Here is a 71,397-nt window from a genome sequence, read left to right on the forward strand (position 1 = left end):
GCTCTGGAATAGGCGTCCAAGGGAGGTTGTGGAATCCCCGTCATTGGAGGTTTTTCAGAACAGGTTGGACAAACTCCTGTCGGGGATGGTCTAGGTTTGCTCGGTCCTGCCTTGGTCCTGGGGGAAGGACTCAGTGACGTTTTGAGGTCCCTTCCAGCCCGACACGTCTAGAATTCTCTAACCCCAGGCCGCACAGTGGCACGGGTGTGTGACTGAGTGTAGGCCGAGTGCCCCACTGGCTAGGATGCAAGGCTTTCTAAGGGGAGAGTCGAGCACAAAGGGCGAGGGGGATTCGCATTATTATTGGAAAATTCCTGACTAGCTTTACCTGGAGCTTCGCTGCCTGCTGAGGGCCTGGGGCCTGCACAGGGTTCTGGATGGCTGCGGGGGGAACAAAAGGGAGCAGGCTCTGACCCTGGCACAGAGCGTGAAACAACAAACTAGGATGAGCTCTCTGGCTCTGTGGCTCAAAAGCTTGTCTCCCCAACAGCAGTTGGTCCAATAAAAGTCCCTGCCCCACCTGGTCTCCCAAACAACAAAACAGGCCGCAGTTAAAAGGGGACAGCAGCACTGAGCATGGAGGAGGAATCCCCAGGGAACTGGCCACCGAGCGTAAAGACAGGCTCGACCCACATCATTCTTCTGCTCCAGATCTGAACTTCCGGAAAGTTTGGGGTGGGGGGCGGATCAGGGGGTTGCTTCAACCCACTGCAGCAATGTATCAGGCCCCTGATGCTGCCGAGGAAGGGAAAATGGCCTCTGATGTGACTAGCCATGCTCAGGTCGCTATGTGAGGGGCAAATGTGATCAGTGATCACAATGGGACCGCAGCGATCAGCTGGTGCCTTGATGCATGAGATTTCATGCCCCTTAACTACAGAGGTTGTTATTGCTGATAAAATTACTCACCCAGACACAGTATTTGTTTCCCTGACCTCCAGCTGCTGTCAACTGCGCGCTGGGTGAAATGGGATTCCCTTTACTGGGCCATTGCTTTCATCGAGGGCTCGCTCGTTCCCGTGTCCTGGGACAATGTAGAAATGAGGGACCGATCAGGCTCCATGAGGCCCAGCGTCAGCTCAAATATATCAGCCCGAGTGCCCTCAACCTCTTCTCCTTGCCAGGCTTAGCCACCCTGGTCTTTGCAACCCTTGTCTGGTGCCTCTCATACACCAAACCACTGTTTTCCATGCCCCTCTCTGGAGCTATTCCATTTCAGGATGTCTCTCTCCCACGGAGGCAGCCAAGACGGGACACTGCGGGATTGTAGGGTGACCAGACAGCAAATGTGAAAAATCGGGACAGGGGTTGGGGTGTAACAGGCGCCTATATAAGAAAAAGACCCCAAAATCAGAACTGTCCCTATAAAATCGGGACATCTGGTCACCCTACGGGACTGCCAACCCCAAGTGCTCAAAAATCTCGAGTTAGCCCCGGGGCCGCCCGGGGGGGGGGGGGGGGGGAGAAGGCAAGTGGGGCAATTTGCCCCAGGCCCCGGGTCCCACAGGGGCCCCCATGAGAATATAGTATTCTATGGTATTGCAACTTTTTTTTAATGGAAGGGGCCCCCAAAATTGCTTTGCCCCAGGCCCCCTGAATCCTCTGGGCAGCCCTGGTTAGCCCCCTCCCCTGTCACAAGAGTGGCTTAAAGGTCAAGAGCTTGCAGAGAAATGAACGCTGGGTTCTTTTCCTTTGCCTCCCGGTTTCGGAGCTGTTGAGTCACGTTTGGGAGGACACGTTTTCACACTTGGTCCTGCAGCTGGCCTGTCTGTCACAGGGCAGGCCTTGTCCGGGCTGCAGAGTAATGTGGGACTAACGTGGCAGCCGGAGCTGAGAGATTGGGAAACCCAGAACTGCTAAGTCCATCCTCTGACACAAACTGGTGTAGGCACCGGGCAGCAATGGCAGAGCTTCCCAGCTGCTCCTGAAAGGGGTCTAGTGTCTTTCTGCAAATGTGGGGTTAGCAACGTGGGTGGGGGATCCCACAGCTACGCAAGGCCCTTTCCTCCCAGGGGTTCCTGTAGCCGCACTGGCTGCTGGGGTTAGCGCTTGGGGCGGGAGCTTGCATCTCCGGCTATCCCTCTCTCTGCAGGCAGGCCTGACGGTGGAGTTTCAGAACTGCTCAGATACTCTGGTCTCTTTCCCTCACAAGAGCTGCAATCGTCATCATAACTACAGTAGTGAGCCTTCCCGCCATCAATTGACTCCGAATGAAGACCTGTGCGCACAGCTGGCCTGGGTTACAATAGCCGATTGTTTCTGTTAGCCAGCCGTCATTCCATCCCGCCCTCTGCCCCTTGTCTGTCTTGACTTGTTGATAGTAAGTGCTTTGGGGCTGGCATTGACTACGTTTGTACAGCACCTAGCACATTAGGGCCCCAACCTGGGCTCTACCTCAATGTAAATATTCACTATTCTTATAGGACGACACATTTATATTGACCTTTTCATCCAATGATCTCATAGGATTTTACATAGGACCATCGTGTCTCAGTTAAACACCCTGCTGCCAGTTCTCGTGATTTTATTGCAAGTCCCGCCATCAACGTGTCGATTCCAAGGCCAAAGGGGACCACTGTGATCATCGAGTCTGACCTTCTGTACAACACAGACCAGGGGCCTGCCCTGAAAACATGCCCAGAGCAGATCTCTTTGACAAACACCCAAGCTAGATTGAACAATTGCTGGCGATGGAGAATCCACCGCGGCCCTTGGAAAACTGTATTTGTTGTTTTTGTTCAAACCCCAACTCCTAGAATCAGGTGACTATGTGTGGCCCTCAGCTTGCTTTTCCTTCCTTTTTGAAGTGTCTAGCCCTTGTGGCTGCAGAGAAAGGCCTGAGATTTAAGGCTGAAAATCCAGAAGCCAAATGAAAAGGATCCAAAATGTATATTAAAAAAAAATCCTGATTTTTGAAGCCACTCTCATGATTTTTGCTTGTTTGGGGTTGGGATACTGTGCATAATTTGGCCAAGCAAATTAGTGGCAGAGCCAGGAGTGGACCCCCATCTCTGCTCAGCCCACTGCCCTTGGCCCCACTGCCCCCGTAGGGAATGGGGTGCATGCACCCGTGATGTGAAGCAAACCACCTGCAATATAAAAATGGATTCTTGAAGTCCTGATGGGTGTCAGTGAGTAAAGACACGACGCACACGCTGGAGGGTTTAATATATTTATTTACTAGTAAACAAACCAACCAGCTGCCCTTTCGGATGCAATGCAGGGTGATACATAAACCCAAGTTATTAGAATCCTTGATGCCTTTGAATGTTGCTTCCACGTGGGACGGTAACTGTTAAATCTCAAGAATATCTATATTTATTTATAAGTAAGCAGGAAATAGTACTAGCCATTCCTTACTTGACAGCGACACCTCGTGGTCACTAGTAAAAATGACACACGAGGCACTCCCTATAGGAAAGGGTTGGCATTGTTTAGCTAACCTTTTGTATGACAAAAAACTAGCAACGTGTTGCCAGTGCCCTAAACACATGGCTATTACAACCCCATCATCATCAAAGTTTGAACCACAAATTGCTATGTACAATACTTTTATTTAAAACCAAAATTCTTATTTTAAACTAGCATAAGAAAATATATATATATATAGTGAGAGACATTTTAAATACATTGATTTTCTAGAAATAAATTTCTATATTTCATATATATATAATATATATTTATTTATGTAGACAATAAAACCTAATTTGCCAGAATCACAGAACTGAGTTAGAATGCTAGAAGGCATCTCATGCTGCTAGAAGTTTAGGGTGACCAGATGTCCCAGTTTTATAGGTGTCAAGTATCAGAGGGGTAGCCATGTTAATCTTATGCTCCCAATACTTCTGTTAGTCTTAAAGGTGCCACAGGACCCTCTGTTGCTCTTTACAGTTTTATAGGGACAGTCTTGATATTCGGGGCTATGTCTTATATATGAGCCAATTACCCGCCACTCCCATCCCGATTTTTCATACTTGCAATTCTTTCTTAGCTGAAATGCTATAATGTTCCGCCATGTAATGTCCTCTTCCCACCATAGATCTGCCCTAACAGATCTTAATCTGGTACTGATGGGCAGGACTCTCAGGAAAGCCTGCTTTGAAACATCCTGAGCTCTCTGTTGACAAAGGGCGCACAGAGGTCTGGCATTAGAAAGCGAGAGCTGCCTTTTCTTTTAATATGGAGATATACCTATCTCCTAGAACTGGAAGGGACCTTGAAAGGTCATCAAGTCCAGCCCCCACCTTCACTAGCAGGACCAAGTACTGATTTTGCCCCGGATCCCTAAGTGGCCCCCTCAAGGATGGAACTCACAACCCTAGGTTTAGCAGGCCAATGCTCAAACCACTGAGCTATCCCCCCAGCTTGTCTTGCTTGTGTTTTGTAACGCCACAAATCTCTGTGAGAGTGACACACATATTTGAGGAATTTGCAGATACTGTCTAACCCCTTCTGCACACCAACACGACAGGGTCCCCAGATCCCCACGGGGCGTGTCCTGGGCGAGGGCTGGACTGGCCACTAAAGGGGCAGAAAGAACAGGAGTACTTGTGGCACCTTAGAGACTAACAAATTTATTAGAGCATAAGCTTTCGTGGGCTACAGCCCACTTCTTCGGATGCCACAAGTACTCCTGTTCTTTTTGCGGATACAGACTAACACGGCTGCTACTCTAAAGGGGCAGAGTTTGCCTTTGGTGCAGTGAAGGATTCAGAAGCTCAGCTCCTTCTCGGGCACTTGGATAAACTCTCCGGAGGCGGTGGACTGGGAAGCTCATGAGGAAGTTCTTTTATCTCTGGTGGTCGCTCAGGCTTGCCTCCTAGTCCCGCATGGTAATAGGACAAGAGATTTACTGACAGAATTTCAACTCTCCAGACTTTCAGTCCAGTAAAAACGAGGGGCAGTTCGGGCTGTTGCAGGGGAGTAGGATTCTTCTATTGCCCCGGTTTTTCCGGGGGAGGAAATCCCCCAGCCTTTATGCAGGCAATGGGAGTGGAACCTGAGTAAGGCCTGCAGGATTGGATGCTGGGGCTCCGTATTTGGAGTCTGGTCCGATCCTGTGCCGAGTGCCAGGGCAGCTGAGGGCACTCGCCACCTGGCAGGATCTCCACAGCCCTGGGGAGGAAGATGGAGCGTGGCCAGGGCCTGGTGCAATTCTAAGATTTCCTGCCCGGGGAATGTCCCCGTTTTTCAGTCACTCAGCTCTCCCCCGCGGACGCTTTCATTTCTCACACAGACGAGATAGACAGCTGGCCCCAGGAGAGAGCCAGCGCTCTGCGTAAGCCTCCGCCCCCCACTCACCCCCGAGCAGGGGTCTGTGGGAGCAGCGGGCATGGAAAGAGTTGGAGGGGAAAGGCTGGGAGGCTTGGCATGGGGGCCGTTCAGACCGCTGCGCGCCCACGTAATTGGGCTGAAGGTGCTGGGTGGGAGTTGGAGGCATGGCCAGCTGTGCTGTAACGTAGCAACGATGGGGCTCTCCAAGAGAGGCCGCTCCCCACCTCCTGGTTACGGCGCGGTCCATTGCCGGCATTCTGCTCCGGTTCCATTGGGTGGGTGGGGAAACCCGCCACAGAAATCCAGTCTGGAGGCAGGGGACGAGCCTGCCAGGGAAAGGGGAACCTCCCACCAGTCAGCTCCAGAAGAGCTGGTGAAGGCCCTGGGTCCGTCGAATGTCCTGCTGGCCATTTTTGCAGCGTAGCCGTGCTGGGTGATGGCACCGCGTGGGATAACTTGCCCCTTTGCTCTCAAGACATTCCCCATCTGTAAAGGAGGAGGAGGAGGAGGCCGTCCCCTGCCGGACTCGAAGCGCCTCTTCCCCCTGGCAGTGCAGGCCACGCTCGGCGCTGTTCTGTAACTCTTCTTACTGGGCAGGTAGCTGAGCCAGGGGTGCAAACCCACCACGGCCCAGCCAGCGGCATTTTCTCGCTCGCTGTCACCTAAGGCAGCTGGCTCTGGTTGCACCGGAGAAGGAGCCGAACTGTGAGGGTGCATCGGGGTAGGGGAGAAAACAGAGCTTTGCTTTCGCAGTCGGGCTGCAAGAGGAAATGTTTCACAGGCCGTAAACGGCCTCCAAAGAAGCATGTAGGGATGTTTGTGTGTGTGGTGGTGGTGGGGAATTGTGCAATATTCTCTGGCTGGAAAAGGTGGAAAACCAAATGTGGAGAAGGAAATGTTGCTGAGACCTCAGGGTGAAGACCTCCTTTGTGCCCCACGGCGCTCCCATGGGGCCGCCCCCAGTGCTGCCTCCCGGAGTCCCACCTGTGAGGATGCTGGTTAGGTGCATGCCAGCGAATCTGCCTTCTGCTTCTTTTGTTTCTTTTCCCTTTTCGTTTTCTTGATGGTTCCGGGCTTCTCTGAAACACAGAAAGGATCGCTCGTTGGCTTGGGAGCCCCACCCCTCCATCCAGCCCAGCAGGACTCCTGGGTTCTCCTCCCAAGTCTGACACTGACTTGCTTTGTGCCCTTGGGGTCGTTATTTAATCGCTCTGTTTAGACCTCAGTTTCCCCATCTGTGAAGTGGGGATAATACTATTGACCTCCCAGGGGTGTTATACTGAGCTAACAAAGGATGGCCTGAGCTGGAACTCAGGAGTCCTAGGTTCAAACCCCTGCTCTGTCCCACACTCCCTGGGTGACCGTAGGCAGATCACTTAATCTCGCTGAGCCTCGGTTCCCGTCTGTACAATGGGAGAATAGATCCCATCCCCCACCTGGTGAACCCTTGAGTTCCCATTCAGTTCAATGGGGACAGGATATGCCCGTTGGGCTGCAGTTCTGACCACACAACCCCCCTCCCTTACTTTATAGCCAGGGTATGCACAGGCTGCAGCTCCACATTCAGCCCAAAGAGCAGTAGATTGGCGGGCAAAGTTCCTACCCAGGCTCTTTGGGCCAAAGGCCTCAGGGAAGTCAGAGGGGTTCCCCCAGCAGAGCAGACTGGCCAGGAGGTAGAAAGGAGCCAAAGGTGGCCCCAGAACCCCCAGCTCATGCCAGGGCTGTTTCTTAGGCGTCCGGGGTAGGGGGAAGAAAAAGCAAAAAGACAAAAGTGGGAGGGCAGCGGATGCATAAAAGCAGAGATGGGCCCACCTCTGGGATTTGGGCACTGCCTCTGGGATTCGGGCACCCCAGCCTTTCTGTGTTGGGAATGGGGGGGCTCCCTTCGGACCCATCTCTGCCATAGAGAGGAACATGAGAGCAGCACAATTGAGACCCCCCCCTCTTTCTAGCAGGGGGCTGGGCACTCAGGAGCAGACTTGGGCTGTGTGGTTAACGGAGAGAGACCCCCCTGACCCAAAGCCCACTGGAGTCGGTGGCTAGACGCCCAGCTGCTTCAGCGGGCTTTGGATCAGGGTCAAACATTCCTCTCGGCTCTGCCCAGCAAGCCTCCGTGCCAATGTGCTGTTGTCCCTGCTCCGGCGGATTTCCCCCGTGCTGGGAGACAAGGGGATCAAACCAGGCTCTGTCCTGGGCCTGGAGAGGAGGGTGTGTCCCTCCCAGACAGCCTGTGGAGGGGGGTCTGTGCAACAGCCCCCAGTGTAGTAGGGAAAAGAGCCCTTTCCCCACCCCTGCCGTGTAGACCCAGGGTCAATGAGGGCTGGAAAGAGGAACATGGGAAAGCTGGAGGGAGGGATATTAAAGAGGAGAAACATAAAACGCCAGGAGGACCCTGGCGTCCTGTCAGATTCCTCACATCCCTGGAACTTTCGCTGACGGTGAAAGCATCTGACACGCACCCCGGGGCGATTGGGAACACATGAGAAGAGTTTGCTTGGTGCTCCTCCTCGCCGCAGCTACTCCCAGTTCCACTCCGCTGCGAGGAGCCCGGCTGCCGGGGCTTCCCATGTAGCAGAAGATTCGTTCTGCATTTTTCTTCTCATTTGTGGTACCAGCCACGCGGCCAAGCCCCGAGCGAGTTGGCTCCCGGATTGTCCGCCCCAGCAGTAGCTCCTGTCTCTGCTGGCGTGCGCCACAAAGGGGAAGTTCACACCAGGGGGGAATCGTCAAAGCCCCCTAAACAATACAGGTTTCTACACACACAAATGCATGTTCACCCAGAACAATCCCACACATTCCTGGAGAGGACAGGCTACCTAGGGCCTGAGCCAGAAGAACAGGGAAGATTCCCATTGATTTCAATGGGCTTTGGATCAAGCCCCTATGTATCTCCTGTCATTGTAAAGCCTTTTTCAAACTCCACAAGCCTATATATAAAAACTATCCCCGGGGGCCCATTCATTGATCACACAGAAGCAGCGACCTCTACAGGCCCATTGAGAGAAATTTGGGGCCCCAACACATCATGTTGGCTGTGGTCCAACCTCTCCCATTTCACCCCAGGTACCGAGGTTTTGGGGGGACCCTAGTACCCTTGTCCCCCCTTTCCTCCCCTCTTGTCAGCCCTGCCCGTCTGGGATTTAACAGCCATGTCGCGGGACAGTTTAGGACAGGAAGTGAAGAACACTGCATTCAGTCGCAGGGGGAAGGGGTTCAGAAGGTGAAGTGGAAATGCCCCTTGGGAATTTGGTCACGACACCAGGGTTGACACCCCTGATCTTGCAAAGGGGTCACAGAATTTTTATAGACACCAGTGGTCAGGCGCCAGGTTTTAGGCTTCATCTGAAGGGTGCCCAGCATCTCCGAGCCCCACCGTGCACCACTAATTCAGAGAGAACAGCGCCACCTCTGGAATGACACAGCCCTTGGTCACAGCACTAGCCTCGGCCTCTGCGTGGCTTGCACAGGCCGGGGAGGGGAAGCTCCCGCAGCACCTCGACTGTGCCATCAAAGCCACACTGCTTGGTGTGCAGGGATCTAAAGAGATGGCCACAGAAGGCACGGGCGGTGACACACACACAAACCTCCTGGCTGGTCTCTTCAGACATGTACCTTTCTTCCTCTGTCTGGCTCACCTACGCCTCTGGGCAGAAAACTAGCTAGGGGCCTATGCACTGCTGGAATACCCCCCAGAGCTGGAATTTGGTGGGCTGAAGGCCCAGTGTCCCGGGTTTGTTCACTCTCTGAACCAAGGTGTGAGCTTGTGACTGCGTCTGGAGCTTTGACAAGACGGACCCATTGCTTGGGCGTTTCTTCCCGTGGGGTTTCTGATCCAGGGGCTGCGCAGGATTGTTCCCAACTCTCTGCCTTTCCTCTCCCTACATCTGCTTTCCTTGTTGGGTGTCTGTTTTATTTTCCCCTTCTCCATCTTACCCCAGCAGCGTTCCGGCAGCGTTGATCACAGCCCATACTCTCCGTTTTGTTTCATGTCAGTTCCCAGGGTGGAATCCAGCCAATGATGTCACCTTGAGCTGTCAAGGCCCAGGAGGACAACAAGCTAAAGCCTTTCCTAGCTTCCCCCAAACAGCGTCTGTAAATCAGATTCCCTGACGGCCTTGGAAAGATCTGATGCTCCAGCGACTGCCCCGTAGGGAGGCAGAATCCCCATTCCAATGTCTCCGTTTGAAAGGAGCCCTTGCCTTTAAAACTCCCCCGGCTCTGCTCTGGTAGCGTCAAAGGGCTGCTCCAGCTCCATGCTTTGTGATCCACGGGGGGATACACTGAGCCATCAAAGGAAACTTTGACTCATCGGTGGCTCGGATGGGAAGGCTGCTCCTCCCGCGAAGTGGAGAGAAGTCACCCGAGGTATTTGATGCCGCCGCAACATCTCATTCCTTTCACTAGCCCTTGCCTCTTGCCCCGGAGTTGGGGAGGGCCCTAGTTATTCTGTCCTCTTTTGGGTCCACGTTAACCCCTGAGGCCAGACGCCTTTCTACAACAGAGACTGGGGGAGGCCTTGGGAACATGCCTGACGTGGTGGCTCTGAAGCAACAGCTACGATGACCCATCAAGGATCCTCTTCAGCATCACAGCCCCCGGGATCTTGTGTGCCAACACTCTACGGATGGTGGCAAGGAGGCCCAGGGCCGAGTCAAGATTGTTGACAGAGGCTCCCTCCAAGCCGACATATGGATTGTCCTGCCTGGATCTGTTATTCGGCACAGTGGGAGACGGAGGGGTTTGTTGTTATGGAGCAGCACATTGTTTTGAAAGGTCAGTGACTAATAAACATGCAATTGCGCACGCGGCAGGGAGGAGCAGCCAAAGCAAGACACACAACACAACACAAGAGACACACACACACACACACCAGCTTGGCTCAGTGCCAGTGGAACATCCAGCTTCAGGAGCAGTGCGTACAGGAGCAGGGGCACCCAGTTGTCACCAGTTTTCAGAGCTTGGGTGAGGAGGAGAAAGAGGAGAAAGCAACATTTCCCCTAAATTCATGCCACCTGGCTCCCATTATGCTCCCCAATGCTCTGAGTTATCCGGAATGATGAGCCAGCGGAAGATCGCTGCTCATAGGCATCATTATTAGCGGAAAATATTTGTGACTTATTATCCTAATACAAGCTGAAAGGGCCAAGAAGGAGGAGGAGGAGGAAGAATTTCTCTATGCTCAGCCTCCAGATCTCTATTTACTTCAGCCCTTCACTCCTCCTTTCCCCACTCTATCAGTCCTATCTCCCTTTCTTTTCCCCCTTTCCTTGCATTCTTTCCCCACGTCTTTTACGCGCTATCGATCAATCGATTGATCGTTCGTTTGCTGTCTCCCCCCTTTGGCTTTTGTAACTTGAAGCAATGTGCTCTTCACTCAGCGAGCCCCGGCTCAGAGCCGTAAATCACTCAAATGCTGGGGCCAGGAACTGGGATCTCATTCCAAGGGCGACAGACCAGTACTCCTTACAAGCCAGTTATTAAGAACACTCACAGCCCGGCCAATCACATCCAAGAATGAGCTCAGCTACCTTCTGGTTTCTATTGGGCCCAAAGATCCACAGCAAGGATTTTAGATTTGATTCCTAAGCAGAGAATCCCTTGCACTTGTCTGGGAAACTCGAAAGTGGCGATGGCTGGATACAGGTTGCTGGTGGCAAGAGAAGGGTCTATGTTTCAGCAGCAGGCTATCCTTGAAGCTGGAGACTCCCCAGTTTGGATAATGGGACTGGATAAGTTTGGAATTAGGGCGCAGGATGGATTTCATGGCCTGTCAAGGGAACATTAGAGCGGTAAAACCCAATTTAGCCAAAACCTCCTTAGGTCAATTCTCCTGGCGGGGTCATTTTGCAAGCCACGGATCAGAAATCACCTTTCAAATACTCAGTGTTAATTTAGCAAATATGCATGTGTATAATACTCTGCAGCTCTCTAGAGCCTTTTATCCAAGGACCTCAAAACAGTGATGTCTCACTCCACCTCTCTGAGCCAGGTATTTGGCAGATGGAGAAACTGAGGCAGACAGCAGAGTCACGTGAGGCAGTAGTGGAGTCTGGCCTAGAAGCCAGGGGCTCATTTGTCAGGCTCCAGCCTCTAGTCATGCAGGCACAGTCTGACCCGTATGGATTAGTGCCTTAAGCCACACGCCCACAAGTGAGCCAGTTGGCGTGCTCAGCACTTTGTAACTCCGTTGTCTTTGTTCTGATGTTTAACAAAACACCCTGAACGCCACCCCTGAGCTTTGCAAGTGGCTGCTCCCTGCCTCTGGTTTGGCCTCCTCCCGTATCGTGGGAGAGGAAGGCCTTGTGGCTCTGGCATAGGCTTGAGGACAAAGGGTACGGCTGCATAGCTATTTTTAGCGCAGCTAGCATGCGCCCGCAGCTGCTGGCCTAGGCTCGGCAGCTCGCCGCAGCGGGCTGTGCACTCAGTTCCTGGTTCTACCCCAGCCTCCCTGTGCGAAGTCTGATCGGTTATAGACACTTCCTGGCTCTCTCTGCTTGAGCTTCGAGCCACAGCCAGGTGTTCACAGCATAGCGGTGGGCTAGACTGACAGAGCAACCCCCCAGGAAATGGAAGTGTAAAGGGATGGATTGCAGGGCCAGCTCCAGAATTGCTTCACGCATGGGGATGCTTGTGTGAGCGCAATTTTCTTCATAGCCAGATGGATTATGGACATGGGCCTGGGCTGATTTCCAAGATGCGATCAAGGCTTCCCGGTCACGACAGGTGTGCTGCTATGGGGAAATCATATTAACTCAGCACCCTTCTCTTTGGTTGTTTAGGGACATAAACAAGGTTTGAATTTCCCCCCAATGGCTCTAAATATAAGGACTAAATCCAGTCTCCTTGGCCAACCTGCTTGGGCATCATCTCCTTCCACACCCCATTCCTCACCTCCAGGGCAATGCTTCCTCATTCTGCACTTCCTGGATTCCAGCAGGGCCGGGCAGGTCAGCACCTCCTCTTTGGTGCTCCTGACGACTTCGCGCGTCCTGGTCTTCGATCCCCACTTGCAGCCGCATGTTCTCCCCTCGTTGCTGCAGGGGCTCCATTCGCTCCAGGGTCCCATCTCACACATCTCTGGCAGGGGCAGGAAAGAGCAGTGACGCAACAGTGGCCTTTCTGCCTCCTGCAGACACACTTTGCACGGCCAAGTTTTCGCATGCTCAGAATTTCAGATTTATGTGCACAAAACCCCAGGCAGCCAGATGCGTGCGAGCACAGCTTGAGGGCGGGGCCAGAGCTTGGATAAGAAACGCTGTGGACGGACTTGTAGAGACTGCAGCCTGAGGCTGTGGGAAAACATGCCCTTCCCCTTTAATCCAGAACCAAAGCTCACTGAAGCCCATAGGAGCCTTGCCTTTGATTTCAGTGGGTTTTGCATCAGGCCTGGAACCTGAGTTGCTCTGGACTGAAATCCTGTATCTGGTGCTGGGGGATCCCAGGCCCATGCGGGATTGTTCAGGAATCAGCACAGATGGGAAAGGGCAGAGGGAGGAGCGTCCCAAGGGAGAAGGGGCAGAGATTACCCGAGACTTACCCTGGCACTCCCTGGTGCTGGGCTGGGCCGTGGTGTTAGGCGGGCACGCGCTGAAACACTTCCCTTTGTGCAAATAAAACTTCTCTTTGCATTTCATGCAGAAATCTTTGCTGAAGCAGCTCTCGCAGCTCGGCGACCTGCACTCTGCAGGGAGGCACAGGGCACCAGTCAGTGAAGCCGCCCCTCGGCTGGCAAGAGGAGTGTTAGGGCAACAGGGACGACAGAGCAGGGCACCTCTAGTCCCCCGGGGATCTCAAAGCCCATTGGCAACATTGAAAAATCCCACCCCCATGTTAGTGACACAGAAAGGTGAGGTGGCTTACCCCAGTCACACAGCAGAGCAGTGACGGAGCAAGGAATAGATCCCAGGAGTCCTAGCGCTCAGCCTGCTGCTCTAACCACTAGACCGCCCTGCTCCCCATGCAATGTAAAACTGACTGGAGGGGCAGCGTTCTTAGGCGGGAAACGAAGAAGAGAAATCCGGACTTCTCCCTTTCCGAAAGGCCAGCGCCTTGTTTGTCATAAGGTGGGGCATGGCGGGGGAGGGCGAAGCAAGAGGGAGCTAAGCGCCCCCCTCTGGACGGCAGGGGAGCGCTGCAGCTGGTAGGAGAGCTACGTACTTGTGCATCTGTTGACCTCTTGGCCTCGCAGCCCAAAGTAGCCAGGTGGGCAGGCGTGGACGCACGCCCCATACTGGCGGATTCCATCTCTCCAGATCAGCAGGAAGAGACGCTGCTGGCAGGCAATGCACCCGTTATCCTCCGAGCACATGACGCAGCCCGTGCAGTTCTCAAACAAGCCAGCGCTCGCTGCAAGAGAAGAAAGGCAGAGAAGAGAGGCTGTTGCCATCAGCTGGTGCATTGAGCGAGCCGGGAGCAGGGGGAGGGGGAATAGGAAGGAACAAACTGCCCCAGGCTTTCTTGTCCTGCATAATCCCCAGCTCCCAAGGCTGGGCTGACCATCGCTCCAGCTAGTGCAGGGATGGCTGATGTGCAACGTAGGCTTGAGAATGCCGGGGAGAAGCCAGGGAAGGAGGGAGTGGAGCTAACTAATAGGCTGGTGGAGGGCTGATTAGGTGCTGGTTTGAATGAAGTGTCTGGGCTAACCCTGCAGCCTGCTCCCTCGCTTCAGCCAAAAGGCACCAAACTCAGCATCCAGCCCCACCGCCCCCCCTTAGCTGGAAACCGAGGGGCTCTCAACTGCCGCTCATCCCCGTAGCATCTGCTAGCGAGGTGTGGAATTAGGGGCTGAGCTTCCCAGACAGAGTCCCGGTGGGGTGCTGTGGAGCTCTGGGGAGGGTTGTTCTAGGCACAGCCCGTTGGAACTGGACACAGAATAAAGCAGAGAGCTCTTGCAAGCACCTTAAGTATTGAGTGATCCCCACGTGTCACGCTGGGGCTAGGGACTCCTCCTGAAGCTAGCCAGGAGCATGCAGTGTTGGAGGAGGAGTGGGAGGGTCCCATGTGACTGCTGCCAGTGGGAGCTGAACATCGGGACGCTTCAAGGGCCGGAGAGAGGCCCCCAGCCTGAGAGAAACTCAGCTGGACAGTCTACGTGTTCACGGGCTCCTTCCCGTGTCCACGTGTTCACCTTGATACGGCAGAACACCTGGCCCCGAGCTTGTGCTCTCGCACCTACGTTTCTGCGGCGCTGTCTGGATCGGATCCAGGGCCCACCGCAGCCAAGGAAGGCACCTGTGGGTGTTGGATGGAAGTGTAGAAATGACCAGGCTGGGTCAGTGCAGAGGCCCACCTAGAGCAGTCGCCTGTCACTAGCCAGGGCCCGTCCAGCTGCATCCCAGGAAGGTACAAGAATCCCTGTAGCAGGCAGTGAGGGGATCAAACCTTTCCTCAGCCACTCCAAGCAGGCCACACCCAGGCGCTAGGGTTGCCAGGCGTCCGGAACGCCCGGCCGAAAAGGGACCCTGGTGGCTCCGGTCGGCACCACCGACCGGGCTGTTAAAAGTCCGGTCGGCGGCGCAGTGGGGCCCGGGGCTAAGGGAGGCTGCCTGCCTGCACTCGCTCCATGCGGCTCCTGGAAGTGGCCGCCAGGTCCTTGCGGCCCCTAGGCTCATGGGCAGCCAGGGAGGCTCTGTGCTTTGCCTGCACCCTGAGTTCCGGCTCAGCAGCTCCCATTGGCTGGGAACCGTGACCAATGGGAGCTGCGGGGGCGGTGCCTGCGGGCGTGAGGGCAGCGCGCAGAGTCTCACTGGCTCCCATGCGCCTAGGGGCCCCAGGGACCTGGCGGCCACTTCCTGGGAGCCGCGGTAAGCGCCGCTGGGACCCTGCACCCCGAACCCCAACCCCCTGCCCCAATCCTGAGTCTCCTCCCTCACCCAACCTCCATCCTGGAGCCTGCACCCCTGCCCCAGCCCTGAGCCCGCTCCTGAGCTAGGGGGGAAAAGTGGGCATGCGGTGCGCTCAGGGGAGGAGGCGGAGGCGGAGGTGAGCTGGGGCGGGGAGCACCCACAGAGTCGGCGCCTATGCCAGGCGGTAGCTCTCAGCTTTGCCTCCCCAGTCACACTTCTCTTGTCTACACAGCACTGGCCTCCTCCCCTCTGTTCTGTCCCTTTAAAATTCTCACTCCTAGGCCCCACTTCCCAGCACCGGGCCTGGGCGATGGCGTACAACGTGCCTGCGTGTGCCACTCTGCTGGGGCCCTGGAGACTGAACGCTGCAGACAGAACACCAGGAAAAGGATGCGTCAGTCCCACAGCCCCCTGCAGTGATACTCCATCCGTAGGCAGGCACAGCCCCAGCAGAGCCAGCCGCCCGCTGCTCGGGGAACCACGTCCACAGCAGGACAGGTGCCCAGCCTCCGTCTCCGTCCAGGGCTTGGCCTCTGTCGAGGCTGTCTGCTGTCCTGATGGGTGGGCGGGTGGGAATTAGGACACCCTTTGGTTTCACACAGGCTGAGAAATGGGGAATGACTTTTGGACCTCACCGATCGGTATTTGAACGAGTGTCCTAGAAGAGATGGGCTCCATTCTCCTTAGCTCCTGGCGTCTGTCTGCCTGTAATGATTTCTCTGAATCACTCACCAACCATCACTCAGCCCTCCCTTTGTGTCCAACATTCCTGTTTGTTTTTCATTGGCCAGTACTACAATAACATCGGCTTTTCCAGAACACCATTCACCCAAGGATCTCAAAGCACTACACAGACATTAACTAATCTCACGAGCTGAGATAGAGATCAGTCTCATCCTTCACTTACATGCACATCGGGGCTGAAGGGTCACACACAAATATACACACCCACAAAACCACTGGCATCAACCCTGGGACATTTCAGACATCCCTGGACTGTTGTTAGAACTCTTTGGAACTGTGGCTCCGTGTGACCAGTCACCAGCTGCTCTGTAAAATCAAAGGCCTGAGACACACAAGTTACTTAACTATGAACTTTACTGACCACCTCTGTACCGCAGGAGTAAAGCTCCATAAATTCTGGCCCAGCAAACATGCCAGGCAGGGCTCTAAGGGGAAGATTTCCAGGACATTCCATGGAGAGACAGGTGATAAATACGAAATGAAATTTACAGCACAGGCCAAACCTTGCAGTCCTTGCCTAGCCCATAGGCAGCCAAATTCCCATGGAGTTCGGTGAGTTCTGGGGTTGATAGGAGTGCTGCTTAAGTAAAGTACAGACTCAGGCCCTAATTCGGCAACCCATTTAAGCCCATGCTTAACTTTGAGGCTTCAGAGGGACTTAAGCACAGGCTGAAGTGCTTAGCTGAATTGTGGGCTTCGCAAAGATTGCTAGATTTGTCCCTCTGTGAATGAATAACCTTATCTAATTAGTGCCCATAATGCAGTACATGTGGGAGGCATCTTTAGCCAATTAAATAACAGTTGCACATATCCTAAAGCATGTTAAATCAAGGATCAGTTAGTGGTTAAAAATATTCCCTGACCTGAAACAATTAGCCAAGGCCTGTTAAATGTCAAAGGAAAGGGTAGAGCCAGGCATCGTCTTATTGCCCAATACTACATCCAGGGCCGTCCCTAGGGGGGTGCAGGGCCCGGGACCTGTAAGGGGCCCCCCCCTTATCATTTTGTATACAGGTGAAATCTGGTGTAGGGAGGGGACACCAGTGCTGGGGGGCGAGGGACGATGGAGAGTCACAGGATGGCACCTGTGTTAGGGGGGAGGGGGCCCAGAAAAGGGAGGGGTCTGGGGCAGAGGGGCAATGGATGGGGTCAGCCTGGCGCTGGCATGTTCCGGTGGTGCTAGGACGCTGGCAGCGGCGGGTGAGCAAGAAAAAGAAATACAACGCACGCTTCCTGCTGGTGAGTGCAGACCTGGCGCCAGGCCCCCTGCTAACTCCCCGGGCGGGCCTGCCCCCCCCAGGCACCCCTAGCCCCACCCCCAGGCCGGCCTGGCCCCCCCAGGCACCCCTAACCCCACCCCCAGGCCGGCCTGGCCCCCCAGGCACCCCTAACCCCACCCCCAGGCCGGCCTGGCCCCCCAGGCACCCCTAACCCCACCCCCAGGCCGGCCTGGCCCCCCCAGGCATCCCTAACCCCACCCCCAGGCCGGCCTGGCCCCCCAGGCACCCCTAACCCCACCCCCAGGCCGGCCTGGCCCCCCAGGCACCCCTAACCCCACCCCCAGGCCGGCCTGGCCCCCCAGGCACCCCTAACCCCACCCCCAGGCCGGCCTGGCCCCCCAGGCACCCCTAACCCCACCCCCAGGCCAGCATGGCCCCCCCAGGCACCCCTAGCCCCACCCCCAGGCTGGCCTGGCCCCCCCAGGCACCCCTAACCCCACCCCCAGGCCAGCATGGCCCCCCAGGCACCCCTAACCCCACCCCCAGGCTGGCCTGGCCCCCCAGGCACCCCTAACCCCACCCCCAGGCCGGCCTGCCCCCCCCAGGCACCCCTAACCCCACCCCCAGGCCAGCATGGCCCCCCCAGGCACCCCTAACCCCACCCCCAGGCCAGCATGGCCCCCCCAGGCACCCCTAACCCCACCCCCAGGCCAGCATGGCCCCCCCAGGCATCCCTAACCCCACCCCCAGGCCGGCCTGGCCCCCCAGGCACCCCTAACCCCCCAATGTGCGCGGCCCTGAGCAGTCACCCCGATTCGCCATACCCAAGGGACGGCTCTGATTTCAATAACATCTGCTTTTCCGTAACACCATTCATCCAAGGATCTCAAAGCGCCACAGAGATATTAACTAACCCTCGGAGCGAGGTGGTATTACATCCATGGTGGAGATAAGTAAGCTGAGGTACAGAGATGTTAAACAATATAACCAATCTCACGCCACAAAGCAGAGGCAGGAAAAGAACCCAGGAGTCCTGAATCCTTTTCCTCTGCTCTAACCGTTACATCCCCTTCTCCTATCGGAGAAACACTGGCAGCAGCTGGTGTCACACTTGTTAAAAGGGAAGGGAATGGAAGGGGAGGGGCCTTAGAGTTACTGGAGGTGATGTTTGCCCTCTATGAATCCATCCCCGTTAGCCCAGGTGCTGGTACCTGCCAGGCGAGGGCGTTGACATGAACATGAGAGAGGCCAAAGCCGGTTTGAAGAGAAAAACGGGCTAGTAAATATATACTGCACTACTACTGGAACCTCAAAGATACGAACACCAGAGTTACGGACTGACTGGTCAGCCGGACACCACGTGAAACCGGAAGTAACCAATCCGGCAGTAGTGGAGACAAAAAACAAAACAACCCCCCCCATCCCCGCCAAAAACAAGTACTGTACTGTGCCTGTATCGCATCTGAAAGGTAGGCACATCTGGGCTGCCTGTCCCCACCCCCACGTGCTGGGCAGCCACTTAGAGAGATGGGGAGGCTGAGATTCGCAGGCGAAGCTGGGAGACCGCACGGCCAGCCAAGACAGATGGCGCAGGAGCAGCACTGGGGTCTGTGCAGCTTTCCTGGAAGACATGGGTGCTGTTTTTACCTCCCTCCCCTGGCTGGGGCGGGGGGCGCTGTTTTCACACCCCCACCCCCATGGGAGGACTCACCTCCCACCCCTGCCGGCCATAAAGCTGCCTACAAGGAAGTCGCCTCGCTGCCCCTGGAACCTGGCCCAGGCCCGGAGTGTGAACTGCTGGAGCCAGAGTTAGGAACATTTCAGAGTTACAGACAATTTCCCTTCCCGAGGTGTCTGTAACTCTGAGGTTCTCCTGTATGTGTGTACATGCACACGCACACACGCACACATGCACACGCACTCACGCGTACACACACACACACACACACATGCAGAGAGCGGCTGATTTGTACCCGGACCCCAAAACTTTATTTCCTGCTCCCAGCAGAACGTGGACTCCCACTCACCCCAGAGCAGAGTCCAAGCGGCTTGGTTTTGTCTTCGCATCGTGCCTCAGCCAGCTCTCAGCCCCTCAGCCCGACCTGCCTCGAGTTTAACGGCCTCATTCAGGAACACAGGCTGTCTGCCTCAGGCACCTTGGCAGGGCAGCCCCTGCCTCTGACTTCGCAGCCCCCCTTTGGCTCATGGATCCGACTGGGACCTCAGAAGGGACCCTGTGTCCATTTGCCACATGTGGATCCCTGGCTTGCACGCACAAATTGCTATGTGGCCACCCAGCTTCCTGAGTTACATGTGCAAAATGGGCATGTGTCCATATTTGTGGGTGCAACGAAATGTGGGCACAAGTGGGTGTGAAAACGTGCAGCCTGGCTAAAATCCCTGTGGCCCTGAAGCTCTTTAGGACACAAATGATCCCAAGGCCCGTGAGTATCTTCTATAGGACCCAGACTGGGATGGGGATAAAGCTGAGTTTATTCTGCTCAAGCTCCACCCACAACCCCAGAGTCACTGGATGGCTCTGCTGAAACCACCAGCAATGGGATAGTTAAACCATATTAAAAGGGAGGCCCCCGTCCAGGTACAAAAATGCACTCCTACTTCGTCATCTAAAGGCACCGCACATGCACACACAAACAGCTGCGTCTAGTCACACTGAGAAGGGTTTGGGGGCATTTGTTCATATAAAGGGCTAGACATTTAATATTTGTAATGAGATCTTATGTTCTGCAGTAACTGCACCAGAAGCGCTGGTGTGCCCCCAAGCGCTGATTCAATCGGTAATGGATCTTATTGCATTAAGCCAGGTTTTTCACATAGCCAAAGCTTAATAAAAACAAAATGGGCAAAATAAAAATCCCAGGGGCTGAGAGAGTCTCTATATCGATACCTCTGGGGCTTGATCCAAAGCCCACTGGGAGACTTCCCTTTCCCTTCAAAGAGGTTTGGATCAGGCCCTTGATTCTCTGGGCACTTTTGTTGCATCTGCCACTTAAACTGCCCTGCAGCTGCATGTGTTTGCATGCAGTAAACATACATACAGCTGCAACAGAGTGTACGGAACGTGCATATCGTTTTTTGTAGTGTAAAGAACCATAAAATGGTCCTCAGCAACTTTAACAATGGTATCGGTTCTTAAACAAAATGTAGGTTCCAGCTGTCCTGGTTGCCCAGCCTAAGGCTCTGATGTGTCCCAGCAAAATAGAGTTTAAAGCCAATTAAACAGACGGTGAAAGTCATGTTAAGTGACCCAAGGAACCAGTGAAAAGGAGGCTTTGCTACACGTGCCAGGGAATGTTAGTTGACAAGAATCTCAGAGAAGATGGAGCCACACTTGATACCAAAACCTAACCAGTTAAAATACAAACAGCCAGATTCTGATCTCACTGCCCACCGGCAGGACGCTACTGACTTCCGAGGAGCTACTCCTGATTTACCAATGTAAGCAGGATCAGCATCCCACCCGTAAACCTTTTTCTTCCTATAAAGCATTTGAAAGGCACATGTGTTATCAACAGAGATTTTTCATGTTGTCAAGACATTGATCTGCCTGCCAGCTTCCCCAGTCATAAGTGAGACCAAAATGTGACGCTGATTAGAATCATAGAATCATAGAACTGGAAGGGACCTCGAGAGGTCATCTAGTCCAGTCCCCTGCGCTCACGGCAGGACTAAGTATTATCTAGACCATCCCTGACAGGTGTTTGTCCAACCTGCTCTTAAAAATCCCCAATGATGGAGATTCCACAACCTCCCTAGGCCATTTATTCCAGTGCTTAACCACCCTGACAGTTAGGAAGTTTTTCCTAATGTCCAGCCTAAACCTCCCCTGCTGCAATTTAAGCCCATTGCTTCTTGTGCTATCCTCAGAGGTTAAGAAGAACAATTTTTCTCCCTCCTCCTTGTAACAACCTTTTATGTACGTGAAAACTGTTATCATGTCCCCTCTCAGTCTTCTCTTCTCCAGACTAAACAAACCCCAATTTTTCAATCTTCCCTCATAGGTCATGTTTTCTAAACCTTTAATCATTTTTGTTGCTCTTCTCTGGACTCTCTCCAATTTGTCCACCTCTTTCCTGAAATGTGGCGCCCAGAACTGGACACAATACTCCAGTTCAGGCCTAATCAGTGCAGAATAGAGCGGAAGAATTACTTCTTGTGTCTTGCTTACAACACTCCTGCTAATACATCCCAGAATGATGGTTTTTTGCAACAGCATTACACGGTTGACTCATATTGAGCTTGTGATCCACTCTGACCCCCAGATCCCTTTGTGCAGTACTCCTTCCTAGGCAGTCATTTCCCATTTTGTGTGTGTGCAACTGATTGTTCCTTCCTAACTGGAGTACTTTGCATTTGTCCTTATTGAATTTCATCCTGTTTACTTCAGACATTTCTCCAGATCATTTTGAATTTTAATCCTATTCTCCAGAGCACTTGCAACCCCTCCCAGCTTGGTATTGTCCTCAAACTTTATACGTGTACTCTCTATGCCATTATCTAAATCATTGATGAAGATATTGAACAGAATTGGACCCAGAACCGATCCCTGTGGAACCCCAGTCATTATCCCCTTCCAGCATGACTGTGAACCACTGATAACTACTCTCTGGGAACAATTTTCCAACCAGTTATTCACCCGCGTTGTATTTCCCTAGTTTGTTTATGAGGTCATGTGAGGCAGTATCAAAAGCCTTACTAAAGTCAAGATATGCCAGGTCTACTGCTTCCCCCCTAAGCACAAGGCTTGTTATCCGGTCAAAGAAAGCTATCGGGTTGGTTTGACACGATTTGCTCTTGACAAATCCATGCTGACTGTTATTTATCACCTTATTATCTTCTAGGTATTTGCAAATTGATTGCTTATTATGATCTACATGTTGCCTGGGATTTTACGTAAGCAGTACCTAGCGTTGTGCAATGGGCAGAGTATTGTGCTCAAATTGTGGGTGTGTCCTGTCTGTGCATTAAGGCGGGGGTCCAGAATGCCCCAGCAGGTCTCCTGGGAGAGGATGCTGCTCTACCCTGGGACCAGTCTCTTGTGGTTTTACATTGTGGAGAGCTTGGGCAGCTGTGAGGTGGCCGTTTAAGGCAGGGGCTGCGCCTCCCAAGGGCGGGTCTTTGATACGGGTTTCCCAGCGGTCTGTAATGTTGCTTACAGCACATCCCATTTAAGGGAGAAAGGAATCCTCCTCCAGAACCACTTCGTAGGGGGGTTTGCACACGCAGAGTGGGGCTGGCAGCTTGAGCCTATCACCATTATTATCTATTACCCGGATTTCCATAGCCGCTGGCATCCTCGGTCAGGATGCAGGCCCCAGTGTCCAGGCACTATAGGAAGATAAAGTGTGATCTGGTCACTACCCCGAAGAACTTACAGTCGAATAGCCGCGCACCCCTGGTGCTTCCATCTCCATCTTCTCCCGCCCCCCCCGCACACCAGTGTGTGACTGTCCTTTACAACATCCCCTTCCCCCCTGCAGCCAGCTGGCATTCCAGAGCTGGTCCCGTTTCCTGGGCAGTAGCCGGTTCAGAATAACAGCACAGGCATCTGCTCCAAAGCAGTTATACTGCAGCCCCCGTGCTTCCCGTCGTCAGTCCGTCTTCACACGGGGCCGCATCCAAACCCCACTGAGATCAATGACTCCCACTGACTTTGGATCAAGCCCTCAGTGGAGCGTCCCTGGCAGGGGCATCACTACAGAGGGGAATCATGCAGGTTCCCCCGCCCCCAGCAGCTCCAAATGCGAGGAGTGGGGCACTAACCAGGTGGACAGTGTCTCAGGAAAGCAAAAGCAGGTGGGGGTGGGAGGGGGGTGATGTCCTTCATTAACCACGTTCACTACAGCTAGCTACTGTACCACCGCAAGGGAGTCCCCAGCCCCTGCTCCAAAGAGCTTACAGTCCAAACAGACGAGCCCGGCGCTACAGCTGCCAGAAGCGCTGCTGGGCTTGGGCAACGAGGGATGCCGCTTGGCTGCCCCCTCCCAGGAGCCATGTCCACTCTCAGCAGGGCCGGCTCCAGGCACCAGCTTAACAAGCAGGTGCTTGGGGCGGCCAAGGGAGAGGGGCGGCACGTGCGGCAATTCGGGGGTGGCAGGTCCCTCACTCCCCCTAGGAGCGAAGGACCTGCCGCCGAACTGCCGCCGCCGATCGCAGCTTCCCCCCCCCCCCCAATTGCCGCCGCCGGTCGCGATTGCGATCGTGGCTTTTTTTGTTGGTTTGTTTGGGGCGGCAGAAATGCTGGAGCCGGCCCTGACTCAGACACATTCCCAGTGGCCAGGGCAGAGGGGCTGCTGTAAGTGGCTCCTTTAGAGAGTCCCTTCTCAGTTTAACCCTTTGTGGAGAGGTTTCAGAGGGGTCGCCATGTTAGTCTGTATCAGCAAAAACAAGGAGGAGTCCTTGTGGCACCTTAGAGACTGACACATTTATTTGGGCCTAAGCTTTTGTGGGCTAAAACTCACTTCATCCGATGCATGGAGTGGAAAATACAGGAACAGCTATAAATACCTGAAAGGATGGGAGTTGCCTTCCCAAGGGTGAGGTCAGTCTCACGAGACAAATCTCAAGCCAACCCACGATGCTGAATGAATGGCACTGCTGCCAATCATTGCATGGGGCAAGCTGAGGCCTGGAAGAGGAAAAGGTGTGGGTCTCGTCACTACCCCTCTCTGCAGCTCGGCTCCCCATCTGTAACAGGAGGGTCCTAGCTCTTCCATGCCATGCGTTGATTAGTCAATGGTTCTGGGGCACCTTGAAAATGTCAAGGGCTCTGTAGGTGCGCAGCTAGGGTGGGCAGCGGCCACAGGCCTTTCATGCCAAATCCCCAGCACCCACTGAGACGTGAGGACCACCGAACAGAGCCGAAGAATGCTAGCCACTGCTTACTGGACGCCTGCTGACGACACTCCCATGAAAGGAGCCCTAAGGTTCTCCTCTCCCGTACACTAGGGTATCACCACTAACTAAAGTAGATTGACTCCTGATTTACGCCAGTGTAACTGAGATGGAATTGGGCCCTATTGCATTTGGAGGGAGTGGGGGTCTGGGAGAAGCTTCTGAAGACAATAGAGAAACCCCAGTTACAGGTAACAATTTAGCAATTCCTGTTGCTCAGTGAGAGGAGGAGGGAGATGAAACCTCAGCAGCTGCCTTCAGCACAAACACCACTGTGCGCTGCCTGACAGCGAGGGACGCAGCCCCCGGGAGAACCCGGCAGCTTCCTTGGGGGCGAGGGCCCCGGTGCCACATTCCAGCTGACTGCCCCAAAGCAGCATCTGTCCTGGCTCCCGTGCCTGGTTCTTTTACACAGAGGCATTTGCCGTGGCTGCTGTCTCCCCCCAGCCCCGTTTTCAGATCCCAGGGACTCAAACTGGCACCACGCTGTGCTGGGAGGAGGCTCATTGTGGCCACGAGGATTCGCTATGGCTTGGCTTTCCCCTCCAGTTAATAATGCACCTTGGACCCATTAAGTTGTTATGGTCGACATTACATATTTGCTAAATGCCTGCAACATTTGTGTTCCTAGCTGCAGCTGGAGGGACTTCACTGAAATGCCGAGGGATTTACGAGTGTCTATTGCGCTTTTAGGTTTTTATGATATTTTTTGCATTCTCTGTCGACAATTTGTTTGGGAGCTGGGAGCGGAGCAGCTGAAAGAAGTTTGTAGTTCCCAGCCTAGCTTGGGATGGCACCAGCTGAAACAGACAACGTCTATGCTACGAACCATGGGCATGTGTCAGAGTGCTGAGAACCAGAAGCTGAGCCAGCACTGGTTACTGTAAATCCACTTAGTTCCCCCGGAGAGGGCCTGATTGAGGGGAGGGGTGGCTAATTACTAGTTCAGCCTGAGCGGGGCAGAGCTAAGGGGATAATTAGCCCGTTAACTGCCAGACTGGGAAAGGAGCACCGGAAGGAAGTGGCAGGAGAGCCGAGCCGAGCCATGCCGGGGTACAGGTAGATCTCGGCATGGAGCAATCTCTCCCCTCTCTGATGATTGTATAACACTAGAATTGCTGCCCGGGGCTGTACGAGGGTGATGGCTGATAAAGCACAAATCCAGTGCTCTGCGGTGTTACAGACTGGGGGGATCAAAGCCATTTCTAGGAGAAGGCAGGAGTGCAGGGCCATGCCTGTCCCAGGGGCTCATGCCCGGCGTGTACCCACGCTCACACTAGCTCTCAGCGGGCTAGCACGAGTATAGACAGCCGTGTAGCAGCAGCACAGGGAGCGTCGTGGAGGCAGGGCCCAGCTGCGCCGTATAGAAACCGGCCTGAAACCAGTGGGTTTGTGCTCAGCCCCACTCAGCCGGGCCCCCGCTGCCACTCTCTGGGCTATTTATACTCACGCTGGTTCCATGAGCGCGACACGAGGGGGGCCAATCACACCCCTCGCCTGTAGCATAGACCTAGCCATGGAGAAATCACAAACAAAACGGTTTCCTTTCTCGAGTTCTAGCTGTGCTCAAAGTGTAAGAGAAGCAGCTTAGAGTAACGCATCCCCCCCATGCAGCCCACACAGGCTGTTTGCGAGCCCTCTGCCTTTTGGGCACCAGCCCACTCTGCTTGGTGAGTTTGGCCACGTCCCGTAAAGTCACATGAAGGGCGAGAAAACATGAGTGTTGGTGCTGATCCTGGCCTCGTTTACACCAGTGTAGCTCTGCTGGCTTCAGTGGAATTCCTCCTGATTTACACCGGACACCTGATTCGTGCAGACTCCAAACTGGTGAGAATCTGTAGCTGTGGGAAAAGTTTTGGAGTGCATTGATCAGGCAGCCCTTGCTCATAGACTGCAGAGGGAGCTGTGCCTAAGCCAGGCCTGCAGGGCTGGGCCCACTCCTTGGGTCTCAGCGGGCATAGGCTGAGGAAAGTGCGTTTTGATTTTGCAGCCCCCATCGGGAAGGTGTGGGTTTCACACAGTCGTCCCTTGAACCAAGGGTGGTTGGGAGTCAGGTTCCATTTCATCCAATCCTCTGGAGCTGAGGAGAGGGGAGTGTACATTTTTGGGAGAGGGAAGGGAATGGAGCAGCAAACTCAAGGCCCAGACTGGTAACTTCAACAGCGAGCAGGAGAACAAGTGAGATGCACTGGTTAGCACTGTCCCTTCCAAGCACCGAGATGGGGAGAGGGAGGTATGCACCAGCCCTGACAACATGAATGGGAACCATGCATATAACGATGGGAGGAAGCCTTAGAAAAAATTCAAGAAAGAACTAGATAAATTCATGGAGGATAGGTCCATCAATGGCTATTAGCCAGGATGGACAGGGATGGTGTCCCTAGCCTCTGTTTGCCAGAAGCTGGGAATGGGCGACAGGGGATGGATCACTTGAGGATCACCTGTTCTGTTCATTCCCTCTGGGGCACCTGGCATTGGCCACTGTTGGAAGACAGGATACTGGGCTAGATGGACCTTTGGTCTGACCCAATATGGCCGCTCTTATATGTTCTTAGACATAACCCCCAGCATGAGAGCATGTGAAACAGGATTAGTTTTGTGGAAGAAGGGAGAGCGGGAGTGAGGCCAGCGAAGAAATAACTGATGCCAAAAGGAGCGATTGTAATTAGAAACGTTCTTTCAAGTATTGATTTTATGTTGCACGCCTCTCACCTGCCTTGTATATGGGTGGGTGGGTGTGGAGTCATTAGAGATGGTCCCAATCCAACCCCCCCAGACACAAGCACTCCCAAGCTGTGCATGGAGTTTACAGGTCCCATCATGACAGCCCTGGGCTCCAAATCCCTCAGATCCACATTTTGCAGGTGGGGCATAGCTCTGTTATTGATGATGCTGATGCTAGGAGAAAAAGGGACGCGAGAATCCCAAGGTAGCACTTAGTTATGCACGTGAGGTCTTTGGTCTGATTGACTCGCAGACTGTGAGTACATCGGGGATTCTGGCTCCCATCCAGCACATCACTCCTCACATGCTGAAAGCTAAGCAGGAGCAAAGGTGCTTTGCTGGGGCGGAGCCCCTTTTGGTACATGAGCTGGCTGAGAGAGCAAAGAGAAGTTTTGCGTGGCTAACGCACCAGTTCGTACAAGCCTAAAAGTCTTTCTTTGCTCTTCTCTCTCGGTCAGGTCTCAGTCCGATCCCCTCAGCTGGGGCTGGCCTATTCCCACAGACACTTCAGGCTCTGTATTAACATCCAGCAGCCAGGGTCATGCTGCTGCACCTCCTTTGCTCGGCTCTGTGCTACTGGGGAACTGTCCAGCAAAAGAGCCCCTAGGGAGAAGAGCAGAAAGGATCTCAGTGACTCCGTCAAGCAGAGGGAGCCAATGATACAACCGAGCAAGAGCCACACCCAGCTGATGACTCACTTTCTCACCTGTAAAGATCAGAGAGGGAGGGATGGAAAGGAAACTTGACCCATCTACCATCAGAGGCGTGAAGTTCTGGAACAGCCTTCCGAGGGGAGCAGAGGGGGCAAAAAACCTCACTGGCTTCAAGACTGAGCTTGGTACATTTATGGAGGGGATGGTGTGATGAGATTGCTGACAGTGGCATGGACCTGAACTGCGACGGGAGATGGGACGCTAGGTGGAGAGGGCTCTGAGTTACGACAGAGAATTCTTTCCCAGGTGTCTGACTGCTGGGTCTTGCTCACATGCTCAGGGTCCAACTGATGGCCATATTTCGGGTCGGGAAGGAATTTTCCCCAGGTCTGATGGGCAGAGACCCTGGGGGGTTTCACCTTCCTCTGCAGCATGGGGCCCGGGTCATTTGCAGGTTTAAACTCGTGTAAATGGTGGATTCTCTGTATCTTGAAGTCTTTAAACCATGATTTGAGGCCTTCAGTACCTCAGCCAGAGGTTAGGGGTCTGTGACAGGAGTGGGTGGGTGAGGTGCTGTGGCCTGTGATGTGCAGGAGGTCAGACTAGATGATCACAATTGTCCCTTCTGGCCTGAAAGTCTAGGAGTCTAGGAGACACAAGATGGGGTGTGCAGGTAAAGTCTGATCTGAAGCCAACTGAGCTCAATGGGAGTCTTTTCATTGGCCACAAAAGGCTTTGGATCAGGCCCTTAGTGTTTGAGGTTGAGAGTTCTGGCCTCACGTAAGGGAAGCGGTGCATAAGGGCTGTCCATGCTATGCTACTCTGCCAATGGACTTCAGTCCTGACCCTCGATAGCCCTGCTGCTCTGGGCTTGGGCAGCTGTTCCTCAGAATCTATTCATTGCTCAATTTATGCCACCCAGAATCATTTGTACCAACCACTGTGAAGCATCCTATGATCTACTAGAACCTGAATAGGGAACATATCTGAGCCATGTGGTAGCTTGAAGTTGAGCTATAAATAGCCAACATGCCTTCAAAGGAGGAATTAGGCATCATGGGTATAGAACTCCCCTTGTCCCCCAGGATATTTCCTTTTGGGGTGTTCCCCAAATTCCCTTTGCTGGACCACTGTACAGCTACTGGCTGGCGCTATCATTCTTTGATGGATCTGTGAAGGTTTAAATCTACAGTGTGGACAATAACCGAGAATTGTTTGAAGGTCAAATCCCTGAGACCATAAGGGGGACCCTGGGCCCATGAGCAATCGCAGGCATCTAAATCATCAGTGATCGTTTTTAAATATTTCTTTCACTCCCTAATGTTTCACTATATCAGGTCTTGCTATTTCTAAGTTGGCTGGAGCCAAGGCACCTGTGTTCGCTAAGCCACGGCTCTGATTTGCCTTTCAGTGGCTTGGCATTGCTGGAACGCCATTCACATGTAGAGAGTAATTCCTGATTTACACCCATGTAAGTGAAATCTGAATCAGACCCAGAGGAGGGTAGGTGACTTGCCCACAGGAGGCAGATAGTCAGTGGCAGAGTCAGAACAGAACCCAGGAGTCCAGACTCCTTTCAGCATTACAAAAACCACCCCTCCCACAATCACAGACAATGAGCCGGATTCTAACCTCAGTTATGCTGGTATAAGTTTGAAGTTTCTCTGTAGAATTTAAGGGGGTTTCTCCAGACTTACACTAGTGTAACTGAGGTCAGAATCTGGCCCCATATTTTGCCCCTCTTGATTAAAGCAAATTCTCTTTACAGGCTCGCTCCTCACAAGCCCCCCGTAACAGACTTCATGCCGAATCCCAGAGGCGTGCTTGCCTGCCTCACTGCTGCTCTCAGAGGAAACGTTTGGCATCTGGTTAGTCTCTGCAGCCAGAGACAATCCCAAAGGTATTGTCTGGCTCTCAGAACGCGCTTCACACAACACCAGCTGAAGGATGAAAGAAAATGGCAATTGGAGAGACTGAGAATGGACCAGACTCCAGGATCCCTATCCCCCGTCCCAGGATGAGAGCAGCCAGTGGCAATTACTGGACCCTGCAGCAAAAGCCTTGGACTCCCTGTGTTTCTCCCATGAGCAGTGCAGCGAACTTTGCTTGGCTACGCAGCCTTGGGGCCATTTGTCTTAGACATGTTGTGTTCGTCAGTTGTGCAATATTTTCAATACGAGATGAACTGACGCCATTTGTTTATCTACACCGCAGAGTCAGTGGGCCAGTTCCTCAGCTGACGTAAATGAGCACAACCCCATTGATTGCCATGGAACCCCATGGATTTACACCAGCTGAGGATCTGGCCTTTTGTATTGAATCTTCAGAACATGAAGAACATCGGCACATGCCTCCAGCATGGTTGGCACATACCATGTGCGATCACAGGGCTTTGCAATGGATATGTCTTGCACAACACATAATGAACACCCGCCCGTCAACTCAACACCTTTTACAAAAGCACACAATAAAAACAGAGAACATTGAGTTGACTCCCATGAGACAACTGAGTAGCCCTTTTCCCATTAACACTGGTCACTTCTCCAGCAGACTCTGATTACAAAAGGGAGTTGCTCAGGACACAGGGCAAGGTATAAAAACAGGGGCAGTTCTGATGGCTGCAGAATTCAGACTGATCTGTCTGACGGCCCTTTTGCTACCTATGTGCCGGTGAGAGGCGCTTCCTGCCCTGCTTCGAGCCAGACTCAATATGATCTTCATCCAGTGCTGGGCATTGGCTCTGACCATACGTAAGTGCTAGACATCAGCGGAGGCAGAAAGGAGATGCCAAAGGAGGCCACTCCTCAGCCAGGTGGTGCAGAGAGGGCTGCGGCCGGGAATGGTCTCTCTGAGCAGGTTTGTTCTTTCATGGAGGGAATCTATCTGCAACAGCAGCTGGGAAGAGCAAAGCCCGAGCCTTCAGACAGCAGTCGGCTCGCGGTCCCCAAAGCCAGGCTCAAAACGTCTGTTTCACCCAATGAATCCCAGCTAGCGGAACGGACTAGGGACGTTCACCAAAGTAGAACTTACCTCAAAGAGCCAAACTTACCCTTGGTGCAGTTGACTCAGAGATGACACCCGGGATGAATTTGGACCAAAATGTTTGAATCTGTTTAGTGAGGAGCCGTGGCCCTGACTTTCCCACCCTCCCCACCCAAACAGAAATATCGACACTGGAAAGGCTGGGCAGCCAATCTGCTGTACGCGGGATTTCAGTGCTCTGCAATGGCACAGCCACTCGCCTGGGGCCCCGCCATGGTAGGTATTGCTCCCCTACTCTTGAGATGAGGTATTGCACAAAACTTTGAATCACCATGAAAACCAGCCAGTTCTGCACTATCGCAGAGCCATTGCTTTGCCCTCTGATACCTCGCACAAGCTCTCCAGGTGACAGTCAGCTAAATTATCCATCCCCCCTTCCCCAGAATGACCCGCTCGATAATATACAGAACTCTCCCGTTGTGCTTTGCCTCTTCCGGGCACTTTTATAAACCCCAACTGAGCTAGCCCCACAGCAGCGCCGCGCAGCAGGGAAGTATTCGCCCCACTGTACGGACGAGAGCGAGCTAACGACGCGGGGGACACCAAGGGATCGAACGGCAAAGTTTGTGTCTGCTGTCGTGAATTAGCCCCGGCCTCTCATTTTGCATTGCTCAGTGCCCCGTCCCCTATAACTTAACCATCTGGTTCAGCTCCAGGTACAATTAAAATGCCCCCTGCATGCCTCCCTCATCCTACGGCGATAATGTTGCCAGCTGATTATTTTTTTGCCCCACCTGCCAATTGTTCCAGTTGCTCAGGCGCTCTCTGAGCCCAGGCTGCCCTCCCCGAGCACAGCTCTGCCTGTTGCTCTCAAGCTCGAAAGGCGAACTGCAGCGTGTACTGTACCTTGTTTCGTCCTTCTGTTCTGCAGGAGCATTTCCATGGAGTTGATGAATAACAGCAACATGAAAAGTATCCACTGCATCTGGGCAGGAGTAATTTAGGGCAGGAAAGGAATCAGAGCATCCAAGCGGCTGGCGTGCCTCCTGTCGGATGCAGACCGAGCGAGGGCGGTGGAGGGAGAGAAAGTGGCTCTTGCAAAAGCAGAGCTCACAGCATCCCACGAGTGGCTCGAGCAGTCACGCAGCAAAGCTGGAAGGTGGCACGAATGGGGCATCGAAGACCCGGGCAGTGCTCAGTCCGCTGCTGGGATCATGGTGCCGCAGAAGTGATGGCCGGTCCAGGGAGCTCGTCCTTTATATGCAGATCCCAACCTCCCACCCTCACACCCCTCCAAAAAATCCCACAACAACAAACCAACTTGCAAACAAATTGGCTGGAGTTTACCACTCAGAAACGCTTCAGGCTCCACCTCAGCTGGGAAGTGACCCACTCTGCCTCTGCACGGCACTTGTACCTCTGCCAGGCCTGAGAAGTCAGGTTCAACGCGGAGTCCACTGCTCAGAAACTCGGGGTGGAGTCAAGCAAATTAACCCTGGCTGTGCTGGCAAGCTTTGTTTCATCCCGTTCCCTGAATCCCGGTGCTCCCCTCACGAGGTGGGCCAGCCCGTGTGAATTAGTCAGACTTAGCTTTGGTCTCTCCAGTCTTTCTTCTAGGAAGGGGGAAATTAATCATTTGAATTTACTAAACCACACTCCATATGACAGATCTGCTGTGAATTCGGGGCAAAGGCAAACGGGTACAATATCTAAAAGCCAGATCCGGAGCTGGAGTAAACCTCTGTCACTCCACTGACTGCAACGGAGCCGGGCCAATTTACACCCCTAAAGGATCTGCCCCCCGTCCTCTTTAGAGCTGCTGCTGCGCCTCGTTTTCCAAGCTGCTAATAAATGTTTCTCTGAGAGCCGTAGAACCTGAGACTTGTCTCTTCAAACCTTGTCTCTGAACTGGAGTTTGCCAGCACGTAACCCTTTCGCAGCCAGTCCCGCTCGCTCTGGGCCTTGCACGCTGTTTGGCTGCATTGTTTAGACAGCAATGGCGGTTTAAATGCTGACAGCCAGATTGGTGGGATGGCTGTGTGAGCTAACCACTAGGACTGATGTCTGGCTTGCTTTTACTATGGCCTTGCTGTACTGGGGACAGTGACAGGGTGCTGTTAACAGGCTCAAATTGGTCTCTAGAGAAGTCAGCACCCTGGTCACTTAGGACACCCAGGGCACTGGATGTGGCGGAAGATGGGAACACTTACACTTGCAGGTAGCCTGATGAGTTAACGAGGTAATTAGCTCACCACCTGGAGAACCCAGGAAGGGAAGCAGGCAATGTAAACGGCTAATGCAGGCAGCAGGAGGGAGCGCCTCAGAACTGCTGCTATAGGCTTGTGTTGTAGCCGGAGCTTATGGAGACAAACAATAAGCACATGTGGTGAAGTTATCTTGGTGGATCTGTGTGCTGCTTAATTCACCAAGAGAGCTTCCAAGACAGGGTTTTCCTGGAGAGGAAGTGGGAGCCCGTTCACAAGTGGGGGCTTGTCTGGGAACCATTTGTTAGCCAGAACCAGAAAGGCTTGAGAGACGGCGTGTGGGAGGCCAAGTTGGAAAAGACCAAGGTGCTGATGTGGCAGCTGGTAGAGCAACAGAAGGAGATGCAGAGGACACTTCCAGCATTCCAGCAAACCCAGCAGGCCAAACAACAAGTTCTGCTGGGACGGCAGGTGGAGCAACAGCCGGTGTTTCAGGAATTCATGAAGGAGCAGACCCAGGTGCAGCAGCAGTTAATATAAAATGTGACAAGTCCTGCCGGGGGGAATGGAAGTCAGGAGGGCTGGGACTCTGTAAAATGGGCCCCGGGGCTGGTCCTGACACATTCCTACTGACTTTGGGAAGAATTGCTGCTTGTGCGGGGTGGGCTACACGATGATGGCTAGCCCTTTGTCTGGTGAGAGAAGCACAAGCCACTTACACTGAGTGACGAGCAGGCCAATATTAGACCGTGTAGGCTTGTCAGCTGAGAGGTACAGAGAGAAATTTAGGGCAGCCAGGTAGACTTAGGGGGTCAGGCCCAGAGCAGTTGTGCAGAAGTTGAAGGATTGAGCCAACCGATGGCTGAGGCCAAGTGGGCAGCATGTGGAAGAGATCATGGATGCCATGATATTAGAACAATTTATGCAGATCCTCCCAGACACCTCTAAAGCCCGGGTGAGGAGATGTCAACCAGTGACGGTGGAGGCAGTGGTAAAGTGGGGTGAGGAGTGTGCTGGAGGCAGGTTTTCCCAGGAAAGCAGCTTGTCCCACACACCAGGGGAAGCGGGGGGCGGGGGGAAGATGGGATCCCTCAAGACAAGAGGCAAAATAGGCCACTTTGATCAGCCAGGATATTACCTGCTACCAGGGTAGGGGAAAAGGCCACATTAAGCGGGACTACCCGTGTACGGAATGCAGCCTGGGGGAATATTGCAGCTGGATTGTGGTGATGGAGACGTCTAGGAAGGGTGTGAAAACAATCCCTGGAAGGGTGGGATATAGGCCAGAGGTGAGGGTTATTGATTCGGTGGCTGGTTGTTCGCTCTCGCAGAGCAGACTGGTAGAATTGCAGTGATTTGGGGAGGGGGAAACCCTGTGCATGGAGTGTGTACACAGGGAGAAAAAAAATTATCCAGTGACAATAGTCCCGTTGGAGGTACGCGGGAGGCTCCAATGCCAAAGGGTCAGGGGAGTGGAAACCTTGCCCCACCCTGTGGTCTTGGGGACTGACTGGAACCCATTCCCTTTACGAAGAAGAAAGGCCTGGGCAGGGGAAGGAACCTTAATGGGGGGTGAGAAAAAGAGGGGCTGGGATTAAGCCTGGGACCCAGAGCCCACAAGGGTAGATACCGGAAAACTAGGGTTACCAGATAGCAACTGTGAAAAAACGGGACAGATGGTGTGTGTGTGTGTGGGGGGGGCGGGGGTAATAGGCGCCTATATAAGAAAAAGTCCCAAAAAACGGGACTGTTTTTTTTAAAATGGGACATTTGGTCACCCTACAGAAAACCCTAAACAGAAAACAACAAGCCAAAGAAAGTGGGATCCAGGTGGAGAATACTGGGGCAGAAGAGAAACTGGAAAAGGGGGTGAAGGAGCCGGGGTCACTCACACAAGGGCAACCCAAAGGAAGGGCAGGAGGTGAACCCCCCATACTCCAGTAAGGGGGCCTGGAGGAGGGACTGACCTCAAAGGCCTCACTGCTAAAGGGGATCAGAGACCGTCAGCATGTGAGGGGCTGATTGGGGAGGAAACCCCCATGGACTCTACAAGGGATGGGGTAGAGCCTGAGCCAGAGTTGTAGGTTGTGATGACCTATGGGACAAAACTGAGTTGTGGGGGTAGACCCCCACCTAAGGAGTACATCTTCTGTGGATGGAGGATGGCCTGCAGAAAGGCAGACAAAGGGACATGGGACAGCAAGGGATCACCGCCTCCATAAGGGAGAAAACTGAGCCTTAGTGGAAAGGGGGACCCCAAGCTGAGCTGAGAAACACAGAAGGGGGAGGTCGGTGACAGGGTGCTGTTAAACGCTGGTCACTTCGAACGCCCAGGGCAGTGGGTGTGGTTAAGGTAGGATGGGGCATGTAACCGGGTACTTGGACAGCCAGGTGGCTTAGTGGTTGATGCACCTGACTTCCTGCCCCTTGTTTCCCTGGCCAAGGTGCCTCAGTCTTTCAGGCAGGAGGTAGGGGGACCTAGGCCCTCCCACTCTACCAAGTCCCAGCCCAGGGCCCTGTTTGGTGCAGCTGAACCCCACAATGTCTCTGGGCCGCAGTCACCCTGTTACTGGTGGCTCCTAGGTCTCCTCCGCAGTCTCCCTTGACTGGGAGACAGAACGTGCTCCCTGGTGGCTGGCTTGGCTGGCAAGCTAATGACTCTTCCTTGCAGCTCCTGCCTCTTCACCAGTCAGCCCCAACCTGGGCCCCGCTCTCTCCTTTTCTACCCCCTCCCCGCCTGGCTGCAGGTATATTGGGGGGCGGGGCTAGCTGGGCCCAAAAGCTCTCTTTAACCCCTGCCATGCTGGCGGCCAGTTTCTCCGCTTCATCACAGGGCACTTACACCTGCTGGTTGCCTGGTGAATCAATGAGGTAATAAGCTCATGTCCATTACATCCAGGACAAACACATTTCTTTCTTTCTTTCTTTCTTTCTTTCTTTCTTTCTTTCTTTCTTTCTTTCTTTCTTTCTTTCTTTTATAAAATTAAAAAGTTTATAGGATTTTCAAATGGAAGAGAATGTGTCCATTCAAACTTTGCAAACGAAGGAAATACAAGGGAGGTAACAGTTAATAATCCCTCCAAGAAACCAGCCGATGCTGGATCTGCACACAGTAGCATATGTTACGACTGAGTGCAAAACTGGGATCCAGATGTGGATTCTGTGCCCCACAAATGTCTTGGGTGTTCAGCTCCAGAGCTTTCTTTTGTGCTCATCTCTTATAGTTTTCCATCTGCAGATAATGGGGTGAATGCGAAGGGCATGTTGGAGAATATTTTGCACTCCTCTAGCACACTGTACCTAAAGCTCTCAGAGCATTTTGCAAAGCTGCACAACACCCCAGGAGATAGGTAAGGAGCGTTTTACCCATTTCAAAGGTTGGGCAAACTGAGGCACAAAGCTGCAACTTCTCTCTATGACGTTGAGAAGAGAGAAGCCATTTTAAAACACACGAGAGAGCGACTAGTGAGGAAGCTGTTAGCCAAACCTATTGGAAGTTCAGTTGCAATAGTCTCTTTTCTTAATATGATTTTGCTTGGCATTTAAGGCCTGAGCCTGCAATTCTTGCTCACGTGAGTCATCCTCCCTGAAGTCCATTCAATGACATCAATGGAACTAGTTAATCATGTCGGAATAGGTGAAAAGTTGCAGGATCCAGCCTGTAAAGCTTCCCCAAAATAATGAAACAGCTACTTTGAATGCAACGTAAAATTCTTTCCTGTGGTTGCCATTAATGTGACATTTATTGAGACCCTTCCAGATGTTCAAGCCAGCAAGTCCCTCAGGAGGAATTCATGACTAGCAAGGCTTTCGTAAGGATATAGCCATTTGACTTCCCAGGAATGGGGACACTCTTGGCCAAACTATCACCACAGAACCCAAACCAAGGGCAGTGGCTGGTGCTTAATGCACTTCCCCATTCTCTGTTCTTCAGGTGGCCCAAAGAAGCCTGGTTCTTGAAACTGTCTGGCATTTTCAGGTCAGTCTTCAAAGTGACTCAGGGAAGGGTAAGGTTGTGTTACAGAGCAAGGGAGCTGAAGCCAGCCTGAAACTGGAGCCAGGATGTTTAATAGCAGCAGTCCCCATGGCTCTTGAGAAAGAGACAGTGGCAACACAGTAAACTCAACTGCAGCCATGAATGAAATTCAACAAATAGGAAAACGTCTCTCTTCATTGAGTAAATCCATCCCATCGAGCACGGTGTGTGAGTCAGGGGACTTACTGAGCTTACCATTCACTTTCTCATTTCTTACCGTAGAGGGTTCCCGTTTCAAGATGCTCTAATTTTTCTTTGGGCCAGTCCTCAACAATTCTGTGAAACCTATAAAACCAGGCGCATGGAAAATTCAGAATAGATTGAGAAGGACCAAGAATCCCCCATCATAGGGGAAAATACAACCATCTCTCAAAAGGGAAAAGCTGTGATAAGTCCTTAAATACATTTCCATTCTGCGCTCACATTCACGTAGGCTTTTAGCACCTGTTACACTTTAACGCACGTCGGCCCATCTACTAAAACTCCTCTGATACTTCCTGAAAGAACAAAGTGCAGAACCTGATGGCTGATGGAGAATCTACAGTTATGCCACTTTATGCTGCCATCCTGTTAGTTCTTTCGAACTAAGCGGATTTGGGCTTGTCTAGTACTTCGATGGGAAACCACTGAGGAATATCTACCATGTATGCTTTGGAAAGTGGTTCTAGTGATTCAGCTGGGACCATTCTTTAGTCCAGACCCAGTGCATTGCTAGCAGCGCTGTATGGCTGAAGGTGCCTCTTTCGCAGGAGATGTACCCTAGTGAGGACTAAAGAACCAACCCATGGTACTCTACAGAAGAGTAAGTGTGTTAACCTCAGGTCCTGGCAAAATTCCAGCATGAGCAGCCATGTTCTGTGTCCCCAAATTCCATCTGGAATTTGGCTGGCTTAGGTCACATGCTCTCTAACGTGCTCAGTGACCAAGCTCCTGATCTCAAATCCTGCCCCGGGTGTCCCCGATACACAAAGAGCAAAGTCTCACTTCCTTTGGTATAAGATTAAGAGAAAACAATGAAACAAGAAAGAACAATAGCAGCGTCTCCATAGGAGAGAGCACCGTGTGTGCAACTCCTCTGCAACAGGCTGCAGCAGTTCTGAGAAGAAAATGGCTGCTATGTCCCACACAGGCAGAGTTATCAGACATGTAAAGGAGTAAAGCAAAGGAGTCACTGTTTCATGCCGCAGACGCCCCAGCCCGTGCTGCGGAAGGTCTGCTGAGTGTGAACAGCATGGGCCTTGGGGACACTTCTCCACCTCATTTTCCTCATAGGCGTATGCAGAACTAGCAGCCTGAATTTGGGCTCTGGCTGTGGTCGCATGGGAGAACTTGAGATGCAAAGTGGGTTGTGTGCCATACAGCTTGTTTGGCCGTCAGTATACCCAGCATCCCCCGACAGCTCACAGCTGTCTCCAAAGCCACGCTAGGAACGCTGGGAACAGCGATCCCGGGCCTGCGTCTCTATACAGACGGGCATCCTGTATCCCACGTCTCTTTTTGTCCTTTCCAGCCAGTGCTCAGGAGGAGGCTGCTGGCTTGGATCCTAAATACAGACACACTTTGCCCTTTATATTGGCTTCCAGTCAATGGAAGGAGATGTTGGCCTTATCCACCCCCTCAATGGATACCATGAGTTTAATGGAAGTTACTCATATCCTGCAAGGGAAGCACAGGGCATCTGGAACGGGTTAATTCTTCATTGGAACAGACGGGAATGGACACAGAATCTTCTGCGTCTATTTGATGCACAAGCATTTACTCTCAAACTGGGATTGTGATGGCAATGCTTCCAGCTCGCAAGCGTTAAACCTCTCCCAAATGCCCCCCTCCAGGTTCAAGTCCCCAACCAAACCTACCTCGCCCCTACAGCCCCAAGGGACTCTCAGGTCAGCTGGGTGTGACTCTGGAGGCCTGATTCTCCTCTCCTTTGCACTGCTCTATGTCGGGGGGTGAGAGATGAGTGCATCCTAACCCTGCCCCAGGGAAGCCCTTTTGCGTGTGGCCTGTAATGCAGGAGGTGCATTGCTCTAGACGCAGGTATCCGGCAAAATCCAAGCTTCAGCTCAGGCGGTAAGCAACTGAGGACAGGACCCATCTCTTCATTCTATGTGAGTGCTTACTACTACTAGGTGCTACCACAAGACTAATAATAAATACTAATCTGGGGGTCTCTGGCCAGGTAAAGGGTTATTCTATCCCACCCATCACCTATGGATGGGCCACGGGCTTTAAAGAAGTAGCTTTCAGTGTTGCAATGAATCTGTAAGGAAGTGCCCCCGCCCAAGTCCCTGTTAAAGAGGCTGGGTTGGGTGTTGCTCCAGAAAACAAGGCTAAGCCAGGTGCTTGTTGCCAATAGCAGTTATTAGCTTCAGTTCTCTGCAGCCTGTGCCATGGCAATAGGAACTCGCTCCCTTCCCCAGCAGTGCCAGTTTGGCAGCCTGGACAGCGAGCCCTGCCTGCCTTCACTGGGCAGTGAAAACGTAAAGGGTTGGAAACACTAGAACTGGGTTCAGAGTAGCAGCCGTGTTAGTCTGTATCCGCAAAAATAACAGGAGTACTTGTGGCACCTTAGAGACTAACAAATTTATTAGAGCATAAGCTTTCGTGGGCTACAGAACTGGGGCGATTTGGAACCAGCCCTGAGTCCATGCCTGGCCCCCTCTGCAAGCGCAGTGGGGATCGGATCCATGGCTCAGTGACCCCAAGCTGCTAAGCGCTCAGCAATGGCTCCCGGCATCCAGGGGTGTGTCTACACTGCAGCTGGGCACGAGTCTTCACAGCCTTGTGTTAGTGGGGCTTGTGCTCCGGTGCTCACAGAGCTGTGCAGACAGGCTGGTGTCTGGGCTCTGAACACTGGGGCCCAGGCTCCAGCCTGAGCCATAACGGCCGCTCCTCTCTCTTGAGTGCACTAGCGTGAGTCCCGCTGACACAAAAGTTAGCCTGTCCCTCTGGTTCAGCTCCCTTTAGACTGGTGAGTTCAGAGAGCTCTTACTTCGCAGGCAGGGGTGTCCCGCTCATCACTGGGCTCACTCCGTGAACCAACCTGATTAAACAGGAATCCCAGCATGATCGGGGCTTTGACTACAGCAGACTGAGATGTCTGTCCACTTTAATGCCTTCCTTTCTTCCCATCCGTTCCACTGTCTCTGGACAAAATTTCACCCTCCGGATACATGCAGTCAGCTGCCAATGAAATCAACGGGATGTGTGTGAGGGCAGGATCTCCCTCTCTCCTGTCTTCATTCCTTCTCTTGGATTTCTCCCCTGCTCCCCGCTTCCTACCACTGCCCTCCCCTTACAGTCATTCCCTCTGCCCCAGCCCTACCACGCTCATCAGACACACACAAATCCTTTCCCAAAGAGTTAAAGATTCAGATGACAAAGAGACCATTTAAGAACCTTCGGCCCTTGCCATCGGAAAGCAAAAGTAATAATGGTTGGGATTTTTTTTTTAATGCCAGTGTGAAATAAATTGAAAAATTACCCATAAAACGCAGGTTTTCAGCAGCTGGCTCGGCTTTTCTTTCCATAAACAAACAAGCTGAAAGTAATGCCTTAAAGTGATTCAACTCCCAGATCTCTCGATAGTGTGTGTGTGTGTGTGTGTGTTGCAGGAGAGGGCACCCAGAGTGTGTATGGGTACGTGTAAGGGAAGGAGCAGATCATTCCATGAGTGTGTCAACTTCGCTGTGTATATGTGTAAGGGTGAAGCGGGACATTCCATGTGTGCGTGTGTGACAATGCGTGTCTGCGTTTACTGGCTGGAGCTGGGTGAGCAGGGACGGTTGTGGCTATGCACGTTTGTGGGGTTTGTGCCTCAATACACAGCTGCTGCTGGAAATATATGTCTGCTGATGTAGCTTTTGCTATGCTGCGGAAAATCCTTTCCAGACATATGGCATGCCCCAACCCCACAGCTGTCTAGATTCGGTACCCTCCAGATTTATTGAAACATCAAGACAAAGAGATCTTCATGGCCAATTATTCAGCCAGCCTAATTGTACCTTTCTGAGCTCATCTAATTTATACGCACACAACACACAAAAACCAATGGGGACCCGTGGGTGCAGATCCCCATTTTGCTTGCGTGACTGCACGCTGTGCACATGTGAAATGGATGTACTCGTGCAAATTCACGGGTGCAGTTAGGAAGGCCTGCTGAAAATCTAGCCCTAAACAGGCAAAAGAAGAGCTCTCTGCCCTGCATTTGATCTCTGGGTTAAGCACAAAGTACAGTAGGTCAGACAGCTGGTTAGTGTTACGGAGAGAGGCTACTGTCTGATGGTAAGAATGATAACACAGATCGGGGCAGAAAAACACTTGCTCTACTTGTTAAGAACAAATACTTTTTAGATGGTGCCCCGCATAATTGCCCCTTTGCCCTCCCTGTAGGACGGAGGGACCAGTGTAATACAGTGGCATAATGGGAGGAGCTGCTAGGGCTGGTCTCTGAAACATGGAAAACTTTCTGGAGGTGACATCAGCTACCACCATGGCAACTGCCCAGCATGCACCCTCTTTATCTGGAGGTGGAGAAGATCTAGGGTAGAGAATGTTTAAATCATGAGTTGAAGATGAGCTTGGTGCAAAGCAGGTCAATGTCTCTGCAACTGCTCAGAACGTGCTCAAGGGAGCGGGAGTGAAGACTAGGTGACCCTGGGTTTCCCAAGAGGCCCTCTGGCACACAATTATACTGCAGCAGATCACTTTTGAAGGGTCTAGTGGTTCAGCTGGTGCTGGGGGAGGAAGTTACTGAGCATGTTCGGTAGAGAAAAGTTTTACTCCTTTGAGGATTCAGGGTTGCGGCTCCTGGAAAATGCAAATTTGTTGTTGAGGTTTTTGAAGATTTGCTTGTATGATGTTTCCATGTCTTTCATAGAATCATAGAATATCAAGGTTGGAAGGGACCTCAGGAGGTCATCTAGTCCCACCCCCTGCTTTGTCCCAGTCTGTGCTTGTGGAGTACTGGTATGAATAAATCTTCCTTTCTAGTGTCATTCAGAAAGTTCATCACTCAAGGGGGAAAGGCTCAGAATGCTAAACCTAGCTTATTTTGATCCACCTTTGGGTCATGCTCAAGTATGGGATGGATATCAGGATGCACTTTTTGCCAGATTTCCATGATGTTTAGTTGTGCAGTTGCATGCACAAAATGCTCCCACAGTTTTGTGTGTAAAATGAATGCAAAATTGTATGCCTACCTGTGCGTACCATCCCACTGCCATGACGGCACTCCCACATCCAGCAATTCCACGGTAAATTGGCTATTTGTGCAAGGAGTAACCCAAGTGGTGTGAGCAATGCTGGTTGGTGTACACACAAATTGTACATGCAGTTTGCACATGCAACTGTATGCTTAACCCTCTGTCTGTACAAGCTGATAAACGTGGGTGCTAGGGGCAACAGAAATATGACTACTCTCCAAACAGCTGATGCAGACAGTTGAGCTGGTACATGTGTGTCATGTCTGATACACACAATGGGACAATTTGTCGCTGATGTAAACCTGTTACAGTCAGTAGAGTAATCCCAGCATTATTCATTCATTTTAGTACCATCCTGCTGACGCTCACATCATCTCAGGTCTTTAAGCACCTGCTTCTGATGAGCTGATTCTCACATTAATATCGGTCACATCTGTAGTTTCATTTCCTCGGCTCCTCATGGAAACAGTTTGAGTAAATGGAAATCTAATGTGCTGTCCTGGGGACTGACCATAAAACAACATGAAGGGGGCATAGAGGTGCCCCCTTCCTGCCCATTATTCCAACATTGGCACAAGTGAATTAAATCTCAGGCAAGCTGTGTCTCCCTTATTAAAACTTCCCTCGTGCCTGGCTAGTACTGAGATGAAGCCCCCTTGTAAATCAAACCATTTGTGAGACACCGAAGCAGTGCTTCTCTGACGACTCATAATGTTATTCAGTACATAACATACATCTGACATACTTAAGCTCAGAAAAATCCTCCTCCAAAACCCCAGCCTTTATCTTCCCATTTTTCCCAGATCTATGTCTTTTGTATCTTTAATTGAAACTGACAACAAATTCCTGAAAAACAGCCCCAAAGTCAGATCTATTAAAAAGGTAAGATGAAATTTCATGAGTCTCAGAGTTGGGTTTTTTCAGACATGTGCTGTTTTCTAAGATGAGTAGAAGCCCTAGAGCAGAATCTATGTCCTGCCCTCAGTTTGTTGACAAGATTTCCCTATATTATAAGGAACACAAATTTCAGAATGAATACCATCAGCTTCCATTATCTTCTCTTTGATGGCCAGCTGCTTGCTTCTCACACAGAAACATTTGGGGTTTAGTGGAAGTAGAGGGAATTCTTTAGCAATGATCCCGAGCTAAGGTGTTGTTATTTGTGACTGAGATCAGGGCCCGATTGTGCTAGGTGCAGTACAAACACATAGTCTCTACCCCAAAGTTTACAATCAAAATAAACAAAAGAAAGGCAGTATTATTATCTATGGTAGAGCCAGAAACGGAATCCAGAACTCCGGTCCTGTGCCTTAACCACAAGACCATCTTCCTCATGTTCTTACTGTAAGCCAATGTCACTCATCGGATACAAAGATTGTGGCCCAAGTCCTAGCCACTTACTCACAGAAGATGGTCCACTTCAGGAAAGCCCCGGATCAGCTGGGTTGCATTAGCATTCTGCCCTCGGGTAATAACACTTAGCAAGTCCTTCAGCGCCTCACTTGAGCTGGTCGAATAGTACAAGGAGAGCTTTTCAAATAAAAGCAGAGAGTTAAGTTTGCTGCTCTGGGTGATGTGGAGTACTTGTTACTAGTGAGTATTCGAGTGGGTTCTGAGTACTGGTGACACTGCGGATGAATACTGACATTTTCACAAATGTTCGTGGGTGTGACTGCTCCCCGGAAAACTTGTTCTGGGAATGAACAATTTGTTATTTGCTATTTAAGCGCTCACTCGGTTTTGGTTCTTCTGTTTCAAAAGTTTTAGTTCCCCTGTCAGGAAATGCAAATGATACCATGTGACATAGGCAACCAGTCACACACCTCATATACCAAGTGACCCGTTCATGAACATTCCATAGGCTGAAATTTGTTTGCATAAACCCATCCGGCAAATATGTATGAATAAGGATTGCACTGAAGAAGTTCAGGAATGATTTGCAAATAGAACAAAGGGCTAAATATACCTGAGTATTATTCCCAATGAGTAATTCCACCATCTCTCCTCATCTCACCCGCTCAGAAGGGAATGGAACACTTCCATTTTTTTCACTTAATTTTTGGAAGAGGTTTGTGGCCCTCCAAAATAATTAATGGTCGAAGACACCCAAGCAACAGTCCTGTCTAACATATGTTCCTGGGAGGTGGGGGGAGTCCATTATTTTTTGTCAAGGTCCAAATTTATTGGTTAAGATACAGTCAAGATCCAGACTCCAGAGAAAATAATTTAAAAAACTAACAATAATGATAATAATAATAATAAATCAAAATATTTCAGGATCTGTTCAAAAGCGTCTGGCAATCCAGATTTGGACCACAGCCCACCTATTGACTATCCCTGCTGTAGGATCTCAAGGCTTTTCACATATAAGCTTGTGCTGGATGAAGGAGGGACCATTTGATATTATTATGGAATTGTTCGGCGCCAAACTTGGTAAGAAAACAGAGAAGAAATGCATGCAATGGGGTATTTGGCTTAGGACAGTGCAGTGAAATGAGAGAAAGAGATTTCTGGAGCTTGTTGAAAACAGAGGAATGAATGTAATGATGGAAGAAAAGAAGAAGGAGAAATTCTGATGGAGCCGCCAAGAATGAAACAGACAATTTCACCCTAGATACACTCAACATTTTTATGGATGTATTTGTGTTGGAGTAAACATTGGAAGAGAGAAAGGAGAAACTCAAGTGCATCCAAAACGATGAATATGGGTTTGATCAGTGAAGGATTTGAATGGATGGCCGTGGATAAGGATGAAAAATAGTCAGCATTCTTCTTCCATCATAACAACCCCAGATGGTTGGATGGTAGCAGCCCATTCCCCACAAGAATGGAAATTCACAGCAGCTCGCATACCAGTGTTTCAAAAGCAGTTTCTCTAGTAAGTGTGTATGGATACAGCACATTTCAAAGGAAATACTGGAGCTCTCTCCCTCCGCTTCTCAGCCCTGCAGCTGATGCATCGAACAGCACGGCAACTTTGGGTTCTTCAAAGAGCGCCACCTTCCTTCATGACACTGAGATGAGCTTTGTGTCATTAAAGCTTAGTTGAGTAGAAGGTGAGCCACTTTGTCCTGCATCCTCACTGCTGCTGGGGAGCTGGGCCAATGAATTCCACTGGTGCAAGTGAGAGGAGAATCAAGTCCTTAGTCTGGTTAAGTAAACTCCATCTACCGTTAGTCACAGTTCCTGAGGTGACGTCCCCTCTCACCCTTTGTGAGCGCCCCACTCAGGTCTCAGGCCTCTAGCCGTCCCCATTTCTCTGAGAGGAGACCCAAGATCTCTCCCTCCATGCCTGGACTGTAGGCTGCAGACTCCTGCAGTTCACTGGGAGTATCTTAGCAGGTCTGACTTGAGTTCAGCACCTGCAGTCCTGTTCTCCCGGAAGCAAAGACAGCAAGCGGCCAGCTCTCATGCAGCAAGGTTCTAGTTATAGAAAACATAATGAAAACAATACACGGCTTATATGCACGTCCAGTGTGCCAGGCACTTCCCCTTCTTCCACATGGAGCCCTGATAGCACTAAACCACTTCAGGCCCTTGACACAGCACCTGTCTCTCCTGGTCATGGCTTCATGTCAGTTCCTGGAGCGAGTGAGAGCGACCTTCTCCCAGATCAGGGCTGTCTCTATATACAGCGTTTTGTTCCTTGCCTGCCAGGCCTCTTGAATCAGGTCAGACCAATCCATGCTATTCCGGAAGGGCTGTAACTTCCCCAGACTTGTTCCCTGCATTAGGGATTTGCATTAATTACCCTCCCCCTGTGACTTCAGTTCCTGCAGAAACATCGTTTAGCTGCCCTACTGAGCCAGGAACACAGTCACTGGCCAGCCCCTAAGGACACAGAACATTTTGGAAGTAGATACAATAGCCTCGGAATAGTCCATATGTCCGTGGCATCTGTCCCAGCTCAATATAATAGTCTCTGATGAGTCATGCTTCCAAAGCATCGCGTTTGTCCTTAGCCGCCAGTTCACAGAGTCCTAGATTTTAAGGCTAGATGGTATCATTGTAATAATCTAGGCTGACCTCCTATGTAACATGAGCTACCGAATTTCAGCCAGATACTCCTGACTTGAGCCCAATAACTTGTTCAATAACAGTTCAGCTGGCAGCGTCTATAAGCTTCCTTTATACTAGGGTGACCAGATGTCCTGATTTTATAGGGACAGTCCCGATTTTTGGGTCTTTTTCGTATATAGGCTCCTATTACCCCCCCACCCCTTGTCCCAGTTTTTCCCATTTGCTGTCTGGTCACCCTACTTTATACACTTTAAACAGGGCAGGGAGACAGGAACAAGAATCCACTGTGGGGTTAGGATCTTCACCCCACAAGCCCTTGACTGTATGTCCTATCCAGAAAATGCTGTGCTCCCAGCAGGAAGCCCCACCCCTGGCACCATTCTCTGGCGTGGACCGACCTGGAATAAGGCAGCAGTGAGCCACTCCTGGGGAGGCACTGGGCTACCAAGTCCAAAAGGGGAGATGGAGACAGAGTTGGGCCAGTCAGGCTTCTGCTGAAAAAGAGCAGCACCGGTCCTGGCTGACCCACCCACGATCGCTCGGCCCAAACCTGAAGCCTCACAGTGCTGCCAGGTCATTTGATTTGCATAATTTTACCCAGAGTCCTTTGCACTAGGGCACTGAAATTGCCCTCTCCATTCAGGGATGTTTGCTGTTTTTAATCTGGCTTGAACCTCTGAGTCAGTGTCTAATGGGGTACCCGGGCCCTTTAACACCGACGAGGGAGGTCTCCAGGGCCATGCTACCCCATGGCAGGGGTTTCTTTGCGGAGACCCAGGGCACGCAGGAGGCAGGGCTGAGAGAGAGAGGAAGTGGTCCCAGTGGTGGAACCCAGGCTGCTAACCTTGTCTGGGGTGTGGGACTGGCGCTTTGAAATGTGGGTGGGGCCAGGTTCTCCTCTCCCTCAGCCAGCCAGAGGGAACCTTGGCAAGTGCAGACCCAGAGTGGCGGAGATTTGTGAGCCTTCTCAGTGGGGCATGCTGGGAAAGGGGTCAGGCTATAAACAGCCTCCTTCCCTCACAGCCGGGGTGACTCTAGAGGGAACTAGTCTCTGCCTCCCCTGAGACAGGGCGAGCTCTGCTTGGGTTTGATGACTGGATCTCCAGCGAGGGTCTGGTCAGAAGTGCCTGAGAGGAAGAAACCCCAGGAAAGGGCCGTGCTGTTGGGTTAACTCCATGGGTGTGGCTTGCTGCGAAAGCTTGGCCTGCACTTACAGCGCCGTAAATCTGAGCAAGTCCCCACCTCCCCTTCTCAAGCAAGAGCAGCCCGAATTGTCTGCCATTGACGTGAGCAGCTTAGAAGACGTTGATCCAGCCCCATGGCTGCGGCCCAGCAGAATTCGAGGGTAATCAGAAGCAGATCCTGTCTGCAGCCACACCTGGGCTACATCCATAGGCACAGATTAATTCCTCTCATGGCACTGGATTCTTTCGGCTGGAAGGGATGCCCGCCCCGACCCATCTCACATGATTTTGCAAAACAAGCTACAGCAGAAGCCAGGCAGCTTTTCTGTATCTGGGTACTGACACCCTCCCGGGTCAGAAAGGATGTGGTGAAACTGACACTGTAACTATCATTCCATCGCCCAGCCAAACAGTTCAGTGCAGCTCCTTTGCTTCCAGTAGCCCAGCTTTGCCTTCTGCTCTTCACACCGGAGATGAGGGTAGGCAAGAAGCTTAAATCAGAGCTTCCAGGAGGGGCTTGCCTCTACTTTGCTCCCCGCCAAGAAGGCAGAGCCAATTTTCTGATGCTTGTGGGACCTCACTTCCTGGATGGGGCCCAAAGATGCCACCGGGTATTGAGCATGGACAGAAACTGAACATCTTAAAATAAAATCCTGCGGCACCCTAGATCCAGCTGTGGTGTGAGCCCGGCTGTCAAAGTACTCTATGATTGCGAAGGAATTTTGGTGCCAGAACAGAAGCAAATATGAAAAATGGAATGTGTATTTAGCAGTGACGGAGGAAAGGAGGTAGGGGAGGAGAAGAGAAACAGATGGGGAGAAGAGAGGGAAAGGGGAAAAGGAAAGGTGTTGAAACGGCATTCCTCCTTCCTGCAAGCTGAGCAGATTCCCCGGGTTGATTTTATCTCTTTACTTTCGTCCCTTTGAGGTAGAATATATTAAATAGCATGACTTTATATAATGGAAATAATTGAAACAATACTTTTATTTTACAGCCGCTACTTGCCATGATTGCAGCCAGCAGGGGCCTGACTCCTATAGGTGGCCAGGACAGAAACCGCCCTCGGCACTAGCTCCCTGGTTATTGCTGACACATGTAGACAGCATCTTCCAATTTTCTTACAGCTGTCAAAATAGAATACAGGGCAGCAGTTCCCGGAGGCCAGGACTCCATGTCTGGGTGGCACTGGACCATGTTCAATCTGCTTGGCATACAACACCGCCTGTGCAGAGCTGCGTGCCAGCAAAGGGACCACAGTTCCACTGCCATCAGGGAGAGAGACTTCAGGGGCTGGAGCTGGCTCAGGCATTGACCCCAGGGTCAAGGTGCTCTCCAGAGAGCGTAGAAGGGGAAGGAAGGATGGCCTAGTGGTTGGGAGGTGGGGGCTAACCTAGGCCTTGTGAGACCTGAGTTCAGTTCCCTCCTCAGCTACTGGCTTCCTGTGTGACTTGGGTAAGTCACTTACTCTCTCTCTGGGCCTCAGTTCCCAACCGTCAAATGGAGAAAACAGCCCCGCCCTGCTGCATGGGGATGTCAGAAAATCAGTTAACGCTTGTGAGGCTCTCAGACGTGATGGGGTCAGATAAATACTGTAGCTAGGCAGACAGAATCTCAGCAACGTATGTGGGGCCAGCTGCAGTCAGGCATGTTAGGCCATATCCAGCGCCAGACTAAGGCAGAGGCCTAGAGCCCCCAGCTCCTGAGATCAGAATCTCACCTTTTACTTCAAAAGGAAAAAGTTACCAGCCCTTCTGGAGGCCAAGAAAAGCTTGGAACTGTGACCCGAGTGGAACTGTTGCCTTCCTGAATCTGCAGCCAGCCTGAAATAATCACTCCACGGGGTGTGACCTGCCCTGTTCATCCTAACTCTGAAACCTGCTGCCATCCCAAACAGGGGCAGGGTGTGCCAGGCGGGGTGTGCTTATACCCGTGTTAATCCCACCCAGACCAGCCCCTGTTCCTAGACTGGACTCGATGCAATCCCGCCCCTTGTCCATCCAACGGCATTAGGAGGAGCGGTGAGAAACCGCACTGAGAAGGAGGCGAGGACTGGGGAGCAGCCTCCCATCCCCATTTCCTGATCACCTCCCCTGCAGGAGGCTGGAGGCCTCAGGCTCTGGCCAGGGCACCATCTTTGTGCCGCAAAAGCTGCCCTCCCATTAGCAGAGCTTCCTTTTTTATCTCTGCCAGAGGAGATAAACTCTCTCCCCCCCCCCCCCCCCCCCCCGCGCTCTGCTCACTCCTCAGAGGCCTGGCTGCTGGGGAGACAGAAGCAGGGCTGTGTCTGTCAGCATGAGGCAGGGAAGGTGGGAGGGAAATGGGACAGGGTTCTGAGGCAGCTCCCATTGGCACCCAGGAGGTGCTCCTACGCCTTGGATCAGAGCATGAGCCAGCGAAAATGGGGATGGGAGGAGACAAAGGAAAGCCACGGGAGGGACAGCAGAGTCCTTTCTGCACTCTACTTGTCTGTGAGTGTTTTAGACCCAGATGCCGATGGGATTAGGTGATAAGAGAGAGTGAGCTCTGAATAACGCCTCACCTCCCAGAGATGAGGAATCTCTTCCCCCTTCCTGGGATCTGGGCCATTTGGCTGGGAATCATGGGAAGGATCACACCTCCCTCATCCTAATCAGAACCAGGAGAGCCTCACCCCATGGCCAGTGCTGGCAGCTCCCCAGGGAAGGGGGGCCGAATGAGGTCAGTGGTTATCTCTTCCCATTGACAGAAAGTCTGGTAGAAGAGAGATTGATGCCCCTAGCGCGGCTGAGTCGAGGCCAGGCCATGAACCTTTATGGAAAGGAAAGTATGCTTTTATCTTGCGTTCGCTCCCCACCGCCAAAAGAAAATTAAAAAAACACCTTCGGGCAGTAGCTCAAATCTTGCAGTTACCCGGCCCTGGCTGCTGTGATGTCAATGGACTTTCTGTGCCCATTTCATATTATTTAGGCTTTTTTATTCATTCCAAAGTATCCAGGAGCACAGCCCACATAACAACCACGTACGGCCTGACCCTGCAGACGCTTCCGCACGTGATCGTCCCACGGGCTTCAGCAGGACACATGCTGAAGCGCTTGTGGAAAGGTTTGCAGGATTAGGGGCTTATGACATATGTGCTTTTTTATCTGTATTGTCTGCTCTGTTTCTAGTTGCTTTTCACTGTTCATTTGCTTTTATTTACATTTCTCCAGACAGTGAAAAATCCTCCGTTTCGCCCCGTGTGGCCAGTCAGTTTCAATATCCAGTTCGGGGAGCTGACTAGCTTGGGTTGCCAGTTTAGCTGGGGAATGGCTCATTTGTTTACCATTAGAAATTGTACATGAAAATCAGCATAAACATTTCACTCGGCCTTCAGGGCTTGGAAATCAATTGGTTTTACAAAATCTCAATTTGGGGGTCAGAAATGGCGTCGGTTGATATAGTTCATGGGTGACACGCAGCCTGGGGAGAGGGGAAACCAAGGTGGATTTGAACCAACTTTGCACCCCCCTGATCCGGAGCTGACGAGGCTCCTGGAATAACTGAGCCAGCCCTCGGGGGTTACCATAGACCCTGGGCTGTAGAACTGCCTGGAATCTCTGCAGCCCTGTGGGCTTTGGCCCCACACCCAACACGCCCTACCATGCCAGGCTACGGGCGCTGGGCAGTGCTGGGAACAAGCTGGCCCAGGAATCCGGAAGCCCCGGGGTCCCTGGCTTTGGGGCAGATCACATGGCAGGGCTATCCCAGAGCTGCGGTCCCTGGAAGCCGTGGCAGACTTGCTTTTGAAATGCTGCATGTGTTCCAAATTTCTAAGTAGCTCTATCACCCTTAACGGGAAAGATGACAGCCAGCCTTGCTGCTTGTTCTTTGAAAATCAGAACTGTCACAGCCAAAACAATTGCAAAAAAAACCCCATTTTTCCAAGAAAAAATAAGTGGCTGTATTTCCCTGCCTCTTGGAAATCCTCCAAAATGTGGGACTTTTCCAAAACCCTGAGCCACTTCTCTGACTAGACTAAGAGCACCACGAGGTTCTGAAAGGAAGACAACAGACTGGCAAAGATGCCACACTTTGAACTTTGTTGCCATGGGACACAAGTATAAATGCTGGAACTGGAGCAGACTCTTTGCTGAGAGAAGGCAGGTTTGCAAGCCCTGGCAAGAGCTAAGCATGCTGGGTAAAACGATGCGCTGGGCAGTGGCAGGTTAGAAGACTCCTGGAAATGCAAGGCACGTCTCCTGTGTACTGGGACGGAGCTTGGGTTCTTCTTTACACCCCTGCTGATGTGTGGCATTGGGGCAGGCCATGGTCTGTCTGGCTTAGGTACTTCTATGGCCCCCATAATCAAAATATCTGAGCACCTCACAAGGTTTTTAATCCTCTTTTAACCCTTATTTGTCCTCACAAATACCTGTGAAGTAGAGAACTGCTATTATTCTCACTTCACAGCTGGAGAACTGAGGCAAAGAGACTCAGTGACATGCCCCAGGTCACACAGGAAGGATGTGCCCTAACCACTGGACGCCCTGCCCCTCCCAGACCCCCCGGAGTCACTAGCGCAGTCAGCAGGGCTAGCACTTCCTAACCAGCATTCCCCAGCTCCCTGTCACTATGTTCCGGCTGCCCTGGGGGAGATGGGGAGGGAAGGCTCTTTCACCTGCTCAGGGACCAGCCAGAACTTGGTCCAGAGTGTGCAGTCTCCAATGACTCCTCTACCTCCAACGAAAGAAAGAAAGGGCTCTAAGCTGCACACGGCAGGTTACTCGCTTCTAGCGCACCCCGGTTTGAACCTCTCTCTCCTCTCTTGCCGTCCGTCTGTAGCCATGAGACGTCTCTGGGTTTTCTTGCCGTGCAGCTCCTGTGTTTATTATTGATCTCAGTGAATCGAGGGTGTTTTTGTAGCCAGAATTCCCTTGGTCTCTTCGGAATCTGGTATGCCCAGAATCACCATATCATGCTGTTTGGAGGGACTGATGGGAGCATCAATTGACCAATCCAGCCCAGTGTCAGCTCCTGACTCCACAGGAATCAGCAGACCCAGGAGTTCTATTTCTTTTCAGATAGTTCAAAGTGGGTCGATGGTTTGATCCTGCAAGTGAATCAACCCTGTGGCTCCAATGGGAGAAAGCTCATGAGTACGAACTATTCCTGTGAGAAAGGGGCCATGCCCAGAGTCATGGGGAGTGAAATCCTCTCTCTGCCCCGGAACAGAAAGCAGAGTGCACAGGCAGCGTCCTATGGCCTGGTGCCATATCTCAGCCCTGGTCTGGAGGTGCCACCTATAGAAGCAGGTGCCACTTCTAGTGGCCAATTGGAACGGGGGCATTTGTGAGATGGACACCGCTGGGTAATGGATTGAGACTCACCAAATTACTCAAATGGGCCCAGGACATCCATCAGTCTGTTATGACTTTTTGTTCCGATCAACCTGGATTGGAGTTGAACCAGTAATGTGGAGAGGAAGGGTCCCTCATCCCATTACCCAGCCTTTTGAGCCATCCAATTCCCCTAGCCTTAGTGAGTCCTCTAGCCCTGTGAGACAAGAGAAGACTATTTTGTGTCCAGCTGCGTGCGAGTCCATTACCTACTGACACCCAACACTTACCACCAGTGTTGGTCATGGAGTGGATTTTTACACCCAGCAAGAATGGATTCAGACTGTTCCACCAATTCATTTCCATAGTCCTCGTCGGGATCATGTATGTAGGAAAGCAACAGAGCAATAATAGGTTTCAGAGTAGCAGCCGTGTTAGTCTGTATCCGCAAAAAGAACAGGAGTACTTGTGGCACCTTAGAGACTAACAAATTTATTAGAGCATAAGCTTTCATGGAAGAAGTGGGCTGTAGCCCACGAAAGCTTATGCTCTAATAAATTTGTTAGTCTCTAAGGTGCCACAAGTACTCCTGTTCTTTTTTAGAGCAATAATAGCCAGACTAAAGAGCAAGTCCCCAGCAAAAAACCTACTTTCACAAAGATCACGTTTCATTCTGCAGCCAGCACTTTCCGAAACCACAGAGGATGTTTATTTCCTTGTACGCATTCCCCTACCATATAGATACATCTTAAGTCGGGTGGTTGAATGGCTGCATTAAAAGTAAACACAGCCCGTTACAGATCCCTGCTGTAAATATGGTATTATCCAGCCAGCACAACTAATAAGGCTGGTGCTTTGTAATCTCCTCTCTAGTTGAATTCCCTTACCAGAAGCTAAACAGATTACCCAGGTTTTGTACAGCAAGTCATAAGGAAAAAGAACATATACTCACTGGCCATCTATATGTAAGATCTTTGATCAAATGTGTTTCATAAACATAAAGATGTGAAACATATGTTACAACATCTAGGGTCTACTGGAAAGGCTTACAATATAGCTAGCCATAGTAAATACACATGGTATGATCCGATATATCTTAAAGATCATGAAACCCATCAGCTTTCCTACCATTCTAAATCCATTGCCTTATTCTTATGCATCACTGGAACCCTCAAGTCAACCCCAACACCATGGCTACCAGTGCTGTTACACATTGCTCCCCCATCTATTGGCCGCGATGCTGCAACCCTTCGGGAATTCCAGCAGATACTGGAAAATGAACATCTTCCCATCCACCGGGACCTTAACAACGTCCCTCAACACCGCTTGAAGTTGCATAAGCCCATTTGGACCCACACATTTAACCTTCAACAACGCAACTTCAACCCTGATGAAGCTTGGAAAGCTGAATGGAGTTCACAAGTCACAAATAAACACCTTGTGAAAGACCCAATGCAGAAGATCCTTTCTTCAATCTCCCATGAAGCTCATGGGCAACCCTAAACCGTATCCACACAAACCATGGAAGATGTGATTCTTGCTGCACAAATGGAAAATTAAAGACTCTCCAGTGAGTGACTGGTCACCCAGAACAGACCATGGAACATATAGCAACTCAGTGCCCGATTCACAAATACGAAGGAGGCATCACAGCAATACGCTCTGCTACTCCAGACGCAATTATCCGGCTTAACCATGTAAATGTAAAATTATAGCTGTTGCTCTACATTTACATCAACCATATGAAGAAGAAGATTCTTAAGCACGTTGGTTGAAGAAATGGATGTGCATTTCCTGGGGTGACTCGCTTAACTTGTTTCAAAGAAGGCGTGGCAGACATCTTTTTTTTTTTATCATTTCAATGGCTAAGACCAGTGTATGTTTGTAAGCATTTTATTTGTATTGATTTAAATTTTCAGTCAGAGGAAATTTTGGGGGCGGGTCAGACAAAATGGGAGGTCAGAAAAGAACCTAGCCCCTGCATGCGCTAGTATTTGTCCTCTGTAGAGCATGCACCAGTGGAGGCCAAAGTGCAAAAAACAGGCCCATGTCAATGCGAGTCACAGTATCTCTTAGGCCACTCTCCACCCTGATGTCTTTTATGGAGCAGAAAGCCAATGGCTGGACCAAATTGTGTGCACTGTGAACAGACTGCACATTTACAAGAGTGCCCAGGCAGACATATAGGCCTATATTTCCAACTGAGAAGAGGCCCACCAGCCCCTTTGCACCCATCAAATGTGCACCTATGTCGGCCTGATTTGTGTGGGTAGTTACATGCACACGTGATGCAAACACTGGTGCGGAATCACCGGAAGGGAGGCCACACCTCAGAAAATGTGTCGGATCCATAAACTGTCTTGACATCTCGAAGCAATGCTCCATTGCCACATAGAACGACAACCCCATGCCAGCCTTTTAAAAGAGGGGGCACTCCGCAGACGCAGCAACTGACAAAACTTTTTTTTTACTGCTTGACTTTTAATTTGACACATGTCCCTTCGAGATGGGGTATGCTGGTGTTCACAACAAGGGGTTTGATTTAATGTCTTAATAACGTGAAAACATATTGTTCCTTTGTAATTCGACGAGGGCCCAGTCATGCAAAACCCTTTCCAGCCAGCTTGAGCGGACAGGGCCTTTTTTCATTCATTGCATTTTATTATTAATTAAAAGTTCATGTCTCCACATCTGGAGCCTCTGCAGTGGGCTGCCCAGTTCTCTCCTGCATGTGTTGCTTTTATTGGGAAGCTCCAAGTCTATTGAAAAGGTTGAGTATTGTGATGTTGTCTTCCTGTTTCCATATGCACAGTGGCGACTCCGGTGCACTGGTAAAACAGAGAGACAGATTGACGATAAAATCCACTCCCATCATATCTCCTTCCCCCATCCCCGCCTTTGGTTGATTGGATTTTTCCCATTTATTGTTTTTCAGTTCCAATTTTTATGAAAGTCAGAAAACACTCCAACCCTGAGACCAGCCACACCAGCTCAGCTGTATGGTACCCTACTGCGGCCTGTCCTAGCCCAGTAATCTGTAGCAACTGCAGATGACGGGAACTACAATCTGTGGCACCTTGTAGGTTCTGGATTTGGGGGAAATGGACATGTCCCCTAGGGAATAGGCCTTTGAGGGTCATCCTTATCTGTCTGCTTACTCATTGGAAATCGTATTTTCCTAAGAGCCAGATCAGGATGACACACACACCACAAAATAGCTCATGGGCTGTAGTTCTCAGAAGGAACTTTGTTTTTTCAGCTCAGTCTGCTAGGGACTAGCACATCATGTAGGTTTCCCATTGGGAAGTCAGCCCCAACCCCCAAAACTCCATTCCATCTCTACCTGAATAATCAACTTGGCCCCCAATCAAATCAATAAATTCTGCCTTCCAATCAGTTCCCTTCCCCAATAAATTCTGCCCTTCCCAAACAAATAAGTCACCGCTGGTGCTTCTAACTATCTCGCCAGCTATCCTATCTGTTCTAGTAGGACCACAGGAGATCTTTGGTTTCTCAGCCACTCCTCTCCATCTAGGACCCTATGTACCTTGGAGATCTCCTGCCGAAGCGCTAACTGGATTCTGCTTTTCCTAGCTTGTGAGTGCTAAACAGATCATAGCCGGGGAACAGCTCATCACCAGACAGACATCAGCTCTTTGAAGTGTCTGAGTAAGATTTTTGGTAAAGCAGTGCGGGGAAGAGAGAGAGTCTGTGTGCATGTGTTAAGGTGACCTACAAATGCTTTTCTCAGAATTAATAAAACCAGGGGGAAAAAACCTTCAATATTTCTGGAGTGGAATGAGAGCAGTAATTATATCTTTTTGGTCAAAATTTGAGAAAATCATTTCCCCTGAGAAGCTGCAGTCATCGCTGATGTCAGAAAGCACCACAAACCTATGTGAATTTCGGAAAATCTGGCAAAAAATAAAAATAAAAAGCGGAAATGGTGAGGGGAAGATGCTTGCTTTAATAAAAAAATAACTGGTAATAGTTCTAATGGCAGGAACTGGAAGAAGCCAGTTCAAATGACCTGCCAAATCACAGGACTTTTGTTTATTTGACTGAAAAAATTCATTTTAGATGAGAGGAACTGCTGGGACCGCAGGGCTTAATAGAGCTGCCCTGCGGGGTGGGCTGCTCCTGAACACTCCTCTCAGCGTCTTGGGGCTTGGCTCACATTTTAACAATTGCAGACCTAACGAGAAAACTTTCCCAGGAAATCTTCCCTGGCAGAGCACACAGTGCTATCCCAACCCGCTGCCTGCTGGTTGCTTTGGAGGTAGTCGGGTGGAGGACCAGAGATGAGAGATGCATGAGAGTAGCAGTAGTAGGGATCCAGAGGTTAGAGCCAGGGACTGGGAGTTAGGACTCCTGGGTATGGCCACAAAGCTTGGATCTCAGCCTGAACTTCCCTCTAGCTCAGGGTTGTTTCAAGGTGGGGTTTTAAGAATGCAGGATTGGTAGGGATCTCATGGGTCATTGATTCCAACCCCTGCTGTCGAAGGCAATCACCTCAGCCCTTTATACAGCGAGGGATCAATCAGAGAGTTCACGTCTAGATTCACGGCCAGGAGAGAGTAAGGAGCCTGGAGTGGGCTCACCTCCAAGCTCCAGCGCTGCCACTGATTCTGGTGTGGCCTAAAGTCAGTTAGCTGCTCCTCATCTCACTTTCTCTGTCTTTAAAATGGGCATATTAAATCTCGCCAGCCACACGGCTGCTTACATGAAGTCGCCAGCGGTACATTTGCTGGGGCAGAGTTGCTGCATTGCACATGGAGATTTCAACCGTCTCTCCTCAGCCAATGCAGCACCACAGCTCACGTAAGCCCCACCTCAAAGAGAGGCTGCGAGTGCAACTAGCGTGAAAAGTTTGACCCAAACTCAGCCTCACTCTCAGCTCCGCCTCCTCTCTGCACCCAACAAGTAATGTGCCTCAGGAGGACTTGGTGTTTTTTATTAGTAGGTTAGCACCGTGCGGCTGCTGAATCATTGAATATTTCACTCTGTTAACAGCAAATTCCTCAGAGGAACATTGTTCTACTACGGAATTTGCTGTTAACAGAGTGAAATATTCAATGATTCAGCAGCCGCACAATTCTTACTTACTAATATATAGAGATATAAACCCCTGGATTATAATAAACACCAACTACTGTCACCAGATGGTGGATTAGTGTTCTACCAGGCAAGGCCCCAGTCATGCAAAGACTCACACATGTGTAACTCCGTTTATGTGAGTGGCCCCCGCTGACTTAAAGGTGCCTAAAGTTAAGCACATGGATAAGTTTTTGTGGGATCATGGTCTAAACGAGCATCAGCCCCTGGGGGCTCCTCTACAAACCAGCCAAGACAGAGCCATGTGGGTAAACTGCCCTGCGAGAGTTTGTAACAGAACCTCCTGGTTGTAAACTTACAGGGCCCGATTCGCATTTACACGCCAGACTGTTTCACACCGCTCTGGCAGAGGTGTAAAATGGCCTTGGTGCATCTGAGAATCATTCCCATCGGCTCCCTTTTCACTGCATGGTGGAGCTAAGCAGCTTGCCATCCAGTCCCTTTGGAGAAAGGTGACTTTTGGTTCAAACCTTTCATTATATCATTGACCCTCTTAGGTGTTAGGGGCTCTCAAGTCAGGATTGAACCAATTCATCAACATGGTATGATCCGGCATTGTGTGCTGGAGGTGCCATAAAACCGCGACAGAAAACGGAAGTCCTACCACAAACAGGCTAAGGCCGATGGTCCAGAAATCAGGAGATTTTACGCAAATGATGCAATGACGGTGTGATTAGTTGACGACTGTGCGTTACTTTGTTTGCGTGTGATGTGTTTTTATTTGTAATTAAAGGTTGTTTTTGTTTTCTTCTCCTGATCCCCCACCACGGCGTCGGTCGGTCTGCCAAAACGCCAGGCAAGCTGTAAAAATAAATCGAGTTAGAGGTGGTTGAAAAATGGAAACATTGGTTGCAAAGAACATGTTCCTGTTTTCGTCAGAAAAATTCTAAATTCAAACATTTTCCATCAGCTCTAATGCAAAGAAATAGTTGTACTGGACATCTAGGTGCCTTTAAGTCCTAGTGATACTGAAGCATAAATAGAAGCTGAAGTTGACCACTCGGGTTTATGATTTAAATTAACCTCAGCAGGACTCTCAAATCAGAAGCTCCAGCTGCCATTAAAGGAGTGGGGGGTGCAGTGCCCAGACACCACGGTGAGGGTCAGGAGATGGGAGCAAGGAGCCTAGACAAAGTGACGACACAAGGGGGTCTGTGCCCAGTGTGACGGGTTCGATCACAGAAACCCCCTTGGGAACTGCCAGCTGATGTGCCAAGAAGCTGACCAAATGCTTTACTGAGGCTACTTAGAAATCAAGCAAGTATACAGCTGATATTCCTAACTTCAAGTACAAAAATGATACATGCATACAAATAGGAGGAATGTATTCAATAGATCATAACCTTTACATAGATATGTTACATGGCATATGTAGCATAAAACATATTCCAGTTATATATATACATTCATAAGCATATTCCCATGAAGCCTTATGGGGTACACCGTCACACCCAGCACAAGAGGGCCCCTGATCTTGATTACTTCTGTGCAGTGCTTTGCATAATGGGGTTTTGATCTTGGAGCTGGGGGCCTCTCGATACAACTATAATACAGAGCATGACTATTAATGAATTGTGGTCATTAAAGAACTCATGTCTAGTAGAGGCGTGGCGCTCACCCTTGCGGTTTTACCAAATGCTGTCTGAAGTCAGGACTTTCTTGCCCAGATGTGATCGTCTTCTTCGCTTCCTGCCTCCCACTGTTCCAAGGGGGCTAAAGAGCAGCGGAATCCCACCCTCCAGGTGTCACTGCTGTCCCTCAACTACCACAAGCTGATAGACTCAGTTACTGAATGTTTGTGAATGTGCTTTGAGATCCTCTGATGAAAGGTGCTATTAGATATGTAAGTAATTGTCCTTAATAAATAATATCTCCACAATGGTTTATGCTCTGTTAGCTGCATTGTCCAGCTGTTCCCACTCTAAGGTTTGGGACTTTATGAACTTGCTTTCTCAGGCCCAGGGAACAAAGAACACCCTAGTTCCACTCAGACTCTGGCCATAATTAAAGGAGCAGAAAATCTTCTCAGACTGTGTGTTAAAAACAGACTCGTCATTCTGGTTTCACTCACTCTATTTTATTTTATCCCCATTTATTTTGGGGCCTCACAAAAAGATTTTTTCTAATTACAGAAATACATCCAATTAAGAAATGAAACACTCAGACAATAAAGGTTTCATGAAAAAGCAATATGACAATGAGAGTTTTTTTAAAGGAAACGCTTTGCAAGCCTCCTTTGATGGAAGCAGTTGTCAAGGGCCATAGAATGGTACTGCTGAATCAAGCGGCTTTAAATCCTTCATCCCCTTTTAGGATAGCAGGCTTTAGCTCCCATCAGAACTGTGCTGGCTGCAGTGTTTTCAGAGGTCTCATTTCACAGTCCTGTCTCTTTGCCATCCCACATTCTGTCTCCCGGTTTCAAGCGATGTCCCTTCACCCCTCACCCTCATCATTTCTCCCCCCATCTTTATCCATCCATGTGAGAATTAAACAAAACATCTGATCCTGCGGAAACTCTCATTGGCCTGTTATTTTCCCACAACGCACAACGTTCTGATCAGCTTGCTGGTGGCACGTAGATGAAACTGAACGGATGTCAATTTTCTCGTACGATATTTAAAAAGAATGGAGTAAAGGGAAGCGGATCTGGTTGTGATTAGCTGTTGGGTTTTTAATATTGTATAGGAATGCCATGTGATGTGATCCCCACAGGTTGCTTCCTCTCTTTCAGGGTGAGCGAGGGAGAAAAATATTCCTCTCTGAGCCCTTTTTTTTTTGCAGCACTTTATATCCTGTTTATACCACCACCAAATTTAATTTTCAGGAGTTGGACTAAAAACAAAGTTAGCTTTAATATGTTTGAGTTGTTTCGAATGTTATGTCTTTGTGGGAAGCGCGTCGGTTCGAGTGCACAGATGAAGTTCCATTTACGATCCTTTCAAAAAATGCTGAACCGCAAAACTGAGAGGAAAAGGGAACAGACTCGGAGAGAGAAAGACAAAGCAAGAGCATTTGGCGAAAGGCCTCGGCAAGTTGGTGGTGTGGGAACTGGGAATCAGATGAAAATGGCCCAGTATTAAAGGCAAGAATGGAGTAGTGAGGTGACAGAATGAAAAATCTTCTGACACATCAAGGACAGATTTCCAGGAGACACAGTGCAGCTGTCTAACTGCTGGACAATCCTTCCTCTCTGCCTAGATTGTCCTGTTTTGGCTCACGCAGCTTTCCTTTGCCAATACAGCTCTAATTCTGTTTACTGATCAAATTAATAAGGATAGTAGAAAATGCCCATCTCCTGCCTTCCACTCCAGGAAAGCTTCTCCCAGCTGCTGATGCCCATGAATAGCTCAGTGTGGGAAAACCTGGAAGGAAGAGGATGAATTATTTCCCTCAAACTCCATCAGTGAAATGTGAATAAAGGCACATTTCCCTCATGACCGAAAGGCGAATAATTTCTCCAGGATGAAACTGAGGCCCTATTTCATTGTGGGAAACATCGGTTTCTAATAACCAGTTTTCCTCCTCTTTGCAGAAGACAGCAGGGCAGTTGCTGCAGGAAAAGAATCTGTGGCTTCAATTTTTGGAGGCCCAGCTTGAGACATCTTAAAGGGCCTGATTTTTAGGGAGCAGGCACTCTGAAAATGTGGCCCCTTTAAGGCTTCTCATCTCCCTCCTCCCCAAATTGAGGCACCTGAAATCACTAGTCACTTTGGAAAACGTTGGCCTATGTTCTTTGCTCATTGCAGAGCTATAGACAGCAAAGACAAAGGCAGCACCGTGGCAATGTACAACCTCTCTGTTTCCAACTGCTGGCCTTTTGCAGAAAATATCTTAATACCGTATCATAATGAAGGAGTGGAGAGTGGCACAACCCCCCTTCCGCAATATAGAATGCCTCCTCTAATGGGAAAGGGGGGATCATTAGAAGCAATGGCGTGCTGTGCTTTTTAATTATGTTGTTTTGCTATTTTGAGGCTCTCTCTGAAGACCACACAACGAACGGTCACTTTCTTGGCTAGAAACTCTCTCATGTACTTTTTCCATTGAGAAATCTCTCTCTGGTGCTTACTGAGGAGTAGGGCTTCCATGTTAATCCTTTGTTTCCGTCAGTTACTTGCCTTGGGTCCAAAAAAGATCCACCTAAAAGCAATACGGTCCTAGAGATGATTGTCCATGGAAGCAGAAGACTTCAAAGAGAGAGCGAGAGAGGTGAATCCAATGTATTCCAAGAGCTATAAACTGAATTTGAATTTGACTTATTCTTGTTGTTTTTGATTCTGGCAACCACAAAATAGCAGAATAAATGAAAATGGATTTTGCTGCTCTCTTGTCTTTTCCTGAGACGCTGCTCTTCCTTCTTTCCCCTAGACTCCATTCTTTTTAAACTCGTGAATTCTCTCTTCACTGCTTGGAAGGTGTGTCCCTTAGGTCAGTGATCTAGCTACCTGGACCCTGCAAACGCATAATTAAGGGAAAGCAATCGCTTGATGTCCCATGAGTTGTCCCATTGCCTTCAAACACAATGGGGCGAATTCTGCTCTCAGATCGTTTGGAGCAACTCCATTGAAGTGCAAGGGGTCGTACATGTGAAACAGAGCAGAATTTGGCCTTGTATACTTGAATGCATCCAGGTTTACAGTGCTGGTGGTTTGGGGGTATGTGTAGGCTAGAGATATCCGAACAGCAACTCATTTAGCTCCAGACTAAAACAAACACAACTGGAGACCACTGAGACCACAAACAAATAAATACCATTTTAAAAAAAAGAACTTGCATTTCTCATTCAGGCAAAAGGCATTTGACAGTTGCCTGGCTAAGGGAATAATGCTTGGTATCTCCCTGATTCCAGATTAATGGAAGCCAATCCATCCATGACAGGAGCCAGTGGAAACTCATGGTGGGGAACATGCTGTGTGATTTAGAAACCATCAGACTAACAACCCGGAGGTAACAAAGCCGCCTTCAGCACAACCACTGCTCTCTGCCCATTCCCTAACCAGAAGACATCACAACGTGAACCCCAAACCCAGACAGTCTTCCCTTGGCTTGGGGCATCTTCACAACAGAAGGAAAGTTTCATTGTCCCAGCACGTCCAATGAGCAGAAAAGAGCTAGGCAGGGGATTGAACAGAAGATTGTCAATCTGGCCTGGAGGGGGAATTCCCTGTGGACACATGGGCGAGATCTAAAAAGGGGAGTAGAAGAAAGGAGCACCCTGGTAGTCCACCCCTCCAGAGAGCATGCAGCACATCTCTCTAGATTGCATGCAGTACGTCTCTCTAGAGCTCATGTAACGTGCCCCTTCACAGTGCATGCATCCTTTCCGAGTGCATGCAGCCCGCTCCCTGCAGAGTGCATGCAGCACATCCTTTTCGAACACACGCAGCCCGCTCCCTGCAGAGTGCGTGCAGCCCGCTCCCTGCAGAGTGCGTGCAGCCCGCTCCCTGCAGAAGGACATGGCTTTGTTCTGCATTGTTTTAGTTTTTATTCTCACCTTTCATTGATTCTCTAAAAAAGCCCTAAGAGCATTCCCAGTTTAAGAAATCCAGACTTTGTTAAGATGGGGTTAGCAGTAAATGCATATCAGTGACTTAAAAGGAAATCAAACCTTGACAGAGCATTGTGCTTCCCCATCAATCAAGGCCAAGATTTAAAAAACGAGGACCTCACGTTTGTTGCTGAAACCTATATTTAGGCTCCTAGATAACTGGCCTTATTTTCAAACATGCTGAGCCCCCAGCAGCCCCCATTAAAGCCAATGGGATTACTCATATTCTAAAAGACACGTGTCCTGAACAGGCTTGGCTGGATCGGAGCGCAGCACTCAGCAGCACTTTGCAGGATCAAGCCCATTGTGAATAGCACCTAGTCTTTATATAATCTGGGGGTGTAATGTAAATGAGGCATAACATTTGGTATTGGGTGAGCCTGCAGTTAGCACACAGAGAAGTGCTATTAGTCTATTTATTTACCATAGGCCCTAAATTAACAGAATGGGATTAAACACAATTCAACAAAAACCTGAGCAGGGCTGGGCTCGTGATCCGGGTCCCTAAAAGGCATGGTCACTTGGCTACACTTTGGATCTCCTTTGTATTTTGGATACTTTTCTCACATGTATGCAGGCAGCCTGGCCTATGCCTCTTCATAGCTGTAATCTATACCAGATGAACGCGGGTGAGACTTCAGAACAATTGCCCCTCTGTAGTACCGTTTGCAGAACGGTTCTTATAAGCAGAGATGACTTTCCTTGGACCTACTGAATGTAGATACGCTGAGCAATGACTGCTGGGTGTTGTGCTGCTGGTGCTTTGGGCTAGATGAGTGAAAACATTTTTAATTGGGAAAAAAAAGGATCATTGCTGGAAATACAAGAAGCAAACCAATATTTGGCAAATAGCAAGAGACAAAACTCCCAGGCAAAGCCATTTCATTTCAAGCCTCTGTGGAGGTTTAATAAAGGGAGTGAAAAGGTATTTTTAAATTCTAGGGGTCTCGCTTTCCTTAGAAATACTTTATTTTGAGTGAAATTATCTAAAAGCCCTTTTTGAAATGTGTCCCACCTGTAAACATAGAATTGCGGGTCTTCAGTTCTTTCAGGTGATTTTAATTTGATAACCGCTGAAATAATTCTGCACTGCTTTGTGATCTGAAGCGGGATCGAGCCGCTTGTGTTCAGCGCTTCCTGCAGTCGGACTTAGCCACCAGAACAGAGCAGCTGTTGGCAAAGAGGTGCAATGTAGCCTACAAAGCATTGTGGGCTTATTGAAGAGTCAGAGACAGACAGACATTATCAAACATTTATAGAGCAACAAAAAGTCTCAAGAAATGCACTTTAAAACCCTGCAACGTCGATATCACGAGAGATTTCCAATTACCAGCTGGGTTGCGCACATGATCTATTCCCCAGTCACTCTGTACTGTGGGAGCTGAGGGATTTGGTGAGTCATTCTGTACTTTTAATCTTAGGATACTTTCCTGTTATAGGATTGGCCAGACCAGATTGGCTCCGAGGTCCATCTAGCCCATTGTCTTTGAAACAAGGTACTTTGAAGCAAGGTACAAGAAACCACATACTAACCTATTATAGAAAACCTACCCATGGTTATCTGACACTTCCAGTCTCACACTAGTATAAGTAAGACATGAATCAAGCCAATTAGCTAGACTATCTGCAGAAAGAGAACAAAGTCCAGCTGATATGTTCAGAAAGCCAAACGTACAGCCACAGACTGCATTCACCTAGCTCTATTCCCACTAATGATGTCCTGGTGTCTTTCGATTCAAAAACTGAGTCTCCTGCAGCCAGTAACTTCAAAGGCAGCTGAGTTTCTGTAAAGCTCTTTAAGGAATTCTTCAGAGGATCTGCCTATCCCTACGTTCAGGGGCCGCTGAAAAATAATGCCTTCGTCCCTCTGCAGCGCCATCAGTAGCACGGAATCTACCCACATGTGCACTTTCAGATCACTAGGGAGTTACTTGAGAAGAAAGAGCTCGAGATGTTTCAATATATCGTAGCTGGACCTAAGGGTATTTTTAATGTAGCTTAAAAGGTGATATGGGAAACTTTTTCAAGGTTAAAGAATCTGCATCTGCTTTACCAACATCATCCTGTGCCTCACTATCGTTATCTTCATCTGCCTCACTGGCATCCTCTTTAGTGGCACTGGCCGCTGATCTCAAGGCCCACGTCAAACATCCTGTCACTGACCCCGGTGTGGAACCAGTTAGATAAAACCAAGGGTCATTTCTCCAGCAGCTCCACTAGTCTCTGTCATGTCCTGGGTGCTAAGTTCCACTCCCAAGGTTTTGGTCTGAAGAGCAGCCCTCTGATAGGGGCTTGTGTCGTCTGTTCAGACTGATGCAAGTTCCACGTGGACTGCGGTCAAAACACAGGGGTCGCCACAGTCACACCGGCCGGCTATAACCGCCACCTTCAAAGAGAACGAAGAAAACCACAGTGACGGAAACTGTGAGCCAAACGTGGAAGTCATTGGCCTTGGCTGCAGACAACCATGAGCAGCGAGACTGTATCAGCCAGCTGATCATGTAACAATCTGTCCTTAGACGGGAGAATGAAATGTAATGTTTTGTAGTGGGAATAAAGAACAGAATGATTAGGAATAGGCTTCCATGCGCAGGACTCCTGGGTCCATCCCCAGCTACTTCCTTGGGACCCTTCAGCCCAACGTCAATTCCTGCCCTCCTGATTCTTGCTGTGTTGGAATCCTAGGAGCTCAGACCCCTCCCAGCAAGAAATAACTAAAATTTGATGAACCCCAAGAGCAGAGGCTGAGTCTGTTATTCTGTGTCAAATTTCTGCCAACCCCTTGGCAGGAAAACGGTCAGGCACCCCTCATCCTCATCCTCATGGCAAAGGGGCATGGTGAGCTACCGATATAAGGTCAAACAGATGCCACAGTGGAGCAGGGACAGAACCTGGAATGGCAGCATCTGGGGCAGGAGGAGAGAGAGCAGAGACATGTGAAAGACAGAGGCCACTGTGGATAGCGGAGAGACAGACAGCAGCGTGGTGGATAGTGAAATGGCAAAGGCATAGCAGATAGGGATGTGGCAGGACAGATGCAGAGACAGCTGAGGTAGGATTGATGAAGACCCAGCAGGGGCAGAGCCGTCGGTGCCAGGGGGCAGTTGTGGTGAGATCTGCAATGGGTCTGATAAACAGAAGGAGACGGAGCATTTGTGTGCTGTGATGGTCACCGTCCTGCCCTGCATTGAGTGTCTCCTGGCTCAGCCACAGAGCGCACAGAGTCCCTAGCCTGGGGATCATTTTGAGTTTGTTTCTGCTCAGTTCATTTCTTTGGTTCACTTCCCTTGTAATAACGTACAAGTGTGATGATGCAATGACTCCTTCTCCCGCCTACCGTGCCGGCTGCAAATGCACTTGGTTACTGGGCATATGGTTCCATATTGGGTGGGAATGGGATCCCGTGCCTTTTATAGTGCTTGCCTTGAAGTAACTGGCACAGAATGAAGCCACAACCATCTTCCCTGCTGCAGGGCCATACTGTACGGTGGTTACATTCCCATTAGGAGTTGGTTTCCTCTTTCTCCCTATGGGAGGTCGTCCAGGAGGGCTGGTATGTTCCCAGGTCATTTTAAAACCCTCAGGCATTCCCCTGGTTGGGCCATGTCTCTGGGATTCCAATCGCACCCTACACATCTAAATGACCTGGTTATGGAGGTTCCTGGCATATTTTTGTCCTCCTTCCACAGTCAGACTCGCTCTAATTTCTTCCCCTTCCTTGTTATTAATAGAAAAATCCAGCCATTTAATTATTTTCCATATTAGCAGTTGGCCCATGCCCATATGGTTGGGATTGCTATGCATGCCTCTTTGCTTTACCGCCACACAAAAAAAAAAGAAAACAGAAAACACTCCCCGTTGTTTGGAAATTCAAACCTGCTGTCAGGAACTAGAGCAATTCCTTTCTCGTCTGAAGCTTTTCTTCAGAGTCCTAGGTGAGACAGATGTCTCCCGGCAGGGCAAGCAGGCTAGCTGGCATGGCCTGGGAATGAAGAAGGATGAAGATCCCGTCTCACTCAGGAGAAAGTGGTCTGTGCAGGTCAGAGTCATGTTTCCACAGTGGAGCAGTGTGGAGGGATAAGATAGATAGATAAGATAGATAAAACATAGTGCCCAACTTTCCTCCCACCCAGTCAATGGCTATTCTCCCAGGAGATAACACAACGCTTTCACAGTGGGATCTAGGCAACCAATTCATCTGCTCAGTTTGTGTAAACTCCTCAGAGATCTGTTTTCTCAGAGCATCCTGGATGTATCTTCAGTCGAGATACTACAATGATGGGTGCCTTAAAAATTGGATGGATGGATGGATGGATGGATGGAAAGAGAAGATGAAGATAAAGATACGTTTCACAATGCAAGTGTCTCTAGGAATTGATGGTGCCACTGTAGGGGTCTCTCATGCTCGAGCAGGGAGGGAGGCCACTCTGCCTGCCTACTGGCAGACCGCAAGTAACAGTCTTATAGGACAGAGCCCCAGCCCTCTGGGTGGGGCAGAGCCACAAACAGTCTTTGGCCCACAGCCCACCTGGCTAGGGCAGACAGTAATTAACAGCCTGTAATTAGCAGTCTGTCACAGAGCTCTGGCCCTCTGGGCGGGGCAGAACCACAAACAGTTAGGGCTCTGGCCTGTATTCAAGGCAGAGCTGTAGCAGTCTATAAGACCAGGCCCTAACGCAGGGCAGGCTGGCAAACAGTTAGGGCTCTTGCAGGGGTGAGCATCAAAGCAGTCTCGGGGCTCAGGCAGGGGGTGAATGCCAACACAGGCCTCCTGGCCTATGGTGGAGTGGCAGGGGGTAGGGGGACGCGGTCCCACCCAACTCCACTACGTCCCCGCCCAGGGCCCTAACAGTGGCAGGGTGATCTGGCACTGGGTCAGTGGGGATTCCCGCCGCAATACACCAACTCACACTCCGGCAGCAGCACCGGACTAGAGTCTGGTCCCCCTGGGCTACTTCCTACCACAGTCTGGGTGAAGGTCCCGTGGTCCAAAGATCCCCTTTCTCCTCGGGGTACACTGGTAGCTCCGGCAGCTCCTCAGGGTCCTCGTCTGCCTCCCTTGACAGCAAGACGTCGGTTCACTCCGGGGCTGGGCCGGGCTCTTGCAGAGGGGTCTGCTCCCAAGAAGAGACGTCCGGTCTGTCCTGTGGTTCAGCAGCCACTGAGCTCCAGGGCTCTCCTTTTCTACTTCCTGTCCCACCCTGGTACTTCCAGGGAGGGGGGCGGGGCAGGTTTGGCTCCGCCCACCCAGGGGAGTGTAGTGGTCCCTCCCTCACACTCCAGTTCGGAGAGAGGCCGCTCAGCCTCACAACAGCCTCCTTTACCCCTCCTCTTACTGAAATCTTCTATCGTGTTTTTCTTTCGTTCTCCCATATGGGGACTTCCAGGGATGCTTTGTTCCTATTGTCCAATAGAGACAATAGCACCCTTCCTTGGCTGAATGATCCCAGTTCCACCACATGACTTGTCTCTTTCCACCTCCTGCCGCTCAGTCGTTTCTTTCATGGCATAAGAGTGCAGTATGTAGCAGCGATGTCTTCCCAGCTTGCTCTCATAAAGGAACCCATTAATCCTCTTGGCCAATTTTGCATTTTGTTCCCTCATTCCACCCCATTTAAATGTCACTGTTTCTCATTAAAGGGCTGCTGGTCATTTTCATCTCTGTGAGCATCACATTCCACCACCCGCTAATCGGTTCCAGTAGGAAAACGATGTCCAGAATGAAACTGGAACGTCGAAGATGGACATCAGAAGGGCGGGAGCTCAGGGTTTGTCTCCTTTCAAGGTGTCTGTGATGTTTTTATGACCCTTTGTCAAAGAGTCCTGCTGCCAGGTGTGAGCCAGTTTTCCCTAGCTCTCATCTCCTCTCGCATAGTCATCTGTGAGGGGTGAGGCTGGGGAGCAGGGGCAGATGGGGGCTCAGGAAGCCTATAACAGAAGTGCTGAGCTAAAAGGAAATATGACGACTGTGGACCTTTCAGAGTGATTCAGGACTGTGGTTTTATCCCTGGCCCAAAGGGTTCAAAGCCTCCTTGAGTTCAGCAGCCGTGCCAGGGATGTCCCCTTCCCACACACACACCTTTCACAGGGAGTTTCGATAGGGTTGATCTGTCTTGACCTGGATGCCCGGAGGCAGTCGTTCTAGAAACATGCAGTGCTGGGAAGCAGCTAACTGTGGATGTGCCGGGCACTGCATGGCGGGTACTTACCGGCTGATGCTCCTTGTGCCCGACGCTCAGTCACAAAAGCCCAGCAAGCTCCTGCTCCACGCTGCCTTCCTCCCACTGCTGATTTTGTCCACTTACAAATTTTCCGCCATAAGAGATAAAGGGACTCAACATCCGTCCCCTGCCTAGCACCGCTGGCAAGCGAATCCCAGACTTTCCAGAGAGAAACGGGCAAGTGGGACATATTCCTGGAGCACGATGTGTGTCAGTAGCTCATGGTTTACGCCCAGAGGGTTTTCCTGTCATTAAAAAAGAAACCTCGATTACTACAGAACTAACGTTGCTGCACGTGTTGCTGTTTAATGTGCGTCAGATTTACAAGGTGGTAAGGGCTCTGGAATCTGTTGCTGCTGGGATATAACTCCCCAGGTGTCGCGAATCACCCAAACTGGAACCAAATGTGAACGGAGCACAAGTAGGGAGAGTTTCTTGAAGGTGTGATGGGGTGTTGGAGGGGAGCGAGAGCTTCCCTCGTCCTAGGGGGCTGCTGGGTGAGAAAATTGACCACCGTATCATCTCGCTTGGTTCCAAGTTTCAGAAAAAGGTGATGGGACAAATGGGGGTTGCCAACAGGGTTCAGAGAGAGAAGAAAATGTCGGTGCATCAAAGACATTTGAAATCGTTGGTGTGGTGCGTCCTTGGATATTGCAACGGAAGGGGGATGAAGGCTGAACCTGTGTGCCATATCCAGACTCCCAAAGTCCTTGTAATCGCCCTTTTCTTGACTTTAAATTGCACCCACTAACTGGATGGGTTTCCTAAGAAACTTCTTTGCAGCCACAAAGCATTGGTCCAAGTTGGAGCCCATGGCCGGGTCTACGCTGCCCTTTTGTCCTCAAAATTTCCCACTGTCGCCAGTTCAGGTTCACCAGTGACAGCAATGGGGGAGGTGCCTGGGTAGACAAGACTGCCATGGCCACCACCATTTTCACCATGGTGCTACCTACCCCATTCTGAGCATGGGGGAATGACACAGTGATGAAAACACTAGCAGCCACGGGTGTCTCTTCTACACCAGGGCTCCCCATCCTCAGATTGGTGGAACCAAGTTGGTGGTAGCAACATTGGGAAGTTAGAGAGTAGGATGGGAAAGAATAGTGTAGATAAGACCTTGGTTCTTCTCTCCTGTGAATCAGGAGTCACACGACTGAGTCAATGGGGTTACATTGGTGTGAATCTGGGGTGAGAGAGGAGTGTCAGGAGGCTCTCCAGTCCCTTCCCTCAATCACTTTCACCTCCAGTTGCCCAAGGGGTTAGCATGTGGCAGCGGCATGTGTCAATGAGGGCAGAGCCTGCTAGTGTCATCGTGCCCAGGAACACAAAGAAAATGAGGTGTCAGACTCTAAACTGTAGAGTGGCGGCTCCTATACCAGTGCTGCAAGGGGGAAGCAGGGTAGAGCAAACCAGACCCAGAGCTGTACAACAACAGGTTAAAGTAATAGATCAAGTTCCCTATGCAGAAGCACCAGCACTGGTGAAGTTCCATTGATCAAACCAAGGGAAAAGTTTAAGGGTCAGGGAATAGTCTTCCTGCTTTCACCGACTGGGGGTCACTAAACTCCACCTTTGCATTGGATCTCTGCCAGTTCTCACTCCAGACCTTCAAGCCAGTTTCTTAGGGCCAGGGATTAAATCATAACATTGATTTATTTTTCCCATAGTGAAACAACCAAACAAAAGGAGACAAACTCAAAGACAGCAGGAAAATTGCTGAGAGGCCACTTGGAATTGAAACTCTCTTTTACTGGGAACCTGGAGACACTATACGCAGTTGTGTGTGAACATGGAAGTGATCTTGCCCTGGTCTGAGGTCTTATTTCATAGATCTGGCTCTTGCTACGTGCATTGTTACATGCTCTGTTTCAGAAGCAAATCTCAACACCTTGACATTGAGATTTTTTTGCCTATTATTTGAATGTGCAAAAATTGCCAGTTTGTACAAAATGAGGCAAAATTTCACAGACATTTATGCTCAGGTTTGTGTGAAAATGGGTGCGTTGCATTCCAAATATTTCCTATTGTCTATCAAGAAACACTCCATAATTTAAATACAAAATTTCAAGATAGGGAAAACATCTACTTGCATAGAAAACATGCAAAATTTCAAACTGTCCGTGTTGTCAATGTAAAAAGGGCCATTTCCCAGAATCATCGTGGAAAACCCCAAATGCCGAGTTGCAAAATAGCCCTGACCAACAACAGCCAGAA

At 50.6% G+C, this 71,397-nt stretch overlaps 1 protein-coding gene across 1 annotated transcript; it reads right to left on the bottom strand.

Moving 5' to 3' along the window:
• Positions 1-6,273: 6,273 nt before the first annotated feature.
• Positions 6,274-31,342, bottom strand: RSPO4 (R-spondin 4). The gene is made up of 5 exons (XM_065414926.1): positions 31,264-31,342; positions 13,432-13,620; positions 12,812-12,955; positions 12,166-12,351; positions 6,274-6,353 (listed from the first exon to the last, which is right to left on the bottom strand). Exons 1-5 carry the CDS (start codon positions 31,340-31,342, stop codon positions 6,274-6,276), a joined length of 678 nt encoding a protein of 225 aa, XP_065270998.1.
• Positions 31,343-71,397: the final 40,055 nt, after the last annotated feature.

Source organism: Emys orbicularis, chromosome 12 (assembly GCF_028017835.1).
Source record: "Emys orbicularis isolate rEmyOrb1 chromosome 12, rEmyOrb1.hap1, whole genome shotgun sequence".
Lineage (NCBI taxonomy): Eukaryota > Metazoa > Chordata > Testudines > Emydidae > Emys > Emys orbicularis.

Bases quoted from the DNA above. Each gene is read 5' to 3' on its own strand.
- RSPO4 (XM_065414926.1), bottom strand. From the start codon at position 31,342: ATGCAGTGGATACTTTTCATGTTGCTGTTATTCATCAACTCCATGGAA. The intron at 13,621-31,263 runs GTACAGTACACG...CTTCTCTTGCAG, and splicing joins GAACAGAAGGACGAAACAAG to CGAGCGCTGGCTTGTTTGAG. The intron at 12,352-12,811 runs GTAAGTCTCGGG...TGCCCCTGCCAG, and splicing joins CAGCACCAGGGAGTGCCAGG to AGATGTGTGAGATGGGACCC.